The 72,089-nt window shown below is 34.6% G+C and overlaps 4 protein-coding genes, 1 long non-coding RNA gene and 1 pseudogene across 6 annotated transcripts in view; 3 read left to right on the top strand and 3 right to left on the bottom strand.

Annotated features, from left to right (window-relative positions):
• The window catches only part of LOC132304451 (ankyrin repeat-containing protein At5g02620-like), a 4,891-nt gene extending 4,145 nt beyond the window's left edge, over positions 1-746 (top strand). The window contains exon 3 of the mRNA XM_059802129.1: positions 1-746. This exon is cut by the window's left edge and continues 242 nt beyond it. The gene's annotated coding sequence lies outside the window, so the exon portion shown is untranslated.
• A 28,241-nt stretch (positions 747-28,987) lies between these two features.
• LOC132304449 (uncharacterized) lies at positions 28,988-29,676 on the top strand. The gene is made up of 2 exons (XR_009481598.1): positions 28,988-29,235; positions 29,316-29,676. It is a non-coding gene; the product is annotated as an uncharacterized LOC132304449 (long non-coding RNA).
• Positions 29,677-32,298: 2,622 nt separating this feature from the next.
• Positions 32,299-33,064, bottom strand: LOC132305504 (uncharacterized; annotated as a pseudogene).
• Positions 33,065-36,876: 3,812 nt separating this feature from the next.
• LOC132304448 (uncharacterized) lies at positions 36,877-58,981 on the top strand. The gene is made up of 8 exons (XM_059802128.1): positions 36,877-37,031; positions 39,705-39,887; positions 47,286-47,391; positions 50,280-50,462; positions 56,371-56,856; positions 57,102-57,272; positions 58,201-58,301; positions 58,752-58,981. Exons 2-7 carry the CDS (start codon positions 39,840-39,842, stop codon positions 58,209-58,211), a joined length of 1,005 nt encoding a protein of 334 aa, XP_059658111.1. The 5' UTR covers positions 36,877-37,031; positions 39,705-39,839; the 3' UTR covers positions 58,212-58,301; positions 58,752-58,981.
• Positions 58,982-62,853: 3,872 nt separating this feature from the next.
• LOC132304447 (transcription initiation factor TFIID subunit 15-like) lies at positions 62,854-65,239 on the bottom strand. 2 transcript variants are annotated; one of them, XM_059802127.1, is made up of 4 exons: positions 65,076-65,239; positions 64,056-64,444; positions 63,369-63,481; positions 62,854-63,249 (listed from the first exon to the last, which is right to left on the bottom strand). In XM_059802127.1, the coding sequence occupies exons 2-3, from the start codon at positions 64,442-64,444 to the stop codon at positions 63,388-63,390; spliced, it is 483 nt and encodes a 160-aa protein (XP_059658110.1). In that variant the 5' UTR covers positions 65,076-65,239; the 3' UTR covers positions 62,854-63,249; positions 63,369-63,387. The 2 variants fall into 2 exon arrangements, with proteins under 2 accessions (XP_059658110.1, XP_059658109.1); XM_059802126.1 differs by having other exon boundaries at positions 62,856-63,249; positions 64,056-64,449; positions 65,076-65,235.
• A 5,395-nt stretch (positions 65,240-70,634) lies between these two features.
• Positions 70,635-72,089, bottom strand: part of LOC132304446 (cytochrome c oxidase subunit 5b-2, mitochondrial-like) — a 5,828-nt gene continuing 4,373 nt past the window's right edge. The window contains exons 4-6 of the mRNA XM_059802125.1: positions 71,452-71,518; positions 71,053-71,132; positions 70,635-70,961 (exon numbers count right to left, since the gene is read on the bottom strand). Coding sequence (XP_059658108.1) covers positions 70,902-70,961; positions 71,053-71,132; positions 71,452-71,518 — 207 coding nt within the window. The 3' untranslated portion in view covers positions 70,635-70,901. The remainder of the gene's footprint in view (positions 70,962-71,052; positions 71,133-71,451; positions 71,519-72,089) is intronic.

Raw genomic sequence — 72,089 nt, 5'->3', positions numbered from 1 at the left:
TTCCCCTCTTTTTTGAGGGCTTCATGTATCTATTTTATCTTCAATACAAGCTTACCTTTAACTAAAAAAAAAAAATGTATAATTAACTATCGGACTTTCAAATCATTTTTCATGTACTTAATACCCGTTGTTATTTGCAAAGGTATATCTATTGTTGAGCTCAGCGAAGTGGAAACTAGCTATGACCAACTCAATGCATTGAAGAGTGAAGTCGTAAAGGTTGATCCAACCAATACTCAAGGGAACTACCATACCTGCATCAACTTCTTTCGACTATTTGGTGTGTATTTGTGTTTTTTTTTTAATATATAGATATATATCATATTTTCTATAATTCAATATTCTAGAATATTGCTCTATGGTTGCAAGTTTAAGGTTTAAACTTTAGTTCCCGAGCTGAAAATTTGGTACCCCTCCATTTGTATATCTTCAGTGTGACTGATTTCAAAGTGGTTATCTTTAGCTAGGTTCAAGCATATATAAAATTAAACATATTTATGATTTTTTAGTTATTTTCTTGTGTTATAAAGTGTTGAAGTTGAAACGGAGCAAATTATTATTATTATTATTATTATTTTCACCTTCAGTTAATTTTATGAAAAATACTCAAGAGAATGACGTGGAAGCATATGGCAATGGACTAGTTAATCGGAACCAACAAGGTGACCTTTTTAATTAAAACCCCACATTCATAATCTGTTTTATATATTAAGTTTCGGCTTTAAAGATGGTAAGTATTACAAGGGAGAGTTTGTTCCACGTCGGATTCGAATAAAAAAATATATAAGTATAAATGGGTGGGTATGCAATACTACCCAATAGCTCAAGCATCCACCTCTTAATTTAAAGGCAATAATTATAATTAATTAATATATATTTTTTGGTAAGCTAATGAGTAATATATTTTTCTTATTGATAACATAAATTAATTAAGGTATGAATAGTGATACACAGTTCAACACATTCAATTAAATTTAGAGATTATTACATATAAATGAACTTAGTGGCCCATATTTACCCATACATTGAGTTAAAGTCAATAATTTCTCTAAAATGTGTTTGACCCAAAAATTGAGGTGGTACATGAAAAAATACTGTTTCATATTTCTGTTGCCTAAAATACCCTTCTTCCTATTTTATGTGTTGCCTAAAATGCCCTTTTGCTAAGGTACCACTTTTTTCCCAAAGGTGCCACATTTTTGGACTGAAGGTACCACTTTTTGGCGTCCAAGTATCATGTTTTCTAAATACTCGTTTAGCTAGATTGGAGAATATTTTGTATTATTCATGGCGTTAATGGAACTGTTTATGGATGTAATGTGCAACCTAATTAGCGGTGTGGGGTTTAATACCATTTTCAATTGCAAAAATAAGTCCATTTTTTTTGTATCGAGGTACCATGTTTTCTAAACACTCTAGCTAGTTTGGAGAATATTTTGTGTTATTCATGGCCTTAATGGAGCTATTTATTGATTCACTGTACAACCTAATTAGCAGTGTAGGGTGTAATACCATTTTCAATTGCAAAAATAAATTCCTTTTGCGAAGGTACCACTTTTTTTTTCCAAAGGTACCACGTTTTTGAATTGAAGGTACCACTTTTTGGCGTCCAGGTACCATGTTTTCTAAACACTCGTTTAGCTAGATTGGAGAATATTTTGTGTTATTCATAGCATTAATAGAGCTGTTTATGGATGTAATGTGCAACCTCATTAGCGGTGTGGGGTTTAATACCATTTTCAATTGTAAAAATAAGTCCTTTTTTTTTGCGTCGAGGTACCATGTTTTCTAAACACTCTAGCTAACTTGAAGAATATTTTGTGTTATTCATGACCCTAATGGAGCTATATATTGATCCACTGTGCAACCTAGCGGTGTAGAGTGTAATACCATACGTATCAACTTACCCTCTGCCTTTAAGTAACAGACGTTTAGTGCTGATGTCAAGATGGATAAATGGGTAGAAGGTCAATTTTGCCCTTTACAATGGCTGAAATGACATTTTTAACTTTATTGACCATTGTAGAGTTACAAAACTACCCTTATTCATTCAACTACTTCAATTTTGGAATGAAATATTTTTGATACTACATTCATGTAATAGTTGAAGAAAATTCAGTGAGGCTCTAATATAATAAGCCATACAATACTAATTCATAAAAATCCAATGCAAAAGAGAACTTCATTTCATTCCATTTAAGGTAGATGCCAGTATAATACGCCATACAATGGTTGCAAAAACATACTAACCTAATCCACAATAAAAAGTTGCACAGCTATTCTTCTTTAAAAGTAGAAAAATAGCTCACACCAACAGATTGCAAAATAATAGCAAAAAAAATGACATTGTTCAACATTACATATGTCCCATATCCCACATCATTTCAAGTACTTTTTGGATTTTGAGATCCTCCTATCCCACTTCCTCTAGCTCCCAATTGGGTAAATATAGGTATGTATTTCCTTGTTATGTGGTAAACCATTTTGTGGCCCTTTTTCCTTTGTGTGGTCCTAGTGAGAGTTCTCTTGTTTGTGTATTTGATGGACATGCATTCTCTGTGTGTAGTTGGAACAAAAGAACCACTTTGTCTCTGTGACTATCACATGCAATAAAAATTAAGGTATTAAGGCATTGTATAATAATAATAAGGAACAAAAGCAATATAAAAACAAACAATTCGAAACTTTGAATAATAATAATTTTAAAAAGAATCATCAAAATTAATAAAGAATTTATAATTCGCCCAAAAAGACAGCACTATTATGGGTAACACGAAAAAAAAAAATTTGCCCAATTAATACAACTATGAAAGAATTCACAAATTTGTACCAGATATATATATATATATATATATTTGATATTAAGAGACAAAAGACAACTTCAAAAAATAATAATAAAAAAAATCACTGATTCCTACCAACAAATGGCCTTTGGAAAATTTTCACTAACCGTGCAAAATATATAATAAGGAGAAGTGCAAATGAACATTGAGCTATAGTACTAACAACTAAGTTATACTAAGAAATTACTCTACAGCAAAAATTATATCAAAAGTCGAGGAAATTACATCTTATAAGCCTTGATGGATTAAGATGGAAATAATGAGGTTCCTTGAGGTGAATGGTAGCTTGTTGGCTAATTAAATTGCACATTGGATCAATAAATAGCTCCATTAGGGCCATAAATAACACAAAATATTTTCAAAGCTAGCTAGAGTGTTTAGAAAACATGGTATCTCGACGCCAAAAAAAGAGACTTATTTTTGCAATTGAAAATGGTATTAAATCCCACACCGCTAATTAGGCTGAACATTACATCCATAAACAGCTCCATTAACGCAATGAATAACACAAAATATTCTCTAATCTAGCTAAGCGAGTGTTTAGAAAACATGGTACCTGGTAGCTTGTTGGCTAATTAAGTTGCACATTGGATTAATAAATAGCTCCATTAGGGCCATGAATAACACAAAATATTCTCAAAGCTAGCTAGAGTGTTTAGAAAATATGGTACCTCGACGCCAAAAAAAAGAGACTTATTTTTGCAATTGAAAATGGTATTAAACCCCACACTGCTAATTAGGTTGCACATTACATCCATAAATAGCTCCATTAACGCAATGAATAATACAAAATATTCTTCAATCTAGCTAAGTGAGTGTTTAGAAAATATGGTACCTGGACGCCAAAAAGTGATACCTTCAATTCAAAAATGTGGTACCTTTGGAAAAAAAGTGGTACCTTCTCAAAAGAGACTTATTTTTGCAATTGAAAATGGTATTACACCACACACCGCTAATTAGGTTACACATTGGATCAATAAATAGCTCCATTAGGGCCATGAATAACACAAAATATTCTCCAAGCTAGCTAGAGTATTTAGAAAACATGGTACCTCGACACCAAAAAAAGGAACTTTTTTTTGCAATTGAAAAAGGTATTAAACCCTACACCGCTATTGAGGTTGCACATTACATCCATAAACAGCTCCATTAATGCCATGAATAACACAAAATATTCTCCAATCTAGCTAAACGAGTGTTTAGAAAACATGGTACCTAAATGCCAAAAAGTGGTACCTTCAGTCTAAAAACGTGGTACCTTTGGAAAAAAAGTGGTACATTCGCAAAAGGGACTTATTTTTGCAATTGAAAATGGAATTACACCCTACACCTCTAATTCGGTTGCACAGTGGATCAATAAATAGCTCTATTAGGGCCATGAATAATACAAAATATTCTCCAAGCTAGCTAGAGTGTTTAGAAAACATGGTACCTCGACGCCAAAAAAAAGTATTTTTACAATTGAAAATGGTATTAAACCTCACACCGCTTATTAGGTTGCACATTACATCCATAAACAGCTCCGTTAACGCCATGAATAATACAAAATATTCTCCAATCTAGCTAAACGAGTGTTTATAAAACATGGTACCACGCCAAAAAGTGGTACCTTCAGTCCAAAATTGTGGTACCTTTGGAAGAAAAAAGTGATACTTTCGCAAAAGGGCATTTTAGGCAACACATAAAATAGGATGAAGGGTATTTTAGGCAACAGAAATATGAAACAGTATTTTTTCATGTGCCACCTCAGCTTTTGGCTCAAACACATTTTAGAGAAATTATTGACTTTGACTCAATGTATGGGTAAATATGGGCCACTAAGTTCATTTATATGTAATAATCTTTTAAATTTATGTGAAAAATGAATGACATATAATGATTTATATTATCATACTTAATGACATCATGAATATTATTAATTCTTTTATACTGAATTTTAGCTTTTAGAGAACGCCTATATGGCACGTGCATCAAGCTAATATCAAAGATGATGAAAATATTTGGTACGTACACTATGATCCATGCATATATAATTAATTAATTGTCATTAACAATTAATCAATATGTGTGTGTGTGTGTCTAACATGTTTATGTTAGTACCTTCTGAGATGCGGAAGATTAAGAAGGAAAAAGAGAAGCACACATGATCCGTCCAGGTTATGAAAGAACTTCTCAAACGCGACTCTCCATATAATTATGATGTCAAACCAAAGCAGCCTTCTCCAACTAGTGATGGCACAGACACAGTCGTGAAACAGCCCAACCATGGTAATTAAACCATCAATAATTTCATTTCAATCATTACACTAGCTAGATATAAAAATGTTCTATTTCAAAACTCAATCATATATATTAAATTAGGGATAATTACATATGTATGAAATTTTTGGACTCCTATTTGCGATTTCATGAAGTAAACGCCACGATGTTTTGATAAAATAGAGTTGACCAAAATACTGAGTAAACATAGAAAGACATTGGTCATTTGCCCAAACCACTCTTTACTATTTACAGGTATGTTGATGGTATGTACTACTTTTTTGCACAGAAATACTATTTTTATACACACGTGTATTATTTTTTTTTGTGCAAACCATGCATCAAAATAGTCTGCAAAAAAACAAATACTTGTGTCCGCAATAGGTACGTGGTACCTCTATGCACAAGAGTAGTACTTACATGCACAAAAGTGGTACCTAAAAATGCTAAGAATTAACAATGTTTTTTCGTGTTCACATCAGTATTTTGGTTAACTCCATTTTTTTCGAAATATCGTGACTTTAATTACATAAAATAGTAAACAAGAATCCAAAAGTCCATGTATACGCAATTATGTATATGTATATATAGAATTGAATCATGCATGTGATGTGCTCGATCATGACAGGCATGGAAAACAAGGAGTCACCCTTGTTAGTCGCTATAAAGCTAGGCATCATAGAAGTGGTGCAGGAAGTCCTTGACTGCAATTCGTTGGCCATTCATGTCACCGACTCTGATGGCAAAAATGCAGTGCTCTTGGCAGCAGAATATAAGCAACCCCATATCTACAACATGTCGCTCAACCTCAAAATTCTCAAACCGAATCGCATATTTGGTATAGTGGATAACAAAGCACCGAACCTCATATTTCGTAAAGTGGATAACAATGTGAAATCAATTGGTACGAGGTATGTGTGTGTGTGTATATGTTTGAGATAACATTGGGATTATTACATATAAATGGTGTTAATGGCTCATATTTATCATTTGATATAGTCAAAGTCTCATAATTTCAAAAAATGAAGTTAACTAAAATGCTCACGTGGATCACTCTCACAGAGGTACCACTTTTAGGAACATATGTACCACTTTTTGTGCATCAAGTGCCACTTTTCCACTTTTATTTATATAGGTACCATTTTTGTGCATCAAGTATTATTTTTTTTGTACAACACAAAAAGTAGTATTTGATGACAAAAAATAATACCTATATGCCTAAATGTGATACCTTCGTATTTGATGACAAAAAATAATACCTATATGCCTAAATATGATAGCTCTACGAAGCTAAACAACTTTTTTTTCTTCATATTTTCATTTTTTCGAAACTATAAGACTTTGACTTCATCAAATAATAAATATGGGTCATTAGCATCATTTAATTATATGTAATAATCCTAACATTTTAATCTTTGAATTTACATGATAATGATAATGTACTGGTTTTAATATTGCACTGCAGTTCGTCAAGAAGTCCGTGCCATCGAGTTGACACCGAAAAAAAAACCACACAGGCTATACATCAAAGGAAGTGTTCATCGAAGAACACAAGGAGCTCTTCAAAAACGTTGTTGAATGGTACAAAAGCACCTCCAACATGTGTATCCTCGTCGCCACCCTCATCGCGACAGTGGCCTTCACCACTTCAACTACAGTGCCCCGTGGCGCCAACCAAGACACAGGGTCTCCGGTTCTGGAAAATCAGCCAGCATTTCTGTTCTTTGCAATCTCCTCCTTATTTGCCCTATGCTTTTCAGTTATATCTATCATGTTTTTTGTATCACTTTCAGCTTTGTCAAGCAAGCATAAGAGAGAGTTGTGGTCCTTTCCTCACATAAGTTTGTGATGGCTTTAACTTCACTCCTAGCGTCCATAGTCGCTATGTTGGGCTCCTTCGGCGCAAGCCATTTCTTTCTTGTCAAGGAAAAACTCTCAGTGGAGGCATCTCCACTCTATGTTTTCACATGTTTGGTGGTTTATCTTTTTGTTATACGTCCTTTATACGATGATTTTATAAAGCCCATCCTTACAAAAAAGCCCATCCATCTAAGCCCAACCTAAGTATAAAGCCCATCCATCTGATAAATCTTTTAACAATAGGCAGTTGGTAGGTGTGTCAAACTTATGTTACGTGTTTGGAAATTGGAAGTTATCAACTTATCTTCTATCTAGCTTGTAGTTTTTGAAATTCAAATAAATTGGCTTCAACTACTCAATCTTTGAATAGTTTATCTTTTGTCTTATATATATATATGTGAAATCAGATTTTTATGGAGCAAAAATTAATTAAAGAGTCTTGTTATCGTATATACGTTTATTCTCATTATCCTTTATGATATTTTAATACAAATAGCCAAAAAGGATGACATTATATTCAATAATGACATGGATCAAAAGGCTACCAATTTTCGTCTATTATATATATTCCATCTTTCTTACATATTAAGCTCTGAAGAGGCTTGTTGCTATAAGAAAAACTTCTTCCACATCCGATTCCAATGAGAAAATAAATGAATATATATGAGTTGGGTGCATGTTAGCTTCACATAACAGTTTAAATTTTTGGATCGGACCTCGAAGCACCCGACATTTTTGCGATTGGTATCAGAAGCAGACTCAGTCACCCTCACCCTGGGTATGCAGGGTGGCTCGAGCCGCAACAAGAGCGTTACGAAATCGATCGAGTAGGGGAGAATGTTATAAGGATGACTTGTCACACATCGGATCTAAATGTATTGAAAAGTGAATGGGTATATATGGGTTGCGGATATATATATGGGGTATATGGGTTACGGATCTGGATGGGAGCCCCGGCCACCTAACAAAGTTAGGGCTCAACTTGGACGGGTTGGATGGGTTAGAAATACAGCTCGAGCCTAACTCGACATATGAAATGTTCGATCCTAACTACCCAGCCTAAACCCAACCCATTCTTTGATTTTCAAACTAGGTTTTGCAACTCACGCCGGGCTGAAAATATATTTGAGTTACGGCCAATCCCAACACTAAAATTTTAATATGATTTTGAATTAATTTTAGATTAAATTACTCTTAAACGTATTTTTTTAACAAAAATATATATACTTATTACAATTGTTTTAATAAATTAATATTTAAACAAAGTAAGTTGGAAAAAAAAAAAAATCATAATTTGAATATTATATATAATTATTTAAAATATAAAAATAATATTAAATTTTGGTTTATGGTTGGCTTGAGGTGTAGCCCCACCCTAATAAATATGAAAATAATGAGGGAGTACTGTAGTTGGACAAGGACAACCGTACAACTGTGGAGAAAATATATAATACTTAAAGAGTATTTTGACACTTTTTTTTTTTTTTTTTTTAATTGGTACTCACACACACATGCTTCAGATGAGACTCGAATACCTGACCTCTCTTTAAGAAGTAGGAGTTTGGTATCGCTAGACCACTAACCTATTAATTATTATTTTGATAGTACTTGATATTCCTCCCAATGAAAACATCTCAATTCTCTTGAAATTTTTTACTTTTCTATTAAAAAAAATTCATTAAAAGAAATATCACATATCAAGTAAAAAAAAAGTTCCCGGTAATGCATTGTTTAGGGGCTTGTCGCCCGGCCACTATCAGAACTGTATTCCTTTATTTTTTTATACTTTACCCTGGTAGTGTTCTTGACTTGCTTAGGTTGTTTTTGCATATTCTTTACTTTGCTTGTGCTGACTCCGAATCTTCTCGACTCGTTTAGGTTGTTTTTGCATATACATTCCTTCTTCAATCATTTTTTTGTTTATCGAAAAAACCGAACAGATAGTACACAATCCATATTATTATAGTATAAAAGAAGTAAAAGAGAATTCTACTACTATATAAAAGGATCAGAAAATTAATTAAGGTCAAACTATTATTATAATCCAAGCTTTTGTTCATGTGTACGTACACATGCAATGCTAATTGTCCATAAAGTTTGATTTAATGGAATCTTACCATATATATATTGCAAATTATATATATATATATATATATATATATATATATAAAGACTTTTTGCCTTTTTTCAGTTTCCGTTTCCTTTGAATTAAAGTGGTAAATTAATATTCCAACACAGGCATCTAGCACCCTCTATATATCTTGGATCCCTAGCTAGCTACTAGGTACGTACTTACAGTAATATATATGGTTTCCTACATATATATATATATATATATATATATATGTTGTTGGGATTTATATGCCTGGCATAGCAAATTTCTGTTTGGATTAAAGTGACATATGTTCCTCACGTTTATGAAATATTTATGTTTTATATAATTGGTGAATTCAATGTATTATATTTCGATTCATTATAGAATTGATAGTGTCCATTTGATTACAAGAGATATTTATATATATGTTTGTGATGGCAATCAATGCATGATATATAAATAGTAATCATAAATGGTTCATAGTCGGTAATTATAGATGGACTCATAATTAATTAAAATTTGAACTGGATCCGCGTTAGGTTGAGATATATTGCGAGAGCCGTCGTATGCAATTACTCCCTATCACCGTCATGGCATTTGACTCTTAAGTATGAGAAAATTATAGACTCTTTTATCAATTAATAATTACTTTGATTTATTCGGCGGATTCTTCGGGATCCTTAGACCGACACTTTGGGTAATTATGTAATTAATAGTTAGAAGGTTATATTTTCAATATTTGCATCATTGCTACTTGTATTTATGTTGTATTGATTATGGTTGATCACAAAGTAAATTCGAAGGCCTTCGTGTGTTTTTAGACAAAATGATTTATTATATATATTTATTTATTTAAATTATTATTTTTGTCAAACAAATGTTTTATTGTGATCGAGCCAGAAATAATCAAAGGTACCAAAATAAATATATTAATTAAGTAGTCGGATTGATGGCTTTATTTATCCGATAACTAATTATGCATAGAGGGGTCAAAGTGCAATATTGACTTAGAGGTTATTTATTATTTAATTGGAGTTCAATTAATTTCTTTTAGTGGAGTAGAAATTAATTTATGAATTAATTGAATTGGGTCCATGGACCGGATCAATTATTAATTCATTGTAGCCAATAAAATAATAGGCCCAATGGATTCTCACTCATAGCCCAACTTGATATTGGAATCATATTAAATTTGAGACATGTGAATTAGAGATTGAGAAGGATTAGTTGTTTCCTTTTCTTTACCTTTATGTTGCCTATAAATATACATGGTCTATGTATATTTTAGGGGTGATTTTTAATGAGAAGGAAAAAGGAATTTATTTTCTCTCTCTAGAAAATTAGGGTTTATGTTCTCATCTAATGGAGGCTCCCACAAGCCTAGTTTTCCAAGGTCATTCATGGAGGCTTATGAGTGATTTCTAAAGGCAAAACAATTACCAAAAAGATGGAGATCCAATAAGAAGGCATCTTGCTAAGGGATCTACAATAAGTGAGAACATTCACTTTAGAGGAGAGATATAAGGTTTACTCAAACCTTGATGTAAGTATTCAATCTTTTAATTGAGTGATACATCATGTTTTATTTTTGCATAAAACTTGTCTCTATGTAATGAATCAAGATCTATGAATTTAAATCCCTCGAAAAGTTTTTAAAACTAGCACATTTCCCAACAGTGGTATCAGAGCATGGTTTGATTCATTACTAGAGATCATGTTTTTATCAAAATTCATCATTCATGGATCCAATTTTGATATGCATATATATTTATTTATTGATGTATGTTGATGTATGAATTAATATGTTGATATATATTGATACATGATGATGTATGAATTATTGTGAATGAATGATGATGTATGGTTGGGCCATGGATGAAGCTTATAGGTTAAATTAATGTAATTTTATTTTTGGATGAATGTAATTAAGGCTTTGATTTACCCGTTTGAAAGTTCAATGATGTAATTTATTTTTCCCATTGTATTTCAAGTTGTAAATATTTTTAAAGCCATGTAATATTCATCAAAGGATGCTATGAAGCTTCAAGAAGATCCAAAAGGGTTAAATTATGCTTTAGTAATTTTCTGGAATTTTTCCGAATTTTTTAAAATTTTTCTGGAATTTTTTTAGGCTTATTTTAATTTTCTGGGAATTTTTCTGATTTTTCTGGAATTTTTCGGCATTTTTCCGGTGGCCGGAGCATCGCCGACTGCGAGAAGAGGCGTCGGAAGAGGCTGGAATCAAATATGGTGCATAGAGGATGAGCCTGGCGCGTGAGGAACACGCGCCACAAGGTGACATATGCTGGCGCGTGCATTGCATGCGCCAACCATTGTTGTATGACCTCCACGCGCGTGCAGGCGCGTGGAGGCGTGACCCACGCGCCCCACGCGCGTGCCAGCGCGTGGGGGCGCGTCCCACGCACCCCAGGCAAGTGCCAGCGCGTGGGGGCGCGTGCCTTCACCTGCAGTATGCCCCAGGCGCGTGTGAGCGCGTGTGGGGCCCTCCAGGCGCGTTCCAAGCGGTGTTTTTGCTTCTCTCAGTGCGTTCCAGCCTTATGTGGGTGTTTGCAAGCCGATGGATGATCTTCCCGCAATACTTAGAGTAGATAAATGTTAAAAGCTGAATCCATTGGCCATTTAAATTGCTTCTGTCTGTTATTTATTTATTTAACTGATGCATGGAATAATTAATTGTTTATTATTATTATTCATGCATTGGATCCATGATATTTAATTAAATGACTTGATTTATATTAATTAAATTATGAAAATTAATTGGATTTGATTACTAATTAATTTGAGAGCACTTATTGGGAAACGAAAAAATTATTTTTGTAAATTATTTTTAAAGTGTGCCTCAAATTAAATATTAGTGAATCGTTTAAAGTTCAAATATTTTCTAAATTTAATTGAATTAAAATCAAGACGTTTTGCATACATTATATCATGTAAATGAATAAAATGAAAACCCTAATTATGAATGATTAAAAATTGAGTGGGAGCGGGGATTTTTATACATTGCCCCATGGCCTTCGTTATTAACACCATTGTAATTAGGTCTTAAAAAATAAGGCCCCACGCATGATTTGAAGAGTCTTAATATTACAAGAATGGTTATCTCATGAAAATAATAATATTAAATGTTCATTGTAATTAGATCTTTAAAAATAAGGCCCTACGCATGATTTAAAGAGTCTAGATTATAATGACAAGATATTTAATGTTTTATTTTTCATTAGAGCATTAATAACGTTATACACTCAATCTAAAATCAATAGTGTTAGCTTCCCAACGGAGTGGTCTATACTGGGTGATTTTAGAAAGGCTAAACATAATCGGGAATCATTTCATATAGATAGACAAGCCATTGTCTTAAGAGATATGGAAATGATGGGATTTGCCCGCCAATAGCAATAATGAATTTCGCCAACCGAATAAGTTATTGGCGTATTGGTTATTCGATTTTTCATGCAGTGGTTAAGGGACCCACATACTATTTTAATGGAAGTGTTCGCCTAATAATAAATGAATCTCAACAATAGTAATAATGAACTCCTCCAACAGGATAAGTTATTGACATATTGATTAGTTGATTTATTATGCTACAGAGTTGAGGGACCCGCATTAATTAAAAGGGATTGTTCACCAATAATGATAATGATCTCTTGTTCAATTGAGATTTATTGTATTATGTGGTTAACAAGCTCATTTTAATTTTAAATATGTATGACAGTATTAATAATTCACCTTGCATATTGTATGAATGCATTTATATTCAGATTAATTATGTCTAATCTAGTTTATCTGCTTGCTTACATATTCAATGTAACTGGATCTCATTAATATTTACCTCGAATACGCTCCAAAGCTAACATTTACATTATTTTATTTTCTTTAAGCATCATGTTAAAATTCAATAAGATGTTTTGGTGAGATTAGATAGAGAGTATGCCAAAGTACTATGTCAGACTTGAATAGCATCAAGATAGCCTAAGGAAATCCAGTATGAAATCGAATTTTGGAAAATGATTGTTTATTATTTAAAAATTAGCTAGAGATCAATAGGGCTGACTTGGGTGGTAAGTTTCAAGTTGACATGATTATTGCCTTGTTACCAAACTCGTTCGACTCTGTTAGAGTGAACTAAATAAGGAATCAGTTTGAGTTCACACTCGCTGATATTCTTATAGAATTGGTAACAGATGAAGTAATAATCAACAGTATGGGCGTTCCTATCAATCTAACCTAGTCTATACTATCTTCTTCTAGGCTCAAGTGGACGGGCAAAGCAAAGAATAAGGATGATAATAGGACTAGGCTAGCACAAAACATGGGTATTCAAAAAGGTTAAAGGGAATAAAGCAGTGTATGTTGAGGGCGAAGGAAATTGTTTCTTTTGCCGCTAACTATGACACTTAAGGACCAACTGTCTAAGCAATGACGTGGCATAGGAAAATATATATTTAATCATTGAGCCATGTTATGTGGTTGTATCTATTAATTCCTGATGAATAGATTCTGGAGCCACTAAACATGTTTGCAATTCGTTGCAAGGATTTCAGGAATCCAGAAGCCTCGATGATATGGAATATATTTGTACTTGACCGGATGACATGGTTGTAGCTAAGTCAGTGGGAGTATTACATCTGAAATTAGAGAGTATGAGGATATTAGTATTAGAGAACTATATTTATGCACAGAAGTTAGACGCTATCTAATCCTTGTTTCACTTGTGGTTTATAAAAACTGTGTTGTTATTTAGTAAAACTGGTTTTATAAAATTGAATAGATATGCGATTGCTTCTGGTGCATTGAAAGATGGTTAATATACTATAATCACAAACTTTTAAGATTTGCAGGATGTAGAAACTAATGTTGCATCTTCTAGATTGAATGTTAAGAGAAAAATTGTTATTCCTGACTCATTGTATTTTTAGCGTCTATTTTTGGGTTATAATCAGTCAAAATGAGATTCAAAGATTAGTCAAAGAAGGTTAATTACCTAGTGAGGCAGAGGAGCCTAAACCAAACTTGTGAACCCTGTTTTGAAGGATAGATAACTCTTAGGGCTTAATCAGCCAGATGAAATAGACATAAAGGACAATTGGAGTCAGTACACACTGACACGTGTGGTCTTATGAACATCCAAGCAAGATTACTCACGTTTTGGATAAATTTACCTGTTGTGACACAAGTCTTATACTTTTGGTATATTCCGAGAGGGTCAAGACTAATGTGGAGCACAGATTAGGTAAACTTATCAAGACATTTCGATCTGATCGAGGATATGAGTATTTCTTGGGATAGTGCAAAGACTATATGGTCAATGAGGGTGTTGTGTACCAGTTTTCCGCAATTGACGCTCATTTAGGTGTCAAATAGGAATAACAGAATTCCACTTAACATGGTTAGATCTATGATCAATTATGCCACATTATCTCTTTCATTTAAGAGTTTAGCGTTAATGACATCGATGCGCATTATGAACTGCATTCCATCTTAGTCTGTCTCAAGGATACCGTTGAGCTGTGTTTTTGACTAAATCTTAGTTTGAATCACATGCACATATGGGGTAGTCTTGCACATGTGCGCTTGATATGGACAAGTAAGTTGGAAACAGATCATACGCATGATAGATTTGATTGATACTCTAAATGTCACTAGGATGGATTATTTTATGATCTTAAAGATAAAAGTTGATTGTTTTCACTCACTGTTTATCTATAGGAGAATCATATTATGAATCACATACCTAGTAGCATAATGTTAGAGAATTTGGTATGAGTACCAGATGTACCCCATGTGAACACACTTATTATAGAGATTGAGAATAATATATGAATTCCCTATTGATGTGTTAGCATCATCTACTACACAGATTCTTGCATCGGTACATTGATGTAGTGGGAGGATTATCATCCAATTCGACAGAATCATGTTTTTAGGTGAGACCATTATGGACATCCCTGTTAAACATGAGTTGGACCCAGTAAGCTACACGGAAGCGTGAACCGATGTGGATACAGATCGTTTTGGTGAGTTACTATGAAATCAGAGTTGGAATTTATGTATTCTAATAAATTCTGGGATCTTGTAGAACTTTCTAGTAGAGTGATTCCTATGGAAGGCAAGTTAATCTACAAAAAGATACCAGAAGATTTCTTAGTGAATAAATCATGAGTGTACAAGGGAATGTCATTATTTTTCTAATTCTATATATATTGATGACATCCTACTCATTTAGAATGATGTGGAAGTTTTGTCATCAATAAAGAGGTAGTTGTTCAATTACTTTTAAATGAAGGATTTTCAGGATGTAAGCTAGATTCCTAGGATCAAGCTTTTGCAAGATCAGGTTAAAAGGAAAATAGGCTTATCTTAATAATCCTACATTGATAAAGTTTTGACCAGGTTTGGTATGCATAACTCAAAGAATGAGTTCTTGCTTTATTGATATGGATGGCTCTCTCTAGTAAGTAGTTTTTCAAGACTATCAAAGGAGATTGAGCAAATGAGACTGGAACAATATGTTTCGGCATATGAGAGTCTCATATATGCCATGGTCTATACCAAACAGGACATCCGCTACATAGTAGGGATAGTCAGTAGAGATCAGTCCAATACTGGACTTGACAACTGGTCTATTGTGAAAAATATCATTAAGTACCTAAGGAGAACCAATGATATCATATTCATTTATGGATGTGATGATATGGTCCTAGTCAGGTATGCTAGTTCTGATTTTCAATCAGAAGTAGATACTATGAGGTTTATGACTTAGTGTATGTTTACTTAATGGAAGGGAAATCAGTTGGTAGATTGTTAAGCAGATTTCAACTGCTGACTCAAACCTGTAGGTGGAATATATTGCAGCTTTAAAGGCGGCAAAGGAAGCCTATTAGTTTGATCTCACTGATTTAGAGGTTGTGGAGTATACTAGCCTGCCTATTGAGCTATGTTGTGACAATAGTGCAGAAGTAGTCCAAACCAATGACCCAAGGTTCCATAGAGGAACAAGATACACTGAGAGGAAGTATCATGTTCTACATGATATTGTCCGGCAAGAAAATGCACTTGTAGTTAGAACATTGCATTAGAACACAACTTTGTTGATCCATTATCAAAGGTGTCATTGATCAATAATTTTGATCATCATCTGGATAACATTGGAGTTAGGTGCAATTTGAATTGGCTATGAGGGCAAGTGGGAGCTGTTGGGATTTATATGCCCTGGCATAACAAATTCCTGTTTGGATTAAAGTGACATATGTTCCTGACGTTTATAAAATATTTATGTTTTATACAATTGGTGAATTCAATGTATTATATTTCGATTCATTATAGAATTGATAGTGTCCATTTGATTACAAGAGATATTTATATATATATTTGTGATGGCAATCAATGCATGATATATAAATAGTAATCATAAATGGTTCATAGTCGGTAATTATAGATGGACTCATAATTAATTAAGATTTGAACTGGATCCGCGTTAGGTTGAAATATATTGCGAGAGCCGTCGTATGCAATTGCTCCCTATCACCGTTATGGCATTTGACTCTTAAGTATGAGAAAATTATAGACTTTTTTATTAATTAATAATTACTTTGATTTATTCAGCGGATTCTTTGGGATCCTTAGACCGACACTTTGGGTAGTTATGTAATTAATAGTTAGAGGGTTATATTTTCAATATTTGCATCATTGCTACTTGTATTTATTTTGTATTGATTATGGTTGATCACAAAGTAAATTCGAAAGCCTTCGTGTGTTTTTAAACAAAATGATTTATTATATATATTTATTTATTTAAATTATTATTTTTGTCAAACAAATATTTTATTGTGATCGAGCCAGAAATAATCAAAGGTACCAAAATAAATATATTAATTAAGTAGTCGGATTGATGGCTTTATTTATCCGATAACTAATTATGCATAGAGGGGTCAAAGTGCAATATTGACTTAGAGGTTATTTATTATTTAATTGGAGTTCAATTAATTTCTTTTAGTGGAGTATAAATTAATTTATGAATTAATTGAATTGGGTCCATGGACCGGGCCAATTATTAATTCATTGTAGCCAATAAAATAATAGGCCCAATGGATTCTCACTCATAGCCCAACTTGATATTGGAATCATATTAAATTTGAGACATGTGAATTAGAGATTGAGAAGGATTAGTTGTTTCCTTTTCTTTACCTTTATGTTGCCTATAAATATACATGGTCTATGTATATTTTAGGGGTGATTTTTAATGAGAAGGAAAAAGGAATTTATTTTCTCTCTCTAGAAAATTAGGGTTTATGTTCTCATCTAATGGAGGCTCCCACAAGCCTAGTTTTCCAAGGTCATTCATGGAGGCTTATGAGTGATTTCTAAAGGCAAAACAATTACCAAGAAGATGGAGATCCAATAAGAAGGCATCTTGCTAAGGGATCTACAATAAGTGAGAACATTCACTTTAGAGGAGAGATCTAAGGTTTACTCAAACCTTGATGTAAGTATTCAATCTTTTAATTGAGTGATACATCATGTTTTATTTTTGCATAAAACTTGTCTCTATGTAATGAATCAAAATCTATGAATTTAAATCCCTCGAAAAGTTTTTAAAACTAGTACGTTTCCCAACAGTAAGATCGAGAAAGAAGATAACGTGATATATATATATATATATGGAGTTCTTGCCAGAAGAAGAAATGAGTTATGTACCAAGAATTGTCAAAAAAGCGAGGGAAGGTGCTTGGAATGAAGTGGTGAGCTTGTACAAGGAACACCCAGAGGTTCAGAAGCTCAAGATCAATAGATCAGGGGACACCATGTTGCACATTGTGGTGTTGGAAGGGAAAGAAAGCATTGTTGAAGAGCTAGTACGGGGACTGAGTTCCGATATCGAGGCTCTGAAAGTGCAAAATGAGAGAGGGAACACCCCTGTCCATTTGGCTGCATCGTTGGGAAGTGCAAGGATGTGCCACTGCATTGCAAGTAAAGACTCGACGCTGATCGGTGTTCGGAACTATGACGGTGAGACTTCTTTCTTCTTGGCCGCCCTCCGCGGTAAGAAAGAACCTTTTCTTTGCCTCCATTCAATCTGTGGGACGGATTGAGGCTACGAATATTGTAGATGGAATGGTGGTGAAACTGTTCTTCACTCTGCAATCCGCGGAGATTATTTTGGTATGTGACCTTAATTTCTCACACATAATTGAATGTATATGCTCTTTCTGCACTAGTATTGCTTATGAGTAGTTTCACTTATATAACCTAGGGTTGGGATTATTACAAATACATGGTGTTGTGACAGGATCCATATATATTTAATACTGGGAATTTTTTTTACTGCAAAGTGGTAGTAACAAAAGTATATTACCAATATATGAACGTAGTTTGCATATTTACAAATACATTAACCAATTAGGAGACACAAGTTCTAGAATTTTGTCAAATAGCACTTAGGAATTGTTACATCGCACAAGAATTAGGAGACACAACTCGTAGCTTACAACGAAGAATAGAAGAACTTATATCTAGAATTATTTGAATACAGAATATTTTAGAAGCTAGACCCGACAATTATTTTAGTTAATGAATAGAATAGATTTTAATAATCTAGATAATTCTATAAAACGACTAGGAGAAAATCTTGATTATATTAAAGAACAAATGGTACAGAATTCTAGTCCAAATAATTTAGATAACAAGATAATATTAGTTGCAATTAAAGATAAATTAAGTTGAAACTAACCGGATAGAAGCATGCAAAGAACATAGAGATAAAGTTAATAATTAAATCATAGAAATGACTATCGAAACACTCTAATAAGACCCTACAAAAACGCCTGAACACTGGCAAGAACGGGCCAACAAGCCAACAGTTCGAGTCAACTCACAGAAGAAATTGCTAAATTACTGCCGAACCTGATAACGCCCTACAAAAATGCCTGAATACCGGCAAAAACGGGCCAACAAGCCAACAGTTCGAGTTAACTCATAGAAGAAATTGCTAAATTAAAACTATGGCTGCATGTACTGGTTGGATTCAAAAAAATTCTAGAATCTACATTGTCTGGCTAAATAAAATCTATATATTTGATCTTTTTGTCGACCGAAGTCTGTTACCCGAAAGTACTTAAAATACTAAATAGAGATAAGAAAATTTTTAGAATAAAAGCAAACTGGATGATTTATTTCATAAGCAATATATACATGGATACACACTGTTTGTACATGGATACACTCTCACACAATATTTTACAAAAGAGAACACTCTGAAATAAAGAAAATACACTGGGAAACTTTAAAGGTTGGAATGCTTGAGGGCTCTTAGCTGGATTGCTCTAAAACTCGATAACAAGATAATATCAGTTACAATTAAAGATATAAATAGTGATATTAAAACTATTTTTGAAAATCAAAAAATCATTATAAATTATTTAAAATCTCTTAAAACCGATATTCAAAAACTTTTACAATAGTTTTATGAGTACTATTAATCCTGATTATCTAACAGCTTTAGCCGAACTTTATAAAATTGATAAAGAACCCATAAGATTTACAAGTTTTAAAGCAAACGTACAATCAACTAATATACATATTAGACAAAATAATTTTTTAATCCAGTTATTACTCCAGTTGACTGAAAAGGTCAATAAACTTGAAGAAAAATTAGAAGTAATACAAGAAAATATTCCCAGAGAATCTTCTAAAGAATTATTCGAATTATCCAAGGATATAAAGTTATCAACTACTAATCAGTTCTCACCTGTAACCACCAAACATGTAAACTTATTACAACCTCATAAACAAATACCACAATGGTCATTAATTATCCTTAGAAAGCCAAAGAAATAATGAGAGTAGAAGATTTATATGACCATGAACATGATGCTAAAAAATATATAGAGAAAAAAAATGAAGAAAGTAAAGAATAAAGTCACTCTTTATTCCAATAATATACTAGACTTCCAGAGTAAGATACATAATCATTTTAGCCAGCGAAGAATAAGTGTGGTTAACAATCAAGTTATTTTAGACCTTATAACACCCGAAGCCTATCAAGAGTTAAATGATAATAATTTAGAACTTATGCATTTATGTGTCATAATGATAGGATTAGTAGGATTAACCAGAACTGAAATCGAAACTAGAGCACTTATTTATATTTATGATGATCGATGGAATAACCATCAACAAGCACAAATAGCCAGCGCTGAAATAGATTTAGCAGACAATGCCACTATTGTCGGATATGTCCCCAATTATACGATGACCACTAGAGAATTCAGTAAACATATTAAGATCGCTATATCCACAAAAGGATATAATATGATAGGACAATTTGAAAATCTGTTCGGCAGTCATTTCTGTGATTTAATTGTTAATTTTATCTCTATGTTCTTTGCATACTTATATCCGGTTAGCTTCAACTTAATTTTGGTATCAGAACCTATACTGTTTTGTTAAATTTTATTTCTATATAAGATCTTTTGTTTGAAGAAATCTTTAAGTCCATATTAATCTATTGAGCAATTTTAATTCCATATTTAATAGTTTGTTCACGGATCTTTTGCAAGTTTATTTCAAACTCTAAGGTTAATATAAAATAAAAGTATTGTTTTGGGTCTTTAATTATAATATAGTTTGTTGTGTGGTACAAAGTATAAAGTGGAATCCATTTTAGAGAAATATTTTGGTGGTCCATCCAATTATTGAAAATTCAAAACCTTATCCCCATTATATTGTAGTATTTAGGCCTTAAGCCCATGTATTAGTAAACATTCCTTTAATATTTGATAGAGTCAAAGTCATAATAATATCTTAACAAAATGCCTATATGTACCGGCCATTCATTTACTATTCATTTACCTAAACTACTTTTATTATTTTTATATATGTAAGTATTACTTTGGTACAAAGAGCTACCTCTCTTATGCCTATAGGTACCAATCTTTGTGCAGACCATATCATCTTGTATCACTTTCTTTGCACACAGACATGGTCTCCCCAAAAAATGGTACCTATCTATGCACAAGAGTAATAAGTACATTTACAAAAGTGGTACTTAAAATTCGTAAGATTAGTTTGGAGAATGAATAATGTTTTTCAACGTACACATTAACATTTTAGTCAATTTTATTTTTTTGAAAGATTATGACTTTGACTCATCAAATGAAAAATATGAGTCCATAAGTCCATGTGGCTGTAATATTCCCTATGACTTTAATGTTAAGTAATTATATGTATCTGTACAAAATTAAGAATATATATATATACCACACACATTTTGTTAAGTTATGAAATGGCACTAATTGATTTTATAAATTAATTATGTCAAGAAATTAAGATGCACTCGTACGTACAATATAAATGGTTAGTTTATGTCATTAATTTAATTCACACATTAATTTATTTAATTGACATTATATTTATGAATGAGTTTCGATCCTTGACAGATTTGGCATTTCAAATAATTGTTAGATATGACAACCTTGTGAACTACGTGGATGAACAAGGACGTTCGCCTCTCCATGTTCTTGCCAGCAATCCTTCTGCTTTCAGGAGTGGGAGTCATCTCGGAAGGTTTACACAATTCATTTATCATCATTGTAAGTCTAAATTTGTCATTTTAGTTTTATACCATGCATAAATATACTTTTAGGCAGAAGAACCAATTCAAAAATTAGTGGAATCTTTATAGAAAACAGCTTTTTTATTAACATAATATATATATATATATATATATATATATATATATATATATATATATATGAAACGTGCATGTCCCTTAATTATATACGTACTTAGAGTAGTGTGGTGGTATTCAAGCCCAAGAGTTGGGGTCTTTAATGGAATATTTTTAATTGGTCATTTATGCATGATATAATGATGTGGAGGTTCCGCTTCCTTATATTTTATATTCAAGGAATTCTCTGCAACTACTTGGATTTATTTTTCATGTACTTAATAACGGCTCTTATTTGTAAAGGTATATTCGTTGATGAGCTCAGGGTGGAAACTAGCCATGACCAACTGGATCCATTGGAGCCTTCTGAAGACGCAGAGATTAATCCAACCAGTACTCAAGAGAACTATATTGGTGATATATATATATATATATATATATATATATATATATATTATGTTTTTTTATGATTCACATATTGTAAATATTGCTCTATGGTTGCGAGTGTTAGCCTTAAACTTGAGTTCTTGAGCTGAAAATTTTGTATATTTTCAGTGTGATTGGTTTCACCGTGATTATCTTTAGGTTCAAGCATAAAAATAAACTTATTTCTGTTTTATTTTTTTCTTTCTTGTGTGTATGGATTGCTGAAATAAGCGATGTTTTTTTTTTTTCACTGTTAGTTAATTTCGAAAAAAATACTCAAAAGAATGACGAGAAAGTATATGACAATGGACAAGTTAATCGAAAACAACAAGTTGAGTTTTTTTTTTTTTTTTTTTTAAAAAAAACAAATTAGAACCCCACATGCGATATTCATCTCGTTAATATACTAAGGATTGACTTTAAAGATGGTAAGGTGATTTTACTTGGTGTTCCACCTCAATCTCTTAATATATTCAATGGAAACCATTATAATTAATGTTCCAAACTCTGTTTAATTAATTAATTAATTGGTTTCCATTAAATATATAAAGTATAAGGTAACTAATTAATAATATATTTTTCTTGTTGATAGCATGAACTAAGTATATAGACATGCAAACTTTGGAAGTATATATTTTGGTCATTAATTAATTCTATTATATATACTGCATTTCAGCATCTAGAGGACGCCTACATGGCACGTGCATCAACCTATTATCAAAGCTAATGAAAGTATTTGGTACGTATAGTATGATCCATGCATATAATTAAGGTCGTCAACGATTAATTAATCTTTCTTGGGGCTAACTATATATATACACATAAGTATATCTAACATGTAGTAGTACAATTAATATTAATTAATTACTTGCTTTAATTATGTTATTTGTTGTGGTATATACATATATACTTATATATCCAAGGCCCTTCGGTGATGTGGAAGATTAAGAAAGAAAAAGAGAAGCACACATGGTCCGCCCAGGTCATGAAACAACTTCTCAAACGTGAACACCAACATTCGTTGCCATACAAAGATGGCAACCCAAGGCCCTTCGGCGATGTGGCGTCTAGCTGCCATGCTTAGAGAACAAAACCCTTCGTTTGCTGGTGGCGTCTATGCATTGCGGATGCAATGGGAAATCAATTGGTACCAGGTACATATACATACATACATATACGTGTATTTATGATATTAATCATATCTTCGGGGTTGAAAAATAAGGGTGTGAAAAGTATCTTTTTGTATGAAATGATACATGATAAATTACACTTATACATTCCCATGTTCTTTATTTTGGCTGTATTAGATAATGAATGGAACCGAAAATAGGATGCATCCAATTGTTTTAAATAAGTGTGGAATTGATGATGTCGATGTTATTTTATATATGAATTTAGTAGGATGTGTCTTTATCGGTGGTGTTGTGTGTAATATGGTTAATTATATACTACTATGAGTAATGGTATTTAGTAGGGGTGGCAATTGTATTTAGTAGGGGTGGCAATTTGTATTCATGAGTTATAATCTATCGTATCGATATAAGGGTATTATACTAAACAGTTCAACATGAACACGACCCGTTTAATAAATGGGTCAGTAACTCTCAATACTAACTCAACCTGTTTTATATATATTATATTATTTAAAGATCAATGCTAAGGACCGTCACAGTCGCTGTTCTTATTGGTGAGTTCATTAATTACAAGTTTCTCACTTTTTATGAAATATTAAAACTATATTTGTTTTTGGTCAAAACAGCCCTTTTAAGCCTTTCATCAGTCTCTTCAGTTCTCACTTGATGAAGTTTACATATATATAGTATATTTAGCATATATATATATATATATAAAGCATTACAACATTACTTTCCTCTCTTTTTTTTTTTTTTTCCTGATCCGTATGCCTATATATGTGTATATATATATATATATATGCATGTATATATATATATGTGTGTATATATATATATGTGTATATATATATATATATGCTAGTTTATATATTTATATGCAATCCTCTCAACCATGAATTCATATAGAGAATAAATATATATAAAGGTTAAATGATAATTAAAAATAAAAGAGAAGAAAGAATACACTCACATATTGTCACATATTGTTAGGTATTTATATTTATAATATATAAAAACACCAATATGTGAATGAAGGGCGGATGAATGGGAAGAAATGCAAATGAAAGGGATAAGGATAGTTTTGTCCATAAAAATATATATTTTAGTATCTTATAGAAAGTAGAAAACATCTAATTAAGGAATGCATTAATTATAATTCAACTCACCAATAAAAACAGACTGTAAATGAGCAGTTGCTAGGGCGATTGTCTTTAGCATTCCTCTTATTTAAATTATTAATAATACTCAATAAAATAATAAATACTAAAAAAATATAAGTTTTAATCAACCAAATTACTATATAATCCTAGTCTACAAAATATTAAATTATAACACACAAGTTTATATAGTAATTTTGGAACTTAAATAGAAATTTAGTTATGACACATATAATTAGACGTGTACTTTTCGACACAAATACGACACAATTGGCTAAATGAATTAATCGACCCGTTTATGATCCAAACCCGTTTTAACTTGTATCGTGTTAGCAGGTCGTGCCAAATTTTGCCACCCCTACTATTTAGGCCAATTAGTTTAATCTATTTGTCTAACAGAAGGGTTTTCTATACATTTGATATAATTGATAAGATCAAATATGAGTCTTATTCACTATATGAAGAGATAAAAGCCTTAAAAAATATGTTTGAGAATTTGAATTAAGAATCATTTTTCTATCCATTTGACGTTGTGGATGGGATTCATGTTTGACCTTATCCATTACTTCATCCCAAAATGCTTGGCCTTCTTTCCTTTTTGAATGTCCTAAAATACATGTTTCATTCCAAAAATGAATATATTATCTTTTACAACATTGTCAAACTATCTTTTTTACATTAATTTGACTGAAAAAGTATATTAATTGTTTTGTCTTTTAAAAAGGATAAATTTAAAAATTTACTCTTATTAAATTTATAAAATAATAATAAAAATCCACTACTATAAAAAAGTTAGACTCCCCAAAAACTCAATAATTTTGGTACAGATTGGAGTTTAAGGGAGGCAAGACAGCACACCAAGTGTTCATCGAAACACACAAGAACCTCTTTCATGACACTGTTTACCAGTTTGACCGCACTTTTATACATCATATATCGTCCATCGATCATATAAAGCGTCCACGACGATAGGCAGTGGCAGACGTGTCAAACTTAGAATCCATCACTGTATTTTCTTTTATGTTTTATATAATTTATAATTTTTGAGATTCAAATAAATTGGCTTCAACTATTATTGTCATCTCTCTTATGAGAGTTTCTTTAAAGAAACCATGTAATCAGATTTCTATGTAGCAAAAATTAATAAAAGATCTTTGTTATCTTAAATCCGTGTTTTATACTTGAGGTAAGTTACTAAAATTCCTGAACTATATTCGGATTTGCAAGTAATATAGTTGAATTAGATTTTGTGCATAATAAGATTTATTATAAATAGTATAGTTTAATTATAAGTTAATCATGTTAGAAAATATAATTATAAATCTATTTATTTCTACTTTTATGATAAACTGATACTAATAATAAAAAAAAGGTAAATGGTATAATTAATATTTAGATAAGAGAAAATATAATAAAAATAATTTAATAAGAAATGACAAATTTAATGAGAAATGGTAAAATAGTTTTTTGTGATGGGTTGGTCTCGATTGCAACAAATCAATAGTTTGGCAAGGGCATATTTGTAAAATAGCAATAGTTTAAAGGCTTTTTTTGCACTTTACCCTTATATATATTCTGTTTTGTAATTTTTTTATTTTTTTTATTTATATGTGTTTTTATACCTAAGCAAAAAACTCACAAACTCATTATTTGAGACTTTGGTTCATTGACAATTATTAGACCCTATGTTGATGAACTCATGAACCGATAGCAGGGGTGCACCTAATTTTGGTTCCTATAGTTCTCAGAATTAGAACCGGAAGCATTCCCAATGATTCCTAGAAATTGGAACCGAAACCGTAACCTTTAAAAAATAATAATAATAATAATAATAATAATAATAATAATAATTTAATGACTTTAAACCCAATTTTTAGTGCATTTTGATATATAATATTGTACATGAAAACATACATTTATTATTTATCTTTCTTTGTAGACATCAATAGGTGTATATATTAGTAATTATATAATTAAAAACATAATATATATAGTTATTATACAGTTCTTGTTCCTAACGGTTCCGATTCTCAAGTTTGGAACCCGAACTGGAACCGTTCCCAATTGTTCTTAGAAATTGAACTAGAACCAAAACTGAAGCACCGATTCCGATTCCTAATTGTTTCACCGGTTCTTTGTGCACCCCTAACCTATAGCTTAGAATCTATCAAGAGAAAATCTTCAATAATACTCTTAAAAATTTTAAAAAAAAATTATTGATTGGCATAATTAGTGATAAAAGGTTGCCATTTTTATCCATTTATGTGTTATGCGTGTTTTGTTTCCTATTTGTAGCCCAATGAATTTTGGACTTGGATCTTATAAGTTAATTTTTTTCTAAGTTATTCTGAGTTGAATTATCTGCAAATTGACACGTGACATTTAAAATCTATTTACTACTTATGTTAAACTACGCCAACTAATTTAAAGATTTTGAAATAAAAAAAATTCACCATAGTTTAACGAGTTAACATCATTCTGTCTCCCTCATATTTTCCAAAAAAGATCGCTCATCCTCTCTCTTCTTGCTTATTCCCACGATTGGGGGAATATTTCGCACCAAAAATGAATGTGCAAATTGAAAGTCTCTGTAATGGATTTTGCAATTTAAATTTCGAAAAAAAGATAAATCTTGGGGAATATTTCACACCAAAAATGAATGTGCAAATTAAAAGTCTTTGTGATAGAATTTGCATTTTAAATTTTGAAAAAGAGATGAATTTTGTAATTTAGATTTCAGAAAAAAAGAGTGAAAAAAGAGATAAATTTTGCAATTTAGATTTCAGAAAAAGAGAGTGAATCAGAACGATTTTGCAGTTTAAGAGGAGTAATGATACTTGCACCGATTTATTGCACCAAATTGTTGCCCCGAATATTTTTGATTGATTATTTATGAATAGTACATGTAAGTGGAATATCCCACTTCTTTATTTATGCAATTTATTGTAATGAATTGTCAAACCTATTTATTTTAATTGGTTTATTTATGCATAAATAAAGAAGTGGGGCCCTCCACTTACATGTACTATGCATAAATAACCAATCAGAAAACATTCGGTACAACAAATCGGTGCAAGTATCATTATTAGAGAGGGAGCGATCTTTTTTGGATAAGATGAAGGAGAGAAAACAATGTTTAAGTCGTTAAAGTATGAATAATTTTCCTTATTTAAACGGTACAGTTTTCAAACTTTGATAAATTTTTTTTTATCTCAAAACGTTACAGTTTTCAAACTTTTTTTAAATTAGTTGACGTTGTTTGATATATTTTAAATATCACGTGTTCATCTGCAAAAAATTCTAAGTTAGGATAATTTAGAAAATATTTAAGTTAGAGAATTGTAAATTTTTGCTACATTTGGAATTAAAATCAAATGCCCAACACTACCAAAATTCTGCAATGTCTATAAAAATCAAACGTCAGTCAAAAGCTACATGCCACAATAGCTAGGGCAGAAAAATAATAATAATAATAATAATAATAACAATATAAATCAGAAATAAAAATTTTATTTGAAACAGCCACAATTGTTGAATTATAATAGGTAATTAAAAAATACCTAATACAAAAAGATTTGATGGTTGAAAACTAATTAGGAAGATATTTAAAAATGCACACCCAAGTGCAAGGTGGGGAGTTAATGGTCATAAAAAAAATAAAATAAAATAAAAATTGCAAATGCAGTACTATTGAATTGATATGGAAAATAATTATTGCACCGAGTTACAGTCAATTGTTAGACTTATTCTTTTAATTGGTTAATTATGCAACAAATAAAGAAGTCACTTAATTATATTTGATATAAATAACCAATTAAAAATTATTTAGTTAGGCAATTTATCACAAGTATTCAGTGATAATTCACTGTTATAACAAATCGATGCAAGTATCATTACTGATCATACAAAAATAATAGTTGTATATTCGGACACTATTAACCTAATTAAAGAAGATAAAAAATTAAAAATATTATACACTTATAGTCAACATTTATATATTCAGAAACTATTAATAATTACCTATAAGAAAATGATATTATTGACTACTTTAATATCCGACTTAAAATGTAGTGTCCGGTTTCGACTCTTTGCACCTACTAATCTAACTTCTAATCCTTCTTGCCTTGTAATATATATATATATATATTCGACTTAAAATGGACATAGATAAAATATGACATGGTTATTTTAAAATTTCAACCTAAATCGGCATCATTATTATTCTCATTTGTTCCCATAAAATACGTTATAGATTTTTATTTGTCAGGCTAAATAACAAAACTCTTAACTATATATTGTAATATATTAAAAGGAAGTTTATGTAACATAATCTTTTATATTTAAAATTTACTAATTAATTTTCAAAATTTTAAAAAATTGTGTATAATAAATACAAATCAGTACCCAATATAAACAATGTTAATTTTTTGTGAAATAAAATACCAAAAAACAATTAAAATATAACCCCAAGGAAGTGAACGTGTTAAAAAATAATAATAATAATAATAATAAATAAATAAATAACCTATGAATTCACCGTTCACATCAATGGTGAAGTAATGCAAGCATTGACCCATCCTACAAATCTAGGTGGGAAATTTAGGAGAGTGACGGTCTGAATGATGAATTCCCAATTGATTGAATCGAAAGTTTTCTGCAAGGCAATCTTAATAGCACATCTTGGGGTACCCGAGTCCAAATGATAACAATGAAAGAGTTCTTGGGCTAAAAGGATATTGTCACTGATGTTTCTGTTTGGTATGAATTCTTTCAGGTACCTTACCATCATGGCTTTGTTATCTTTTCACTGTTTTCTCTCTGTAATCATTCAATTTATGTTTGTCTCACACGCAGTTTCAGTGTTAATCATTATTGATTCTAATTCAGCAGACCCTAGAAACTGATGGGACTTTCTTTTATTTTATCTATCGAATCCGCTATAAAGATGTATATCATCACACTAGGGTTTCAAGGTTTCTTGTTGGTGTGATTTAATAGTATACAATGAATTCAAGACTGAGGTTGTAGGTTTCTGTATATGAAGTTTTAGTAATCTGGAATTAATGGGTTTCATTCAGTTCAATTTCTTTAGTGATGAAGATAGGGTTTGTTAATGTATAACGGAAGAATGTTCATTCATTTTGGAATTTGGATTAAGTGATCTTGTTTACTTCTGGGGATAGAGTTGAGAATTGAGTTTGTGTTTTTCAATTTATGAATGTTTTGTCTTCTGGAATCAATGAGTTCTGTTCGGTTTATTGCTTGACAGAGTTTATTTATTTAAATTTTTTTTTTTAATTTTTTTTAATAGTTGTAATGTTGTGTTTTCCGCTGTATCTTACCCTCAAATTGATTTGGGATGTTTTATTTTTAGACCCCTTGGCCCTTGGACTGTTGATAAAACTATGAAAAACTATTAACTTAAATGCATTTTGACGCTGTTAAACAAAAGAGTTAGAGAACAATAACTTCTTGGTTAATTTGCAGGGAGTGAGTGCTGAAATATCTCAGTTGAGAGATGGTAGTGGCTCAAAACTGAGAGAATGGGATTAAGAGGGGCTTTAGGATACTAATAGTATTTGGTGAAGAAAAGGATAAGAGTAAATACACTATTCTACCTACGCTGATAAAATTACAGAAAGCTTAGAAACTGTTAACTCATTTTTGGCTGTTAAGCCTGACCTTTGCTTCTGGACTGCATAATAGACACCGCTTTTTTCTGAAGTGTCTGTTGATTTGAGCATGCATATGGACTTGATATTAGGAAATGAGTTAACTGTTTAAGGCATTTTGTTTCTTCGTTAATCACATGAATAGGATTTGGTGGCAAAAAGCGATGTCATTGGATGGTTCCCTATTACCTTTTGTGTTGTCTTGAGTTATTAGTCTTATCAAGTGATATTTCAACTTCTACATAACGTCTATCATCTTGGTTTGTAGGAATCCTCAAAATACTTAAAATTTTGTTTGTTTCTTTGATAGGATAAAAGGCTTTATTTTCTAAAACTACACTCGTTTATAAGTATGTCTAATTATGGATTTAGAATGAGTTCATAAATGACCTAGGTTTGATTAAGTTTTTCAATAATTTGGTTGCTCGATTAATCGAACTTCTTGATGGGCTGATTGAATTTTTAAACAAATTATAAGTTGAAAAACATGGAGCTACGACCAATCTTGGGATTGATCAAACCTATCAATCAAAGGTCTACAGAGGCAATGATCGATAGCTTGATCTAAGTTACTTGGCTTATCTATTGAAGGCTACCGAAGTAAACTTGATTGATTGAACATATTGGTTGGTTGATTGAATGTAGCAGATTGGAAACTTACAAAATTTAATAAATTTGTTTTAATCTTTTTCATATAGGACTCCTATATTGACCATGAGTATGGGGTTATAGTCAGTCTAGGGTATTAATTACGCATTATTAAAATTTATAAATTTTAGGGAGGGGAAGATTTGAGTATTAATCTAGTTTTCATACAACTCCATACTCTATTTGATTTATAGTCAGTCTAGGGTATTAATTACGCATTATTAAAATTTATAAATTTTAGGGAGGGGAAGATTTGAGTATTAATCTAGTTTTCATACAACTCCATACTCTATTTGATTTATTGATCAAAACAAGGAGCAAATTGGAAAATATTTTAGCAATCTGCAATCGTGTATTTTTGTGAAGAACAAGGAATTTAAAAACCATAAAGAGCAGACTAGTGGGTGATCAAGTTTGTTGATTGACCAGCAAGCAGAGCCCGAGGTGGAACATCTGGTGTGAGTCTGGATGAGAGGTAACTAGTTAACTATAGGGTTTAGAGTTAGGTACCAAGTGTTGTAAAATATTTCACTATAGTGGATTGTTCATATTTGGACCCAAGTTCCTGTAGTTTTTCCATTTCAAGGGTTTTCATGTAAAAGTCTATGTTTCTGCTTTGCTTTCTATTCATTGCTTTATGTGTTTGTATTTGTGATTGAGACGTGGTAACTGAATAATCTGAAAATTGAGCAAAGTTTAACTGAAATTTGAAAAGTCTGCTATTCACAGAAACAGTTTTCATAAGACCTATTCACCGCCCCCTCTAGGTCTGAACTGAACCATTCATACAATGATGTATCATAACCTAGGTGCTGGTTTGTTTACTCATGGCACCCTGCCACCCTCTTATATTTGTTCCACGTACTTTAGATTGGCTGCTGTAGGGATTACTGATTAGTCAATTAATATATTTGTAATACTTGGTTGGTTTGGACATAATCATTTAACATGCTAAAAACTCCTGGAGAAGGTCTATTAACTTCTTAGTTTAAGCTACTTAAAAGACTGTTTTTGTGTACCTTGAAATCAATTATTTATGAGGATTACAAAACACTAATTGCCAATATTGTCACTGAATTGCAAAAGACACTGATTGGCAATTCTATTTTGCGGTTCATGATGCAAGGAATACATTGTTGAAGAAAACCAGACTTGGGATAATACAAGTATAATCACTTTAATGAAAGAAATTTCCTTCATTGTTTTATAAGAAAATTCCGTATGTTCCTGTGTTACAATTAAGGGTCTCACTACTCAGAACTACATCAAGCATCCAACATGGTCAATTTTGATCCAACAAAGGCTTCAATTTTGCCTCAATATCCCCCAATCGGGGTCTAGCAGCTCACTCCATGCCTCAATAAACTGTCTGCAATTGCTTTTGCAAAGTGTAGTTGTTTACATCGTCTTCATCACTTTCATAGTTTTGGAATAATGATTGTAGCCCAATGCTTTGTTTGTTTTCCTGTTCTGCTGGCTTCTTACTATTAGAAACCACAGGAGGTTTCTTGACAACATTAAATTTGGTTTCTTGTTTCTGTCAGACAATCTGTTGGGTTATTAGGAAGCTCTTCAGAGACCTTTCTCTTCTTTAAATCACTAGTCAAATCTTCTTCTTCATCATCATCATCATCATCATCAAGATCTTCGTCATGGATTCTTTTTTGGACAGGGAGTCTTGATCCTTGAAATATTGATTTTATGAGCGCTTCATCCTCCTCTTCCAACTTCTTTTCCTTTTCCTCCGCCGCGCTGCAAAACCTCAAGCATCACATCTACACTGACAGTTGCCTGTCTCGACTTCATGGACTTCATCTCATCCAGTGCAGCAAGGATATCCATCTCTCTTTTCGAGTCCGAGGTTCTATTCTCCAAAGATTTCATTGCGTCGCCCATCTCTTCAGAATCCCTTTTCTGCTTCTCCTTGTCCGCTTCCTCGTCCTCTGCGCGCCAAGGTTCGAAATTCCTTGTTGCACCTGACTCGACTACATAGTCTGAATTTTGAGGGTCTGTCTTCATCGCAATCTCAGCTGATCACCTGGTGCATTTGAAGTAGAACCTAAATATTTGGATACCCAAGTATGTCTCGCCATTGACGTCTTCTTTACGGGAATTGAACTTGGTGCCCTTGTATATATAATTTCCACAGGTGTTGCAACGGATGCTCATGGGGAGCATCATCCTCACCTTTATCTGCTGGTTCTTCGGCTGTCTCCTCGGAGGTATCTTCGCCGGATCGAAGTCCGGCGGGTAGTACTTATTCAAAACTTTTCTCTCTGCCATCTCTCAACCGATCAATCAAAATTATTTGTAGAGAGAGAGAGAGAGTGATACTACAACTGCAGATATTGATATACAAAGAGAGAGAGTAGCTTCTTCCACTAATCTATGCGTCTGCCTCTGTCAATAAAGATTGTTCAATTATGGAGAGATTGAACGGAATTTGCGGAGTTCTATGATCTCTCTTATTTCTAAGATCAAACCCTTTTAATTAATTACCATATAAGAGGTAATGTAGTTTATATATCATGTGTGGAGAGCAAGTCATTACCATATAAGATAATGATATATATGATAATGAGGGTAGGTTAAGACAGTTAACAATATATATTCTTACAATAAATATATATATATATATAATATATTTTTCTTGTTTTGTTGATAGCATAAACTAATTAAGATATATACACATGCAAACTTTGGAAGTATATATTTTGGTCATTATGATTATTATTATTATTATTTTTTACCTGACAAACCTTAACCCACGAGAAGAGGTCCAGATCAGTGCGAATATCATAAATACATGGGGCGATGACAGAAGGGCACCAAGAACCCACTTGGAGAGTTTCCACAAGATTTTTAGCATCACATTCAAACCAGACGTTCTGAAAATCAAAAGCACGAGCTCACATGACAGCAAGTCTAAAAGCGAATGCTTCAGCTACCAATGGAGATGAAGCCGAAAATTGCTTAAAAACAACTGCCTTAAGAATGACCTGGACCAATAGGGAAATCCCAATTCATTGGGCCTTTCGATACAATCAAATAGAAAGCCCCAAGGGCGCCATATTCTAGGAGCCCAAACTATGTGATTGAATAAATCCTCCTCTATCTGTTGCGGGAAGCCTTCTGAATCTCTGAAAATAACTCCCCCACCCCCAAGGCTGGCTGAATGGAAAAAAGATGCACCAACATTGTACTTAATTTTGCCTAAAGGGGGAGAAGACCAAGAAAGATGGGAAATAGAAGGTTTGGGAGTCAAATTCACATTCAAACAACACCTCTGCGAATAAAAAAAAAAAACTCCCAGAAGCTTTGGACTGCCTTGGAGGTCACAATTGAAGGATTCCAAAGTTCACCTCAAAAATCAAACTGTTTCGAGCTTTCCATAAATAATGAATTAATTAATTCTATTATATATATAATGAATTTAAGCATCTAGAGGACGCCTATCTGGCACGTGAAGCTAATGAAAGTATTTGGTACTTATAGAATGATCCATGCATATATTACCCACAACATGTAGTGGTACAGTCAATATTCATTAATTGCTTGCTTTAATTATATTATTCGTTGTGGTATAGACATACTTATATATGCAAGGCCCTTCGGTGATGCGGAAGATTAAGAAACAAAAAGAGAAGCACACACGGTCTTATGAAGGCTCGACGATGACGTGGCAGACGTGTCAAACTTAGAATCCATCATTGTATTTTATTTTATGTTCTATTTAATTTGTAATTCTTGAGATTCAAATAAATTGGCTTCAACTATAAAAGTCATCTCTCTTATGAATTTCTTTAAAGAAACCATGCAAAAATTAATAAAAGATGTTTGTTATCTTATATCCCTATATTATATTTAGGGGTGGCAATTAGGTAGGTTTGGACGGATTTTAAGGTGATCATGAATGAACGGGTCAATAATAAGTCACTAACTTATTATCAACCCATTATGGTGGGTACCCAACCTAATTACTCAAATATTTTTAATTCTTGAATACCAAAAAAAAATAAAATTGTTCTTGTAACAGTTTGCCCAAAAAAAAAAAAAAAAAAAGAAAAATTCCCAAAAGTTAAAACAGTGCCAAATTTGTGAGAGAAAAAGATCAATATCAATTTAACAGTAATTATGTCGGTCAATAAAGTTACTTTTCAAAAGAAAAAAAATAAAAGTAAAAAGAGAGGAAATTACACTCTCTCTCCAAGACAAAAAAGGGGAAGAGAAGAGAAAACAGAGGAGGGGAAAAAAAATAAAAGAGAGAGAGAAATGGAGGAGAGAAAAAAATGTTTTGTTTAAGTGGGTTGAGATGGGTATCCACTATTCAGCTATTTATTTACCTGTGAATATAATGGGCACCCATTTTTTACCCATTCATTTAAATTGATTATCCAAATGATTTAATTTTAATAGACGGGATTGGATACTATCTTCTGAAGTAGTTCACATTCTGTTGCAAAATGCTCGAATTACACTTAATTTATTTTTATTATTAAAATAAATTATAAAAAAAAAAAACTCATACTATATTGATGACATATTTCCTATTAAATTTGCAAAAATTTATCTTTATTTTTTTGTACTAATTGTTTAAATAAAAATGTTAAGTAATTTTTTTAAAAAACAATTTAAGTAAATTCTTATTTTTTTCATAAATACATTGCATTAAAAAGAAGGTATTTTTTTATTTAAGTAATTTATTAATTTTTCATGAATATATTGTATGGTAATGAATTTGAGCTAAAAATTGATGGCAACCATAAGCTCAAAATAGGTCCACAACAATTTTACCCAAATTCAAGTGGAAAGCCCAACACTACCAAAATTGTGCAACGTCTATAAAATCAAACGTCAGTCAAATGCTACAAGCACAATAGCTAGGGCAGAAATAAATAATACTGCGTAATAAATAAATAAACTAACAATGTATATCTGAAATAAAAATTTTATTTGAAAAAGTCACAATTGTGATTATAATAGGTAATTAAAAAATACCTAATACAAAAAGATTTGATGGTTGACAACTAATTAGGAAGATATTTAAAAATGGAAAATGATATTTTAAATTTTCAACCTAAATAGGCATCATTACTACTCTTGTTTGTTTCTATAAATACATTTATTTTTCCTTCCTTAATTTTCAGTGTTTTAGAGTCCTTGATCATTATAGCAATTAACAAATTCCTATGAAAGTAATTGATGTAATAATGATCAAAGACACAATGTTTTATATATAATTAGGGATATACAATCTAATTATATATAGGAGATGTATGAAGTATCACAATAGTACTTACAAAGATGTAATATGATGTATATATATAATAGATACACATTTTAATATATATGATTTTAATTGTCAACAAAGATCCTAGATTAAGATAAAACTTAAAAGAGTAATAATATTTACACCAAACACTTACAGTGACTAACCGAATATTTATACAAAATACAACTAAGCAAGGCTTTACTTTCTTATTTATTGCATAATTGACCAATTAAAATAGTAGGTCTAGCAATCATTTTTCAATTATTTAGTGCAAGAATCATTTTTCAACTTAAAAATAAGATGACAACTTTATAAATAGTTAATTGCCTTATATTTTAATATGAGTCCCATTATATTAGACACATAAATAATCACATAGAATTAGTAAAGTAGTAGATTTTTATTTGTCGAACTAAATATCAGTACATACTGTATATTGATATATATTATCAAAGGATATATAATATATAACCATGAAGGGACTTAAACTTTCTTCATGAAATAAAATACCTATAAGTAATTATTTGTACGTTTTAGACCCTTATAAAAGATAGAAGTTTATGTAAAATGATCTTTTATATTCAAAATTTATTAATTAATTTTCAAAAAAGTTTAAAAATTGTTTATAAAAATACAAATAAGTACCCAATATAAACAATGTTAATTTTTTACGAAATAAAATACCAAAAAACAATTGTAAAATATAACCCCAAGGAAGTAACGTGTTATGTTTGAATGGATTAAAATCCCTAAAAATTATTATTTGTGTGTTTTAGACACCTATAAAGTAATCGCATCAGACGGTGGCAAAAAGAGCCACTAATCTTGCATTCGCATCGTCTACAACATACCCAGAGCATAACCGAAAAACAAACCATACGGAGAGTATAAAAGTGAGAGAAGAGGAAGGGGAAGAGAGAGAGAGAGAGAGAAATCAGTTGATCATCGTCCCAAACATTACTCTTTTCATTCTTTCAGGTACCTTACGATCATTGCTTTGTTATCTTTTCACTGTTTTCTTTCTCAGTAATCATTCAATTTATGTTTGTCTCACACAGTTTCAATGTTAATCATTATTGATTCTGATTCAACCGACCCTAGAAAATGGTGGGCCTTTCTTTTATTTCATCTATCGAAACCGCTCTAAAGATGTTTATCATCAGACTAGGGTTTCAAGGTTTCTTGTTGGTGTGATTTAATAGTATACATAGAATTCAAGACTGAGTTTGTAGGTTTCTGCATATGAGGTTTTAGTAATCTGGAATTAATGGGTTTCATTCAGTTCTATTTCTTTAGTGATGAAGATTGGGTTTGTTAATGTTTAACGGAAGAATGTTCATTCATTTTGGAATTTGGATTAAGTGATCTTGTTTACTTCTGGGGGATAGAGTTGAGAATTGAGTTTTTGTTTTTCAATTTATGAATGTTTTTTCATCTGGAATCAATGAGTTCTGTTCGGTTTATTGCTCGACAGAGCTTATTATTATTATTATTATTATTATTATTATTATTATTTTATATATAATAGTTGTAATGTTGTGTTTTTTGCTGTATCTTACCCTCAAATTGATTTGGGATGTTTTATTTTTAGACCCCTTGGCCCTTGGACTGTTGATAAAACTATGAAAAACTATTAACTGAAATGCATTTTGATGCTGTTAAACAAAAGAGTTAGAGAGCAATAACTTCTTAATCAATTTGCAGGGAGTGAGTGCTGAAAAATCTCAGTTGAGAGATGGTAGTGGCTCAAAACTGAGAGAATGGGATTAACTTATCGAAAAAAAAAAAAAAAAAAAAAAAAAAACTGAGAGAATGGGATTAAGAGGGGCTTTAGGATACTAATAATGTTTGGTGAAGAAAAGGATAAGAGTAAATACACTATTCTACCTACGCTGATAAAATTACAGAAAGCTTAAACATGGTTAACTCATTTTTGGCTGTTAAGCCTGACATTTGCTTCTGGACTGCATAATATAGACACAGCTTTTTTCTGGAATCGTATGTTGATTTGAGCATGCATGTGGACTTGATATGAGGAAATGAGTTAACTGTTGAAGGCATTTTGTTTCTTCGTTAATCAGGTGTATAGGAGTTGGTAGCAAAAAACAATGTCATTGGATGGTTCCCTATTACCTTTTGTGTTGTCTTGAGTTATTAGTCTTATCAAGTGATATTTCAACTTCTATATAACTTCTATCATCTTGGTTTGTAGGAATCCTCAAAATACTTAAAATTTTGTTCGTTTCTTTAATAGGATAAAAGGCTTTATTTTTTAAAACTACACTCGTTTATAAGTATGTCCAATTATGGATTTAGAATGAGTTCATAAATGACCTGGGATTGATCATCAGAAATCTCAATTTAAAGTTTGATTAAGTTTTTCAGTAATTTGGTTGCTCGATTAATTGAACTTCTTGATGGACTGATTAAATTTTTAAACAAATTATAAGTTGAAAAACATAGAGCTATGACCAGTCTTGGGATTGATCAAACCAATCAATCAAAGGTCTATAGAGGCAATGATTGATAGCTTGATCTAAGTTACTTGGCTTATCTATTGAAGGCTACTGAAGTAAACTTGATTGATTGACCATAGTGGTTGATTGATTGAATGTAGCAGATCAGTTTGGAAACTTACAAAATTTAGTAAATTTGTTTTAATCTTTTTCATATAGCACTCCTATATTGACCATGAGTATGGGGTTTATAGTCAGTCTAGGGTATGAATTACACATTATTAAATTTTATAAATTTTAGAGAGGAAGCTTTGAGTATTAATCTAGTTTTCATACAATTCCATACTCTATTTGAATTGATCAAAACAAGGAGCAAATTGGAAAATATTTTAGCAATCAGCAATCGTGTATTTTTGTGAAGAACAAGGAATTTAAAAACCACAAAGAGCAGACTAGTGGGTGATCAAGTTTGTTGATTGACCAGCAAGCAGAGTCCGAGGTGGAACATCTGGTGTGAGTCTCGATGAGAGGTAACTAGTGAACTACAGGGTTTAGAGTTTGGTACCAAGTGTTGTAATATTTTTCTCTATAGTGGATTGTTCATACTTGGACCCAAGTTCCTGTAGAATTTCCATTTCAAGGGCATGTAAAAGTCTATGTTTCTGCTTTGCTTTCTATTCATTGCTTTATGTGTTTGTATTTGTGATTGAGACATGTGGTAACTGAATAATCTAAAAATTGAGCAAAGTTTAACTGAAATTTGAAAAGTTTGCTATTCACAGAAACAGTTTTCATAAGACCTATTCACCGCCCCCTCTAGGTCTGAATTGAACCATTCGTACACTGATGTATCATAACCTAGGTGCTGGTCCGTTCCCTCATGGCACCCTCTTATATTTGTTCCACATACTTTAGATTGGCTTCTGTAGGATTACTGATTAGTCAAAACATTGACGTCAAATTCCCTGGTAATTAATAATTTCAAGCAATGGCAAAAAATGGGTGTCAGCTACTTTATTTGTGATTCCTTATGCCCCCTGATGTATGGTTACTTTTGATAGCATGCAATAAACATAGCCAACGTTCATACTTTATTTTAGCAAAGATGAGTGCATTAAATCCTTTGGGATTCTATTTTGGCCTTTTAAATGTTGAATTAGCTAACTCCGTGGCTTGTTATGATATTTTGTATAAGGTATTATATGTTGCTTATCAAAATTTGCAAGCAAAAGCTGGAGGGATTAATTAGTTTGTGAAGTACAGTAGCAGAAAAATTGAATTGCCATGAATCTCTTTTGCGAGTATCTCTCTGGTTTGGGACCTTGAGAAAATGTCTAGTGGAGAGGTCAGAAAAGTCTCATGTCAAGATATACAACTGGTAAGCTGCTGAGCTTGTATTTTGTTAGTGATGGACTGTTGTCTTACTGTACATTGTTTTTATTCCATTTTTTTCTGTCAGCCAGATAATGATACCAAAAAGGAACTTATAATATAAGTGGCTCAGCTTGTGCTTGCCTTGGCCACTTGTCAAGTCATCAAAATGATTGGACCATTTTGTACCAAAAGTCTGACAATACAAAATATAGCCTCTCTCTTAGTCCCTTGTCTACTACAATTAAGTAGAGTGAAGATGACGGACATGCTTTTTTTTTTTGATAAGTAAAATGTATTAAAAGGCGTTCAAAAGGGGAACGCGTCCCAAGCTATACAAAAAACTAAAACTATGATCTCAAGGAGCCCAAAAAGTCCACAATATCCTCAATGGAGGAAAAATCTCTCCCCCAACCCCAACAAAAAAGAGTACAAATAATAGAGAATTTCAACACCCCAATGGAGGACTCCTTCCCATCAAAAGATCTTCTATTCTGCTCTTTCCAAATGCTCCACCAAACACAAAAGGGGGTTACCCTCCAGAAGACTCTCGCCTAAGCCCCCACCCATTGGCCCCTCCAAATATCCAGCAAATCCCGAGATGTCCAAGGCATAACCCAATGAATACCAAACAAATCAAAAATGAGACTCCAACAATCATGAGCCACAGGACAATGCAGCAACAGATGATCCACTGACTCCCCATTCAACTTACAAAGACCACACCGATTAACAATAATATGTCTTCGTTTCCTCAAGTTATCCAAAGTCAAAATCTTGCTCCAAGCTACAGTCCACACGAAAAAGGCCACCCTAAGAGGTGCCTTAGACAACCACACCGTCTTCCACGGGAAGGAAGCGCCATGAAAACTAGAAAGGCATACAAAAAAAGACCAGACCTGGAACATCCCCTGAGAAGAGTGCACCCAAAACAGGGAGTCAACACCAGTGCCCTCCACCTCCTGTCTGTACAAGAGAGCCAACAAGCCAGTGACATCATCCAACTCCCAATCCTGAAAAGATCGCCGGAATTGCACATCCCAAGATAACCTCCCGTTATCAAGGCGATAGCAGTTAACAACCATAGTTTGTTTGTCAACAGCAATCCTGAACAGCCTTGGAAACAAAAGAGCCAGAGGCCTATCCGCGCACCAGGGATCCTCCCAAAACTGGACAAACCTTCCATCCCGAACTTTGAATCTAACATGTTTGGAAAACTCGTCCCATCCTTTTCCAATGGCCCTCCACACCCCTACTCCACTAGCAGACCTGACTGGCCTAGCTGACCACCCCCCTCTCTCCTCCCCAAAGCGACAGGAAATAACCCTTCTCCATAATCTATGCCTTTCACTGCCGAATCTCCAAAGCCACTTACCGAGGAGAGCACTGTTAAAGGGGGCCAATCTCCTAATCCCAAGCCCGCTCAACTGAAGAGGCCTGCAAACCTGCTCCCACCTGACAAGATGATACTTAAACTCCTCTCCACGACCCCCCCAAAGGAAGTTACGTTGCAACATCTCCAGACGGCCAACAACCGAGGCTGGAACCCGAAAGAGCGAAAGAAAATACGTTGGAAGGCTTGACAAGACGCTTTTTACTAGCGTAACTTTACCACCCTTGGAGAGATATTGCTTTTTCTAACCAGCTAATCTTCTTTCAACCCTCTCAATCACCGGGTCCCAACTTCCCACCCTCTTGGCCGAGTCCCCCAGCGGCAAACCCAAATACGAGATAGGGAAATGTTGTGTCCCACACCCTAAAGCAGCAGCCAGAGTGTCCACCTCCTGAACCTCCCCCACAAGGACAAGAACACTCTTGCCCACGTTGACTTCAAACCAGAGACAGCCTGAAAGCAAACTAAGACACATCTCAGATACCTCAACTGGGACACCTCTGCCTCACAAAAAACAACAGTGTCATCCGCAAAGTGTCATCCGTAAAGAGTAAGTGAGAAATTTCCATTTGCTGAACGGAGTCGGGACCGATCTTGAAACCCCTGATAAAACCAAATCCACCGCCCTTCTCATCAACCTACTAAGAGCCTCCATAACAATAATAAAAAGGAATGGGGAGAGAGGGTCCCTCTGCCTCAGACCGCGAGAGCTACCGAAAAACCCCGCGGGGGACCCATTCACCAACATCGAAAACCTGACAGTGGAAACACATGAAACAATCCATTTCCTCCATCTCTCACCAAAGCCCATCCTCTCCAACAGGTAGAACAGGAAATTCCAGCAGACATGATCATAAGCTTTCTCGATATCCAGCTTACAAAGAACCCCAGGAGCCCCACTACACAATTGAGAATCCACACATTCACTGGCAATAAGAGCAGAATCCAGGATCTGTCTACCCCCAATGAAAGCATTCTGGGACTCAGAAATAACTCCATCCAAGACCTCCCTCAAACGGAAAGCAAGGACTTTTGCGATGAGCTTGTAAATGCATCCAATCAAACTGATTGGTCGAAAATCCTTAATGTGAGAAGCACCACCCTTCTTAGGAATAAGAGCAATAAAAGATGCGTTCAGTGATTTCTCAAACCTCCCCGTGGAATGAAACTCATGAAAAGTGCCCATCACCTCGTACCGGACCACCTCCCAACTCTCCAACAGAAATCTCATAGTAAAGCCGTCCGGGCCTGGAGCCTTATCACCATTACAGCTCTTAAGGGCCTTCAGCACCTCTTCCTCCGAAAAGGGATTTTCCAACCCATCTCTTTCCAATGTAGAAATAGAATCAAAGTGAAGATCATCAAAACGTGGTCTCCATCGAAGAGGCTCAGAATAGAGCTTTTGGTAGAAAGAGACAATACCGCTACGCACCTCCTCCTCCGTAGTCAAAACCGCTTCATCCACACACACCCGCCCAATGTGATTATTCCTCTTATGAGCATTAGCGGTTCTATGAAAAAACTTGGTATTCCGGTCTCCCTCTTTGAGCCATAAGGCCCGAGATTTCTGACGCCACGAAATTTCCTCCAAAACTGCAATCTCCACACATTCTGCCTGACAAGCTGCTCTCCTACTGCGTTGGGATTCAGCAAGAACACCCTCCCCTTCCAGTCTATCAATCTCGGCAATATCAGCCAAAGCCCTATTCTTTCTCCACTCTAAGCTCCCAAAAACCTCCTTATTCCACCTTTTAAGATTATTTTTCAGAATATGAAGCTTTCTTGCAAGAATAAAACTCGACGTGCCCACCACCAGGTTCTCCTCCCACCACGAACTCACAAGTCCCTAGAAGTTATCCGCACGAAGCCACATATTCTCAAATCTGAAAGGAGTACAACGAGATCTCAACCCTCCACAATCCAGAACCAAAGGAATGTGATCCGAAGTCACCCTAGCCAACACAGCCTGAACAACATCCGGGAACTTCTCTTTCCAGTCACCGGCGATAAAAAATCTATCAAGACGAGAGAGAGTTGGTGCTTCCCTTCCACTGGACCAAGTGAAAGAAGCTCCCTCAAGAGGAAGATCAATAAGCTGATGACCATCTATAAAGTCAGAAAATTGCATCATAGCCTGAGTCCATGCACCTCCTGAAGATCTCTCCGCTGGAGACCTCACCGCATTAAAGTCACCTGCCACACACCAAGGAAGAGACCATCTATCCTTCACCCCACTCAACTCCTCCCACAGACCACCCCTCATATCATCATCAACTGGCCCATACACCCCAGAAAAGCCCCAAGTGAAACCATCCTCCTCCATCACAAAGGCACAAGACAGAGAAAAAATCTCACGAAAAACATCCACCTTAGCCATCCATCTTCTATCCCACATAATGAAAACACCGCCTGAAGTCCCAACAAAATCCAGCGCCTCCCATTCCACAAACCGGTTACCCCACAAACTCTTCACCATCCGATCAGTCATATAATCGATCTTAGTCTCTTGAAGACACACCAACTGCACCCCCCATTTCCTCACCGCCATCTTCACCACCTTTCTCTTGCCCGGACCATTAAGGCCACGGACATTCCAAGATAAAAGTCGTAGCTTCATAAGGAAACATTCTCCCCTCTCCTTCCCCCCCTCAACCACCCTATCATAATTCACCTCAGAAACCAGATTCCTAAGCTCCCTTTCCCCTTTCCACAGAGAAAGGTTTTTCTTCTTCCGGCTCCTCCTTCTGGAAAACTGAATCATCTCCCCCTCTCTCCCCACTGCCGTAGCCTGAAGAATTGCTAAGGCTTGATCCCGATTGCCGTTGCAAGAGACACCCAGAAGTTCACTAGTGACCCCAATATTAGCCTTGACCCATTCCTTTCCAGTATCCTCAGCTTCCTGTCTACACACCTCACTGCCCAACTCCTCTGGAAGAACAATAGCCAGTGGGTCCACCACCCCCAAGTTAGCATGACCCTCCTCCCACAACATCAGATCAAAAGACCTGCTCCCATCTCCCTCACCTCCCTTATCCACCACTGCCTCCTCCACATGAGAAGACCAGTCCTTACCATAATCCAAAACACCATCCCGGATGAAAGGGTCCGGATTGCAATCAACAGTTTGAACATCAGGTGAAAATTTGTGCCTCTGCAGTTCCTTAACCAAAAGAGAGGCTGATTCATCGCTGAGGGAAATATGAATGTCTTTGCCCACGCAAACAGTCACCAAATCAGACACAGAACCCTTCAAACAAGTCATTGGGCCATCTTTTAGAGGAGAACAAGACCTTGCCGGTCCATTCAAAAGAAGCTTGGCCAACCTGCCCATTTCCTCCCCTGAGGAATCATTATACTGAGACGTGGAAGAAAACTCAGAGCATGTCTCAGCAAACCCGGCACACAACTGGTTGAAATCCCTGTCACCAGACAAACAAACTGTCCCATCCCTTTCTGACGGCCCAACATCCCCAAAATCAGAGCCAACCGTAGAGCTCCTCACATCCACCGAGTCACCATCTAAAACATGCGACAACACCTGCTGCCTCCCAACAAAAACCTCCTCCCCCTTGCTTCTCAACAACTCACTAGAAGGAATAGAAGAAGGGAAAGAAACTGATGGAGCGTTCCGGACATGAGAAAAAGACAACTTACCTAGGCACGGGTAAGAATCCTTGCGGGCGACCCACTTCTGTTTGTCCTTTCTGGTCCATCTCTTTCTAGATTGCTTCAAAGGATTTCGAGAGAGACCCTCCTCCTTCATGGCCTCACAATCACCATTCTCTTCTTCACCCAAAGACCCAGACTGCAGAGAATCAAATCTGTTACCCGAGAGCCTGTTCTGACAACACGAACCATGCCGGAAAGACTTCGGACAAACCCCATCCCCTTTCGTCATGCTCAAACTCACCTTCGCCCAGCTCGTCTTTTCACTCCTCGACCAAGACCGTGATGCCGAGCATCTCTGAGATGTGTCTGGATAAGAGTCTTGAAAAGAGTGGCTATGATTCATTTCTGAGCTGGGCTGCCCACCTTGGAATGAAATTGAGAGGTTTTTATTTAGGCCCCATTTAACCACCCTCTCCTTAGCCAATCTTGGCTTAACCTGGGTTGGTCCAGCAACAACAAGAGGCCCAGCAAGCTTGAGGTGTCCATCCCTCTTAGCGGGCTTTGAGGGCCGCCCCAGCCCAGAAGGAAGCCTAGAACCACCCCCTTCATGCTTTTCCTTGCCAGCCCCTTTCGAGCCTTTAACATGAGGCCCACATTGAAGAAGCCCAACCTCATCAGGCCCAAAAGAATTAGAATTCAAAAAACTCCGAGAGTCACGAGGCTCCGCACGTGGAGGGGCAGCTGTCTTCCACACACAACGGTCGTCGTTCCTCCTCCAACCACGTGTCACATGAGAATCCTTCCCATTACCACTCGCCTGAAGCGCGTGATGTCTCCCACGTCCCTGACCTTGAGTCCGGCTGTACTGCACCTCCACCTTTTGGATCTCCGACTTAGATCTACCTCCACCACCAGATCTGCGAACCGGACGGGAGGCAGCCGACAACGCCGATGATCTTAAATCACCATTTCCAGCATAAGTCCCAGTCAGCGGGACCATGGTCGGAGCAATCTCTTCAGATAATGAGATTCTGAATGCCCACTGACCATCCTCCACCACAATACTCGCCGGAATCACACCACCGTCAGCCACAGTTGTCACAATCCTTTCCGTGTCGCTCATCTCGAAGGCCTCCACTTCCCAAAAGCCACCACACACATCTCCAATGGCGATGAAAAGCTTCTAGCACCAAAGATGCAGCGGCAGACCATATAAAACGACTCGCCGGAATTTATTCCTCAGCCTTAGACCGGAGCACCCAACCCTGTAGTACCAGAGATCAATAAAGAGCTGAGCCTCACCCCACACTTTCTTGCCCCAATCAAGGACCTTATGAGCCTCCAACGCCGACGGGAACCAGAACAGCAAGAGCCCGTCCGGCAAGAAGTTAACCCTAACCCCGCTCGAAATTAACCAGGTCTTCGTGGCCCAATCTTCAATCTCCTCCAAGGAACCCACCCCTCTGTCAAAACGCCGAACGAGGCAAGCTCTAAGAACCTGTTCGCGAGAGGAAGTGCTGAGCCTATCCACCCTAAACACATGATCCTTCTGAGAAGAAATCCGATTCACCTCCCCTTTAAAATCCAGGTGAGGAAGACGGGCTACCTCCAAAAAAGATAGCTTCTGACAATCGAACGCTTTCATGAACAAACCACAACCAACGAAGCAGCGAAACCACCAAAGAAAGAGAATGTAAGAAACAAAAGCAGTAAAGGATTACACCGGAGTTAATGACTCCGATGATTGGTCGGAGTAGTAGACTCCGGCCGCATCTCTACCACGGCAAGCTTCCTCCGGCAAGCTATCTGATTGTTTTCTGTAATCTCTTAACATTGCACCTCCCCTTTAAACCACGCTAGGGCCAAAAATACAAAGGAATCACTTTTGACGGACATGCTTATCAGCTATCTCATGCAATTTTTTGAGTTTTATAAATATAAAAAGAATTAATAAACCAAGCCACCTTGCTTTGTGTGTGTGTGTGTGTGTGTGTGTGTGTATGTGTGTGTATGTTTGTAGTACTTGGTTGGTTTGGACAAAATCTTACAACATGCTATTTTTTGTGTGTTACATGCAATTTTTTGAGTTTTGTAAGTATAAAAAAGAATTAATAAACCAAACCACCTAGCTTTGTCTATATAAACAGTCTTTATGTAGCTTAAACTAAGAAGTTAATTGACCTTCTCCAGGAGTTTTTAGCATGTTATATTTTGTAATACTTGGTTGGTTTGGACATAATCATATAACATGCTAAAAACTCCTGGAGAAGGTCAATTAACTTCTTAGTTTAAGCTACATAAAGACTGTTTTTGTGTACCTTGAAATCAATTATTTTGAGTAGACTGGCAAATGTCAAGATCAGGTTCATTTTATTTTGTTTATCATTTTATTTCCAATTTCAGGTGCAAAATCTTATAGAACACTGTATCCAATTGTATATGAGGCGGAAAGAAGTGGTGAATACCCTCTTGGTTCAGGCGAAAGTAGAGCCTGTTTTTACAGAACTTGGTAACTGATTTTATCCTTGCATATCTCCTTCATAATGATGCTTTGTGAAACCATGGCACATATGAAGACTAGTCTGTTATCACTATTTACTTTTTGTTGTTCTTCTGATGGTTAACAAAGTAAATAAAAAAAAATAAAAATAAAAAGACATTGTTTGACACTTCTTGTTGTAGGGACTTACCATAGGCAAAGGTCAGAGGATATATTTTTTCTTATTTTATGTTTTTGTATTTTTGGGGATAGTCTTGGATTGATTGAGAATATCAGAAGTTCAGTTTCTCCTCTCTACTTTTCTCCTCCTCCTTCCTCTTCTTGCTGCTGCTTCTTCTCAATTCTTCTTTCTTATCTATCTCATCCTTCTATCTCTGCTGTTGCATCATTTTGGTATCAGAGCACTATGGTCCGTCTTCTTATTCTGCTTCTTCAATGTTTCTTCTCTCCTGTTCTCTTTCTATCCCTCTGATCTCTCTTCTTCCGTCCCTATCTTCTCTCTGTTCTCTGTTTGCCTCTCAACTGTCTTCTCTCTAGGTTCTCTCTCTCTCTCTCTCTCTCTCTCTATCTATCTATCTCTCTCTCTCTAATTATCGTATACAACCTCTGTTCATAAACCCAGTCAAAGCAAAATTGAATCAGTCCAATACGAACGCCAACCGGATAGAAAACATTGTAGCTATTTTCTTAATTCCATTTTTTGGTCATGCTCCTCCAAATTGTTGGGGATTTATACTATTGGGGAGCTTTAATACTATGTTTATCAATCTTTGTAGTAGCAATTTTCTTAGGGAGGAAGACAATGTATTTGTGCGGAAGATGGATGGTTTCTATTCCTGTCTTGGATTTTTTTTTTTCAAAGTTGGACAGGTGTAATGTTTGTTCACTCCTATGGTTGCCTTTTCATTTTGAACCTTCCTAAAGATATCTGGTTAAGGTGGATCACATGACTATGGGGGTAGTGGGAGGGGGGTGGGTTGGAGATTCCTAAAATGTTTTGCAAGCATAACTGGTGAAGAAGAATTTTAGCATTCTTTTACTTTATTGTACAATGTCCGAGGAGCTTTGTACTTCATTATTTTCCTTGTTCTGCATTACTTTAGTCTTGTCAAAACATAAAACATTTGTTATTGATGCTCAGTGATAGACAAAGGCAGGAGAGAGGAATAGGAAGATTATTTGGAAAGTGGTGCCTATTTGTTTTCTTTGGATTGTGGGATAAGAGTGGAATAGGGGATTTATATTTATCCTTTTTCCATAAATAGGCTTTCTGATGCAGGACAAATAGACTTGTTGTAGTTTTGATTTAGAACCAGAAAGAAAGAAGGGGATGAGAAGGAGAAGATGAGAGGAGACTAGAAGAAAGGGGTGAGGAGATAGACGAAGGGGGTGAGAAATTAGAGTGAATAGGTAGGTTGGACAGATGGGGGATTGAGAAAAGCAAGAACACTGAGAGAGAAGAAAACAAGGAGAGGTCTCAAACTTACAAATATTATTCAATAATGCAAAGCTGAAAATGTCTGATTACATATGAACCTTTATATAGGCACAATGTTAAGCAAACCCTAATAAACCCTAAAATAAGAAAATACTAAAATATCCGAAAATTCAAACATTACCAAAAATAACAATAAACTTAAATTAATTTACTAAAACCCCTTAATTTTATCTCTTTCCCTCTTGTGCAAAAGTAATGCTAAAGCATGTGCAACTCATGTTAGAATCATATCTTGTTCCCCATCACTTTCTTTCCTGGATTTTCTTGGTTGCTCTAATGTAAGTTCTGTTTTGTTGAAATATCTCCAACATATATGGGTTTTGCCATTGCTTTTCTTTACAGTTCTCTCATGAACCTTGAACTAGGGTAGAGCTTGAAAATCTCAGTGCATTATTTGATTCCATTGGAAGTAATAAATTTATCCACAGATGCCGCAAACCTTTCTCCTAGTCCATGTCAAACTCAAAACCTTAATAAGGTATGAGTCATGTGAAAGGTACTATTAAAGAACAATTTAACTTGTGAAGCATTGCAACCTTATCAAATAAGAAATGATGATTACCTCCAAATTTTTTATGGCTTGAAGGTTTTGAAAATTTGGTTTACTCACCATCTATATGGATGGAAGGCTCATATTGAGGTTATTATTTCACACAAATTTTTAACCATTGATTGGATCATTTTGTTTATTCATTTCTTTCTATGTTTTGTTGGTAACTTGATATTCAACTAATGAAAGGAACATTATTACGGTTGGATGATTATTTTGCAGTATGTGATCAAACCACAGTAAAGGTCAGTAGAAGGAACATATTTATATTTAAACTGGGTTGACGGGCAAGAGGAGGCCACACTAAAATCTTTTGCAAAATTAGCATGAGGCACTGTATATCTGAGTGTTATTGTCAAGAAGCAGTTTAACTGGCTATATAGATGGGATGCACTGCACAGTGAAAATGGTTCCCCTTATAGTTGTTGGTTGCTTCTTGAAATCTGATGTCTTAATCCTGTTCCTTGGGGTATGGGGGGCCATTGGCTAATGCATTGCGTGTGTAATAGCTAATATATTGCACACAGTTGTTATGAACTTTTTGAATCCATTTTATATTAGAAGATGCATATTTGCATTTCTTGCGCATTTTTTTTTTTTTCAAGTCACAACTCAAATTTTTAAAGTTATGGGGAGCTCTCTTTAAGTGGCTGTAGAAAAAAATTATGTCATTAATTCCTGGAATCTGGATAGCTGCCACTAGTCATATGGAAGAATGACAACAATAGGGAAGTAACTACCCGAATCATCTGGATCCTGAAGCTGTAGTCTATGTCATGTAATTGTAATCACACACACACACACACTTATTATTCTCTTCAAGAGTATAATGTATTACTTTTCTTCCAGTTTGGCAAAAACTTGAAGAAGAAAATCAGGAATTTTTCAAGGCATATTACCTGAGATTGATTTTGAAAGAACAAGTAATTGAATTCAACAAGTTGCTTGCTAGTCAGGATGAAATGACGCGTCATATGCGCCCAAATTTAGTTGCTCCTACACGCATGGTTAATGGATCTCATATTTTACCAAGTGAGTTTCTCTACTCAGTTTTTAATTATGCTTGAACTGTAGTGGGATTTCCTTGTATATGTATATGAATGGATAAATCTCTCAAAATTGGCTTGTTCGGGAAACTCTTTGTTCTATTTACAGCCATAGATTTCAATTAGAAACACGCATTGCACGAGCCTGATATTGTCTTGATTTTTGACATTCTTAATATCTGTCAGTTTGATTACATCCTGTTATTGCAGTTAACTGCAATTTCTTTTCTTTTCTTTTATTATTATTTTTTTTTCATTTTTCCTTCCAGAGAAGTTAACCTCAATTTCAGTCAGATTTTCATTGTTTGGTGCTATCTCCGAAATATTATTATCTCTTTTTGTTTTTACCGAAGGTTTTAAACAATGCCATTACATTTTGGCAATACCATTACAAATCCTTATATCAGCCGTAATGAAGGTCTGTAATGGACCATAATCGCGGTGAACATCTCATACCCCCTTTTTAACTCTTCTTCTCACTTTCCACAATTTCAGCTTCTAAACTCTCTCAAAACATTACAGTAATAGATCTACTCTCCAAGATTTATAATACACATGTTAAATCTTGAATCAGGAGTTTGGAATATTTCATTCATTCTGTAAGTTTGAAGTTTTCATAAATATTCTCCTTTCAAAAATATATTTCGTCTATATATTTTACCTCTACTTGCAACCACAATTCTAAAAGCGTCAAGTGTGAACTTCTATTAAGAGTTGTACTAGGCCAAAACCTCTACCACCGAAAAGCACTCTTTTATCTTACCAGACACAACTACAAGTGAATGTTTAAAGTAAAAGTGTTTTTAGCCTGTCGAACAGCAACACCAAACATGCAGTAAGTGTGATAGCGGTTGCACTTGTTGTGATGATGATTGAAATTCTCTCTCTCTTTCTCATGGTGATGTGGGTGATTTGGATTAAAAAATTTGTAGAGAAATGTGGTTTTGAATCATACATGGGAGGAGGTGTTTTTTTCACTTCTGTGTTAGTTATGAAGAATTGTTAGAACTCTTATGTTGAATGGCTTCATTGCCCTTGGTTTTATGAAACTTTTCTACCATGGGAGAAGTTAAACCTAATTTTCATGGTTCCTCTCTTGAGAATCCAGGACAAGTAGGAATGTGTGGCATTTTTAGAGATCAAGCTGAGAAGAATATTTCAAAGCTGGCTCAAGATTATTTAATCAAAGCAGAGATCTTGTGTTTGAAGGTCTTAAAACAGCTGTCTTTTTTAGAGTGATTTATATCTTGGTGGAGAGGGATTTTTTGCGTTATGGTGTTCTTGGCAGTGAGATCACTTTATTATAGGCTGGTATATGGCAAGATGGACTTATTGGCTACGAGTGGGGCACTGGGGCTACATTGTTGAGTGTGTTATGGAAATGGTTGTATGGGTACACCTAGGCCTCAAAAAGCTCCAAGATCGGCAAAACTTAGCCAAAGCACCTTTACCTTCTTTTAGGCACATATAAATCCCTCAGGCGTGCACTTTTTAGTAGGCTCCAAGCTTAAACAATGCATGATTTTATTTTCTTAATCATTGGGTTTTTATTTTTTCGTAAATGACAGAATATTCTCTATATATATCTTTGTTATATTTCATAGATCATATTTATAAACTTATCAGATAATTGGTTTTTGAAATTCATGAGTTTGTGGTTGACTGTATGCATCAAAGGTGTCTATTTTTTTTATTAAAATATTTATGATAATGTAATATGTATTTAAAATTTGTATGATTGTAGCATTTTATAATTGCACATTTGTGATGAGAAGGGCTGTGGATTTGGGGTTTATTAGGGGTTTCAAGCTTGGCCCTAAATCGGTTCAGCAGATGGAGATTTCTCACCTTCTTTTTGCGGATGATACTATTGTTTTCTGTGAGGCAGAGGTGTCCCAGTTGCAGTATTTGAGATGTGTTTTGGTTTGTTTTCAGGCTGTCTCTGGTCTGAAAGTCAATGTGGGTAAAAGTGTGCTTGTCCCTGTGTGGGAGGTGCAGGATGTGGATTCTCTGGCTATTGCTTTAGGCTGTGGGACGCGACGCTTCCCTATTTCTTATTTGGGTCTACCGTTGGGGGACTCGGCAAGGAGGGTGGGAAGTTGGGACCCGGTGATTGAGTGGGTCGAGAGAAGATTGGCTGGTTGGAAAAAGCAATATCTCTCCAAGGGTGGAAAAGTCACGTTAGTGAAGAGTGTTTTGTCAAGCCTTCCAACATACTTTCTCTCGCTTTTTAGGATTCCAGCCTCTATTGTGGGAAGACTGGAGATGCTCCAACGGAATTTCCTTTGGGGGGGTTGTGGGGAGGAGTTTAAATATCATCTTGTCAAATGAGATGAGGTTTGCAAGCCTCTTCAGCTTGGTGGTCTCGGAATTAGAAGACTGGCCCCTTTTAATAATGCTTTTCTAGGCAAGTGGCTTTGGAGGTTCGGCAGTGAAAGACATAGATTATGGAGAAAGGTCATTTCTTGTCGTTTTGGGGAGGAGAGAGAGGGGTGGTCAACTAGGCCTGTTAGGGCTGCTTATGGTGTGGGGGTGTGGAGGTCCATTGGGAAGGGGTGGGATGAATTCTCCAAACACATTAGATTCAGAGTTCGAGATGGAAGATTTGTCAGGTTTTGGGAGGATTCCTGGTGTGAAGATAGGCCTTTGGCTCTGTTGTTTCCAAGATTGTTTAAGATTGTTGTTGACAAACATGCTATGGTTGCTGATTGCTATCGTCTTGATAGCGGGACGTTGTCTTGGGATGTGCAATTTAGGCGACCTTTTCAGGATTGGGAGTTGGATGATGTCACTGGCTTGTTGGCCCTTTTGTATAGATAGGAATTGGATTCCTTGTTTTGGGTGCCTTCTTCTAATGGGACGTTCCAGGTCCGATCATTCTTTGTGCGCCTCTCTGGGTTTCATGGGTTGCCCTTCCCGTGGAAGACGGTATGGCTCTCTAAGGTGCCCCTTAGGGTGGCCTTTTTTGTGTGGACTGCAGCTTGGAGTAAGATTCTGACTTTGGATAATTTACGGAAGAGAAGACATATCATTGTTAACTGGTGTTGTCTTTGCAAGTGTTTTTGGGAGTCCGTGGATCACCTTCTGTTGCATTGTCCTGTTGCTTATGAATGTTGGAGTCTTTTGCTTGGTTTGTTTGGCATCCATTGGGTCATGCCTCAGACTTCTCGAGGATTGCTAGATATCTGGAGGGGCCAATGGGTGGGGCTAGAGACTTCTGGAGGGTGACCCCTCTTTGCGTTTGGTGGAGTCTTTGGAAAGAGCAGAACAGAAGATCTTTTGATGGGAAGGAGTCCTCTATTGGAGAGCTGAAATTTTCTATTATTTGTACCCTTTTTTGTTGGGGTTGGGGGAGGGATTATTCTTCTTTAGAGGACATTGTGGACTTTTTGGGTTCTTTGAGTTCATAGATTCTTTTTGTGTATATCTGGGGATGCGTTCCCCTTTTGAACGCTTTCTAATACATTTTACTTATCAAAAAATAAAATAAAAATAAATTTTTTTTTTTTTTTTTTGATAAGTAAGATTTAATAAAAGGCACTCAAGAGGGGAGCACTCCCAAAAGAATACACAAGACGCCAAAGGCGACACATTTGTGATAGTATTTGATTCATGTGTATATAGAAATGATATATATGTATTGATTTAGTTGACTCTCTTAGTTGACATGCCAAAAAATCCATTTTTTTAAAATAATCTTGCTTATGTTGAAATATTCGAAATGTATCTTGACTTAAATGAATACATATACAAATTAAAAGGATATATGTACATTGCTTCAGCTAACCTACTGAATTGAAATGCTGAAATTTAGCTCTTTATTTTTTTTCCTAGTTGGTACTCACACACATTTGTCTCTTTTGAGACTTGAACCCTTGACCTCCCTTTGGGAAGTAAGAGGCTGTTACCGCTAGGCCACTGGCCCGTTGATAAATTTAGCTTATTTTGACTTGCTTTGTTTGTGTTACATTTGTAATTTTTTTTTCTATTACAGCTATATTTAGTATTGCATTTATATGACGCACATGCTTTAATTCTCTCAGGCTCACATCTTACATTGCGCCTTGCACTCTGACCCTAGGAGACCTTGGTGTTTGAGTGAGATTGGGCCTTAATAACTACACTAAAGGGTCTTAACTATAATGTTGATTTTTGGTTCTTGATTTTTGTTTTTTGGGTCCGGGAGCCTGGTTTTATTTTTTGGTTTGTTTTATTTTCGTTTTAACGACCTGTCCACTTCTGTAATTGATTAATTATTTTTAGTATATCTTGTTGTTTCCTATAAGAAATGATGTGGTTTAATTAAAATTAATTGATGTTTGGAAAATCAAAATCTTATAAGTATTATAGTCATTTGTGTACCATTCTTCACCAGGATCACCATTAAAGATGTTTTGTTAGATTCAGGGAACATAAGATAGAAGGTGAAGAATGGTTAAAGAAAGAAAGTTGAAGTCATTCAAGAGATGAAGTGTAGAGCTGGAATACACAAAATTTTGTTAAATTGCGACAATCTTGATTCCAATTTTTTTAAAACTTTAAATAGATGCCAACTTTTTCTTGACTGAGACTAGTTTGTTTCATATACTATGTGATCAAAAGCTAGATAAGTATGTTAATAGCTTGTAGTGATTTGTGGATGACTGTTTAAAATTTTGTTTTATCGCATGAAGTACCCATCCTAGGAATAAGTTAATGATGTTTGAACTTCGTGCTTGAGTTAGGAGAGAACAGATCTTTTGTATAAAATTTATTATATAAATGAATAGGCAAGTGGTATAAGACCCCAGGGAATTTTCCTGGTGATTGCCCGGTGCATGTGGGTTGGGGGCACTACATGTATCCGTTGGTGGATTATGGGTTCTCTAAGAGGCCCAACAAAAGACTTTGCTTCTTAGTTTTTATTTTTGATGGGACTTTTCTCAAGTTAGGAGAGAACAAATCTTCCGTACAAAATTTAGTATGTAAATGAAAAAAAAAAAAAAAAAAAGGTGGTATAAGACACCCTTCTCTGCTTCTTACTTTTTCTATTTTCAATTAGGGGGAAATTTTTTTATGTTTTTAGAGTGCAAGGACGGAGTTGACATCTTGGTCAATTTAAGGGTACAAGTGCTTCTGGTAGTACCATGCTTTACATAATAATTTGTCTATTGCAGTCCTCAAACTCACATCTTTTACGAAAATTTCAATTGTCAATTTTGGTGACTATAAAGTTCCTTCATTAAAAAAAATTTCCCCACCCATCCTTATCTTCTAGGATTAAAAGATGTTAATGGAAGGCTGAATGTATCTAAAATACTAATAGTGTTCTTTACATTTTCTAATCTATCATCATTTCAATATTGCAGTTCAAAAATTATGTTCCATGCTAAATCCTGTCCATCATGTTTACATCATGATGCATGCTTTAAAGATTTCCCGAGTGTATGATTATGCTCCTTAGCTACATGTTTCAAAATTTCAATTCATGGCTGTTATTTGTAGATTTTCATGACTGCTATCCTTATGAAGGAAATAAGTTTGTTAGATTTACCCATTCGTTTCCGTTACTGCTTTCCTTTTGAAGGAAATAGGTTTGTTGATACATGAGGATAACCATATAAGTATATTGTAAATGTTAAGGCAAGTTGGTCTCTACTTTTCTGGCTTCTCCACTGTGCTACTGTAAACGTGAACTAAGCATATATAAATATGTATATATTCATCTACAGTATTTCTGATTTGTTATTAGTAGTTTAGAGTTTGCTAGCCATTAGAACTCCAGTTTTCTATAAGTTGGGGGATAGTTTTGTTTAGTATTCTGTGCTATATTCCCTTGAATATTTTCTTTAAAATTTAATCTTGCAATGCCATAGTAAATCCCCGGACTTAATTTCTGTAACTCTCTCCAACAGCGCCCCATAACTCAGCCATTTATCCCCCAGAACAAACGGGACCTGCTGTGAAACCAGAAGATATGTGCCAGCCAGTTGGTACCAGTTTTCCTAATGCATTCTTAAACCATGGGCCTTCAGTGTACTCGCGCATGCAAACTGCTTTTGATATGCCTGCTCATGCAAGAGAGATCAATGTTTCGCCAAATATGCTGTTTGCTCAGAACTCAAATGTGGGAATACAAGGAATGAATGGTGGGATGATCACGTCTGAACTTGGCTATGCAGGCAACTCCACATTGATGTTTGGTGCTGATAGGAACGTTTTGGAAACACATCCTGCAATCGAGGGTGCAACTATGTCATCTTTCCGGAGGGTAGAGTCCAATTCGCAACCCTGGAATGAAGCAGTCCTGGATGCTGACATGTCTTCGTCTCGACTCTTAGGACAGATTCCTCAAAACTTCAGACTCACAGATTTGACAGCAGACTTTTCTAGTAGTTCAGGTTTGTTCTTTCTGTCTTTGTGTGTGTGTCTCTCTTCACTAAAACATGTTTAGTCAATTCCAAAATTTTCCAAATTCTTTTGAGCCATTTGAGCTAGTTCAGTACAAAATGTGGGCTGTATTGTGACTTTGCAAGTAAACATGGGAGTCATTGCAGCACATTATCCTATTTTTCATATTTATATTAGTTGACCCAATTAACTTTGGAACATTTGAACTGTATTTAATGTTTATCTATTTGTTCAGATTTTGGTACAGATATATTAAAAAGTTATAATGGGTCACCCTTTCTAGCAACAGATACAGACTTCCTCCAACCTCATGGTTGGGGAGAACAGCAAGGTGAGGCTTTTGGGCCACCCTTTCGAGCAACGGATACAGACTTCCTCCAACCTCGTGGTAGGAGAGAACAGCAAGGTGAGGTTTTCGGCTTTTTGTCGGTGTTTCAAGTCGCACAGTGTAACTGAAATTTGTATTCTGGCTTGTCCCAGGACAATAGGAGGTTATACACTATGTCAGCAGAATTTGTTACGAATATTTTATCAAAGATCAATTGAATAATCCCACTGGCCTTCTTTCAAAGCCTATTAATTTGTGTATGTGTACATTTTTTAAATGTGCAAGTAAATTGAGGTTTCTAGAAAAGTACAAAAGTTCCTCCCCCTGAAGTTAAAGCAAACACATACACCCATGGCAACAGCATGCCCCTAATGGGGCTCGAACTCTCAACCTCCCCTTTGGGGAGGAGAGATTCTGCCCTCCAGGCTAGAGGCCCAGCAAAATACAAAATTATATCATATACAAGTAATCCTTGCAAGTTTATACAATGTTCTTGTTTCTGGTTGTAGTCACATTTGTCCAGCAATAAACAATTGGTGATATTGGCTGAAAACGCATTATGATTTATAATTGAAATTTCTTTTAGAAAATATGGGAACTTCAATGTACTACCTGGAGAGTTTCAAAAATAAGATCAGGTTAAAAACATAACCAGTTCTATTTCTTTGGTAAATCTATTTGTTCCGATCAATCTAAGATAATCGAAAGGCAACTCTTATTCTTATGGTTCTGATTCCTAGATCTTACTTGGGAATGTATTTGCAAGAAAAGCTTGTGACATGCTCCTCAATTTCAACTCCTGCGGAACTAGGGATTACTGTCTTCGCTCTTCCACTGTGATTTCTTTAAAAAATTAATTTGTAAGCTGGACTCATGATGCCTGAACAAATTACGTAATGAATTGTAGTGGTTATTGGAAGGCATTCTTCTGTTCAATCACTCTACATTCTGTTATTTGTGTTATTTTAGCACCTAATTGACATTCCATTTTTCTGTTTTGCTGCAGGTCCAACTTGAACCCTGTTAGGACAGAAGTCTTTGTATATAGCTAAAATTCAAAATTCATAGTACTTTACTGGTTGAAGATATTGATTGGTGTGTGCTGAGGTAATAATTCATGTTGGATCACATTATGTATCTTCTAGGGATGAGAAAGTTGGAAACAGACCAACAGAAATTGTTTCTCAGAGACCATGGGATCCATGGTCTTGATCTTGGTCCTATATTAATTAGGGTTGTCCTAGAAATATGACACTGATACTGTGTTATAACAGTGGTGAAGTTGTCATCAACAAATGCACTGTTTTATAACAGTGGTGAAGTTGTCATCAACAAATGCACTGACAGTTTTTATTTTTTTTATTTTTTGTTTTAATGAAGAGGTGGTAATAATCAATGAAGAAATTTGGAATTTTTTTTTTCCTTTTCGTGTGGATGAGGATTAAACTCCCTTTTGGAAATTGGAATTCTACATCTTGATATTAACATCTTATATTTCAAGTATTCAAGAGATGAGTTCTGTTTGATCGTAACATTGTTTCAAAAACTATTTTGCAGGCAATCATTTGGTTGGAAATCAGTATGTGAGCATTTACGCGTCTATAAATTGGAAAACGTAGGTTTGACATATTTTCTTACTGTATTGTACAAACTTTTGGCTCTATTCCCAAGAATTATAGTGCTTATACTATTTTGTGAACCCTCAGCTCATGAAGACTAACTTCTTGCACCAAGTTTTGGCATCATACAAATATTTTGTGCACAATCATATTGAAAACTTTGCTTTATGCATGCACTTCTTAATGGTAGTAACTGAGAAAGCAAAGTAACTCTTAACCTTTTTAAGGTTGGCCCAACTTCACTCTTTGACAATTCAATTGCTCAATGGGCAAGGGCCTGGGCTTGGAAGTCATGGGCTGTACCGTCTCGGCCTGGCTTGATGTCGACCCCTAATATATAGGTGTGAACTATGAAAGAAACACAAGCCACCATATGGGTGGATCAAGGTACAATAATTACTTATATATTATAAGAGGAACTTCCTGGACCTTGCTTTTTACCCTTGTAGGCATAAGATGGATATGGGTGTATGCATTTGAGAGGACTTTTAGGCTATGTTTGGTAGGGTGGGTTCGAAGGGGGAGGATAATATTAGTTATGAGGGAAAGGGAAGGGAAGGGAAGGGAAGGATAATTTTAGTCTCCTATCGTGTTTGGTTGATTATTGAATGGAAAAGAAAGGGAAGGATAATAATAATGTTTGGGGAAAGAAATGGAAGGATAGGAAGGAGAATTATTTTAATAAATTTACTATTTTGCCCATTTATATTTTAAAATATAAATTTATTTATATATATATATATATATAATTGTCTCCTTTTTATATTTTAAAATATAAATTTATTTATATATATATTTGTCTCAGGCCCATGGATCGGCCACCAGAAAATGAAAAAAAAATTTAGGGCAAATCATTTCAGCCTCCATCTCTATTCTCGTTCTCAACTCTGAACTTGCTCTCTCTCTCTCTCTCTCTCTCTCTCTGTGCAACTGCAAACTACTACAAGAATCAGAAGTTCAAAACCCATATATTCCAGTTTATATATTTGTCTGCAAGAATCAAAACTTCAAAACCCATATCGGCATCGTTTCAGATTGTTCAAAAAATCAAAACCCAATTTCAGATTGTTCAAAAAACCAAAATCCATATTGATCTTTCAGTTTCCATCGCCCGCTGTTCCAATTCGGGTTCGCCGTTCGCAAGCTTCAGCCGCTGACCCTCCTTCTCTCAACTCTCAAGCTTGCCCCCCTCTCTCTTTGCAACTGCTAAATCAACTAATCAAGGTCTATAATTCTTGTTTTGCAAACTAAATTCACATGTAATCAAGGGCAAAATTGGCATCTGAAATCACACACTAAGCCTCTCCTTCCCTTTCCCTTCATTTCCTCCCATTTTTGGGAGGTTAAGAAATTTATTGTTGAAGGCTTGTGTTAACCCTCCAAACCCTTCCCTTTCCTTCCAACAATTTTTGCCAAACACAAATTTTTAATCCCCCTCCATCACCTTCCCGCCCTTTCCTCCCTTTGCCATTGCACCAAACTGACCCTTAGTGGGTCAAAGATGGAGATCTGTGTTGGAGAGAACCGACTGTTTTTTTTTACCCTGACAGTGCCTAGTCCAATAAAATATGTTCAACAATGTTCATTAAAAATGAAGAACATACAATGCTATCGGAATTGTATTATGAAGAACATTGATTCGAGTAGAAACTAAGAATATCATAAGTGCGTTAAGAGGGAAGGGTAACTTCAACTTATTTTGGCCATTGTAACCTCTTTTAGGCTCTTTCTGCTCCATTGACTACTGGGCCCCTACAAATTAAGCACTTGCCTGCTTGCTAATGTCTACTGTAAACCTGCCCCACTAAAGATTAGGACATGGTTGGCTTGTTGAAAAATAAAAAAGGGCCAGCGACCAGCGTATAGTATTCTTCAAAAATTCCAAGACATCATCTTTTTCTTGGACTGAGGATTAGATAAAAGTTATCTCATTTTCGCATTCATTGACTATTACAGTGTTAGCTAAACTCTTTAAAAGTTCCAAGACATTTTCTTTTTCTTGCACTAAAGATTAGGACGTGCTTGGCTTGTTAATCCAATGAATTGGCCAGGTTGATGGCTTTTGAGGCTAGGGGGGCCATCTTACATTTAAGATCATGATTAAAGTTGTTCATGTTCTTCTTTCAAGGGGATGAGTCTATCATATGTCTTGTCTTTATGAAATGGAGACATGCTGAAAATTTTAACATGTAATTTATGCAAATGATGTCTTGTCTTTAACGTGTAATTTATCATGTCTCGTCTTTATGAAAAATTTAGTGTGTAATTCAATCATGAAATTTTAGAGGAATCTAGGGTAAGATATAGTAGAAACCAATTTTAGATCTTCCCTAATTCAACTTATTTACAGCCTAAGTTGAATACTGGAAACCAGTTTCTTGACTATCAAAACCCCTTGCTATCGAGAGTGAAAAATAGTTGCTAAATTGTGTAACTTGGAATTTTCCAACTTTGGTGAAAATGGAGAATGATAGTTGAACTAAACCATATATTTATATGATAAGTTTCGTATACTATTATGTACTTAAAATGGCACATAAAATAAAAAATAAAAATAAAAATCTCTCTTTAAGCAACTGTAGCAGCCTGGACCCTATTGAAATGATTGCGTATTTGCATGGGTGGTACTTGACTAACATCAACAAAGGATATGAAGTTACATAAAACTAGCTCAAAGGGAGACAAGAATCTTACTAAAAGCTATACTGTGGAGTGTAGTAGGAGACACTAGTGGATGTGTGGTCACTTTTTGACCAATAATCTGCACTTAAGCATGCTTATGAGGTCAATGATAGGAACCTTAAAAGATACTACTATTAGCTTAAAAGCTAGGGAATTTACCGTGACTATAGATTTAATATGTGTAGTACTATGATCTTGTAGTTTGCAAGCTTGTTAGGTTAATCAGAGATGGTCTCGTGTACGAATGAGAAAGATTAGCAGAAGTGCATCCAATTTTTAGAACTCATTTACCCATTCCTTCTAAAATAAACGACCTTTATACTTTATCTTCATTTTATTCTCTCTCTCTCTCTAATGTTTTTCTCCCTGTCTTTCTTCTGCCCATTACCGCAAAACAAATGAGAACTCTCTTCTTCTTTTAGTTACAGTGACAAGAAAATATGAAGTTAAACACAATCTCAATCTTGGGATTTTAGTCCTGAAATCATTTAATCTCAAACTAAGTTGAACGCTTGTGTTACTCTGATATAACATAAAGAACTTCCATACCAAAACAATGCAAAGATATATTTATATATATATATGTATATAACCTTCACTCCTCATACCAAGGTGGCTTAACAGTGTGCCTACAGTTGCAATTGATATGAGAAAATTTTGCCATCTTTAAACAATTTCCTATTACCCAGATATAATCTTCAGACAGATCTCCTCATTGAAATATAATTAAAACCTCCAGAGTAGCAAAATTACATGGCTCTAGGGTTCCAACCAAAACCCTACAGTAAGTTAGTAACCCTTGTATCCCCTTTTCCTCTCAATCATCGGTGTATGGAACTAATCTATGTTTGTAAAGCTGTTAATCTGACTCTTAACTTAAACAGATTGTTTTAAGAACTCTATTCACAATTATTGATTGAATTTATTTGCAATGATATATTTTGTCGTGCAAGTAAAAAATTGATTTATTATTTTCGCCTATTAGTTTTGTTGACGATGAATAGTTTTATGTTTTAGAAAATTTATTTGTCCTATCAGTTTTATGTTTAGGAGAATATTAGTTTGTGGTGAAATTATTCTCTCTAATGAAATAACTTTTGTGGAAAATGATTTGATTCATTTTCTACTATGAATTTTGTCTTAGTTGCGAGTTCTATGCCCAGTTTTGCCCAACAAGCTCATGACAAAAAGGCTTGTTATCAAAAAGCAAGTTTTTGCGATGAAAATTTTCTCTCTTCACAACGAACTGTTTGGTAGTTGAAACCTCATTGTGCCGTATCTTTTAGTGGAGTGATATGTTGATTTACAGTGATAATTTCATACGACTTTAAAACTTTTCTTGGACCAATCCCTCAAAATAATTTTACATATAGAACACAGAGAGAGTTTCTGAAATTTAATGCTAGTACATGTCATCATAATTCTATTGATAATAAGAAGTGAAGATTACATATGCCTCATCTAGGAACGCCTAGATCAGGAACAAATAATAATAATGATACTGGAAACTCTCAAACTTACTGACATTAGAATGAAACCACCAGAACTACATGACTATCTTAGATATAAGAAAGCTCACAAAATGAAAGATTTGCCTCTACTTGAGGTCATCTAAAGGTCCCTAATAGAAGAAAATTTATGAAGATAAATATCAAAATTAAGGGAATAAAGAAAGGTAGGGGATAGGACAAAAAAGATGATCAGCTTGATATCATATAGATGGTTTCTCTAAACTTGCTCTTTAGGCTTGATACCTGAAAAATGAAAGCGATGTATATTTGTTAAGTAAGAAATTAATTTTTCTGCGCACACACACACACACACACACACACACACACATATATATATTTGTAAGAGTTGTCATAGTACTCACCTTAGCAAAAAATGGGAGTCTAAGATAGATCAATATTCCTAGCATAGTCCCTTGGTGCGTTGCATCTGAAACATTCCATCCTACTAGCAAAGTTGTGCTCATTGCACCCTGATCTGTTTAATACAAAATTTTGATGCGCTGATAAGAACTCTGCTCAGAGATTTCTTTATAATGCTCGTAAGTAGATGAAGGTGAGAATATTTAGAGTACTTCATTAAGCATTTAATTTTTTGTGTGTGTGTGTGTGTGAGAGAGAGAGAGAGAGACGGATGGTATCTGGACATTTTGAGCAAGACAGAGGAAGTGAGAATTGGCCTATTGGGTAAGAAAGGACCAGTTAGATATGTGGAGTACTTTTGTAAAATAATAGCAACTAGTATTAAGTTTAGGTCTCTCTTACTATACTATATCTTTTGGGTAAGGCATTGGCATTTTATTGACGTCTAGATGGTGTAATGGACAGACTGAAGGTAGACCAAACATTTGACATATAGTGTTACATAAAGTTACTACTCAGAGATTCGGAGATGCGTATTTACGCTTTATGAGTCTGAGTTTTACATCGAAAGTGAGTAAGTGCCAATTGTTTGAACTGTTTCCTTATCCTTAGATGCTAAGAAAGTAAAATGGTGTGTTTATAGAACTCAGAATGAATGTAATTTGCACATTGAGATGTGCAAACTTTACCTGGTGCAAATCCAGTCACCGGATTTCCATCCGGAGCGACCAGGGCCACCGCCGCCGCTGCCACCACTGCCGCCACCGAACCCGAAACCTCTAGAGCGAGACATTTCACCCTCGTATCCGCCGGATGATGCTTCATCCTTAAACGCTCCACACTTGAAGCAGGTGGATCGGCTGGCGAAATTATGGGTTCCACAATTCCCCACATTGCAGTACCAATCACCAGGCCTGACATCCGGACCTGTGATGAACCCGAACGATGAAGCAGCACCCCTCCCACCAAAACTTCCAAAGTCACCAGGTCTTGGATCTCCACATCTTTGGCATGAGTCTCTCCTCTGAAAGTTCAGGTGTTGGCATGACCTGCAATTCCAATCTCCTGGTCTGTTCATCTTTCCTGTCTCAAATATTCCCAAATTAGTAAGAAAGACAGTTATGTGTACAATACATATATAGACTAGTCCATGTTGTGGCAAAGAGAAATTTATATATATTACGTAGTAACAAATATTGAGCTAATAATGTCCCTCTTGTTAGTCCAGTACTAGTAGAAGTTGTATTACAGAGTAAATAAACCTCTATTGCCAGGCTATATATATGTGTGAACTCACACACTTGGCAGCCAAAAATTACACACACTAATCTTTCCTGTATACTAGCGATGGACGAGCAAGTAGCATACCATACCATACAAGTGGTCTGTGGCAGCCAAAAATTTAATGCACTAGATGTACACCATGGAAATGCTAACTTTTTTTTTTTTTTTTTTTTTTCATTTTCGGAATTTCAAGCAAACACGCACACACCCATAATATTGCCCCTAGCAAGACTCGAACACTCAACCTCCCCTTTGAAAATACTACCTTAGCTTTATGCCAAGTCAGCATATTCTACAGATACAGCATGGAATGAGTATAGTATTAGAAGATTTACATTTTTTGATGAGTAGGGGTGGGAGGTATAGATATATGTAATATATATTATGTATGTGTATATACATATGAAACATGAAGAAGGTCTCACCTTGAGAAAACAAAGAGAGGGTCTGTATTAGTTGGACTGCTAGCAATTGAAGAACAAGAGATTGCTTGAGTTTGTGATATTGATTTGTGGGTTGGCTGTGGTTTATATACTACTTGCTTTAGGCCTCGATATCGAGGGGATCGAGGCTGCTCGGTGGAGAGCTAAGGATCTTCTTTTATATATATATATATATATATATATATATATATATATTCTTCATTTGGCATATCCTTGATATTACAAAAAAATAAATAAGATAAACACAAGATAGATAAAGAGAAATTGAGATGGGATTCTGAAGCAAAAGCTTTATCAAATTGCACAACATTTTCCATCTTTTTTAGCTACAGCTTCTTTTAAGGGCTTGTAGAGGTGGGAAGTGCATGAACACATGCCCTTGAACTTCACATTCAAGTTCCCAACATGCCCTTCTTTACATGTTACTCCCTATCTGAATTAAGATCTCCTTTTAAATATTATGTTTATATCCATATATATATATCCATTTCACATTCAAGACACTCACGTCTCATTTTAGAATTTCTTATAATTTTGAATCTAGATGCTGGAAAAAAAAATCTTCCTCTCTTAATTCAGATTACTTACAAGTTCTTTCAATAAGGGTTTTATAATTTATATGATCACAATGAAAAAATCATTAATCGAGAGACAAATAATTATTGATGTGAAAATACGAAGCAAAGGGCTAATCTTTCGATAAAAGAAGGCGACTTCACAAGGTTTTAAATGAATTGACTAATTCGAAAAAGGCCATGCTCTTATTTTAATTTTAGCAAAGGGAGATACTCTATATCTTCAATCCGATTAAGTCTTACCAATTTAGCATTTGCAATTACTAACGGGCAAGTGGCCTAATAGTATTAGGTCCTTACTTTTCAAAGGGAGGTTAACGATTCAAGCCTCAGTGGAGGCATGTGTGTGGGTACAACTAAGACAAAAAAATAAAAATAAATAAATGAAAAGTATTTGCAATAACGGAAGAACAATCAAAACTTCTCGACTCTCTTCTAGGAAGTCTTGAATAATATAATTATAAATTATAATTATAAATTTTGTTCATATCACTCCAAATTCTTTCATCTCCATGTAATGATCATTTCCTTCAAGAGTATGTTTAGGTCATAAGTTATAACCTCTAAGCTTTGTATAGCTCATCTGTGAACTTTCAATCATATAATGGACATGAATTACAGGAGAAACCCTTTGGACTAAAGCTTTTAGGGCATTTTCTGAGTTGCCAAACAGAAAAAAGGTCCACACAAGTGCCACATGGGCATAAAATGCCTGTTTGTCGATTCATGATAGGACAAGGAGGAACAAAATCCACTAGAAAAGAAATGAATATTTTTTTAATTTCTTTTATATTTTTTCATCTCAGAATTGCCAAGGATGGGTCATCCCCTTTCAAAACGGTGACTGCTTTTCTAGTTTTGAATATTCCATTTTGTACTTCGAATTCAATTTTTACAGATAAGTCACGAGAGGAAGAATCTGGATCCTCTCTTGTGTCAAAGAATATCCGGTGTCAACGTCGCTTACACAACAACTATAATAATTTTACATCACAAGTTCCTTTCTTGTGTCACAGAATATCGCAACAATTATCTTGAATCACTTATATAATAATTTTACATCACTAGTTCATAAAAATAATATACGGTGTTATGTAAACCGTATAAGACGGGAATACAGAATTTCAATGCAATAGAACCCTTTTTTTTTTCCAATACAACAAAAGCCAAAGTAACATTTAGGACACAAATTAATAGGCAGATTATATATTTCCCAATAACATACAAGCTTGACCACGTAAAAAAATCTCTCTCTCTATATATATATATGTATATATTTTTTTAATAAACCCTTGGAGAGAAAAATATATATATTATATTCAATTCGGCCCTCAGCTTCACACGTGCATGTCAGATAATATAGCTAAAACCAAATAATAAGGAAGGGATTTTTTTAAATAATTATTCTATATGACCATATATATATATATATATATATATATATATATATATAAAGTAATGGAAGGGATATATAATTAAGAGAGATGATATGCGAAGGTTTCAAAAATGAGAGGAAAGCAAAACGATAGAGTTTCGATAAAGATAGTCGAAGCTGATGATGGCAAGAGGAAGTCTTCGAGGTCCATTTTGACCATCTTTTCTTTTCTTTTCTTTTTCCTCCTACACAAACACTGGCATTATTGGCTTTTTAGCTGTCGCATTTCTTTTTTTCCTTTTCCCTTGCCATCCCTCTCTCTCATTCTTATTTTGAATCCATGAACTCTGTGTGTTGTGTTGTGGGTGTGTGTGTGTGTGTGTGTGTGAAGAGAAGCATTAGCACACCACTCCCAACGAAATGAACTTGGAAGAAGATAAAAAATAACCAAATTAAAACTAATCTCTCTCTCTCTCTCTCTCTCTCACTCACAAGTATTCAGTATGTACTGTTCACCGTGCAATTGACACATCAAACCAGTCTATGTATAGTACATGTTAGACCAAACGATTCTAATTATCCAATGCGCAGTACACCAAACATATTGAATATATTCATTCTCCTCTCTCTCAGGTATTTGGTATGTTTTATGCACCGTGCAACTAGCACATCAAAACCGTCTGTGTATAATACATGTCAGAACAAACGATTTTAATTATCCGATGTGCAATGCACCGGACACACTGAATATATTCATTCTCCTCTCAAGTATTCAGTTTGTTCCGTGTATCGTGTAACTGGCACATCAGAACCGTCTGTGTATAATACATGCTAGAACAAATGATTCTAATTATCCGATGTGCAGTGCACTGGACACATTGAATATATTCATTCTCTTCTCAGATATTCAGTATGTTTTGTGCACCATGTAACTAGCACATCAAAATCGTCTGTGTATAATATATGCCAGAACAAACGATTTTAATTATTCGATGTGCAGTGCACTGGACGCACTGAATATATTCATTCTCCTCTCAAGTACTCGGTATGTTTTGTGTACCGTGTAACTGGCATATTAGAACCGTTTGTATTTAATACATTCCAGAACAAACGATTCTAATTATTCGATGTGCAATGCACCGGACACACTAAATATATTCATTCTCCTCTCTCTCTCTCTCTCTCTCATCATACCACTATGGAAGAATTTGAATGGAAAGAAAAACAAAAATAGAAAAAAAGGAAAACAAATATTAAGAAATCACCCACCATTTTCTCGGAAACTGGAAAAGAAAGCTGCAGCAAACTGAGAATAAAAAGCAACAAAAAGGAAAGAGGGAGGGATTGATTCGATTCTCTTTGGGAAAAGCCTCCATGCATGACCATAATCAATGTTCAATACTCCTAACGAATACCACATTTCTTTATTACTACTTACTTTCTCTTTTCATTTTTACATTTTTTGAGACAGATATTTGCTTTACTTGTCAGACAACACTTGGATATCATTATAAACAAGCCAATTCAATAATGATTCATTATACTGTTATGTTTGTGTCTCGACTAGTTCAATTGGTTTTCAGTTTCATTTTTATAGAATAGTTAGGATTGGTTTAGTTCGGAACTATTTTTTTAAAATCGGTCCAATTCCAACAATGTGCACTCCTATTCATCTTCTAAAAATAGAAACTAGAAAGTTTTAAATCCTCATAATGTAACTAACTTCACATGATTTGTTACATAAGCTATGTGAAGTTAATACGTAAGCGATATAAAATTGTTACTGAACATCTTGTGACACATGAGAGGAATCGGATTCGATAACGTTGGTGTAACTTCAATTGATTAGTGTTGCTCAAGAAAATAGGGATATATCTTACTTGGTTCCAGATTTCAGTTTCCACTGCTCCATTTCTATATAGCAAATTGCAAAAAATAAAAATTAAATATAAATAAATAGAAGGGATAATTCCTAAAAAAAGGGAATTATGGGTCTTTATGTCAAGATGGAGTTAAGGGCACCTCTTTTCAAAATGATGAAGTTTTTATCAAAGTCTGTCTAAAACTTGAAAATTTACTTTACATTATCATTTTATTCCCATACTGCCCCCATGATTTTATCAAGGTATATATATATATATATATATATATATATATATATATTATATTCCCCAAAAGCACCACCGCCATTGCCAACAACGGTGTCGTCGCTCCACTGCCACAACCGCCGCCACAACTCTCTCTCTCTCTCTCTCTATCTATCTCTCCGCCGTTGCTGTCTCCCCTCTGTTCTCCCTCTCTGCGATTCTCTCTTCTCTCCACCATGGTCTCCAACCACCATTGCTAAACACCATAAATATATAAAACATATGCACACATATGAACATACATATGTGTAATATATTTTGTATAAGTACATAATATATGCAAACATTCAATTAATCCAACATATTATTTCAATAACTTATATATATATATATATATATATATATATATATATGTATGTATGTATGTATGTATGTATGTATGTATGTCCCTTGTAGAAGTAATTGAAGCAGTCTCTCTCACAATATAGTTGCATCTTTTAATTTATATAGACGCACACCCACAACCACCGGAGAGGGCAGTCGTCGGCGCACTTGCGAACGTGATTCTCCCACTGGGATCCTATCCAAAAGAAGGTGAAGTAGCGGCAACCGGAATCGACGAAGTTTTGAACCGGCAACACGGTTACAGAAAAGGACAATCCGCCGGAGATAAAGAGGAAGTTTTAGGGACTGTACTTACCTTCAGCTCTGTTAATGGTGTCATTGTTTTTCCAAAAGAGGGAGGAAGGGCAATTTTGTAATCAAGACATACCTTTATAAAATTCCTATCATATTGAAAAAGTTGACTTAACTCTATCATTTTGACATGAGGCATCATAATTCCATTTTTTTGAAATTATCACTAAATAAAAAGAGTAGAATAAAAATAAAGAATAAAAAATAAAAACCTTGAATATGTGGAATTGGCACAAAACCTCACTTAACTAATAATCATTTGACCTAGAACACTCCTTCCCTGTCCAATTGTTGTAAATTTGAGACCAAACCCATAAAGTAATATTATAATAACAAAAATGACCCTTAATAGAAAAGAAAAAAAATTACAAAGGGTTGAGATAAAAAAATTAATAATTTAGGGAGCTTGTTTGCAATTAACCAAGGTTAATTTGGCGTTTTGAAAAAAAATTATTAATAATAATAATAATAATAATAATAAAAAATGCAAGCACGTGACCATCACGTGTTCCATATATCCTAACGGCTCACTTGCATAAGATTGTCAAGTACAAAATGAATAACAGCGCAAGTGATATGCAAAAAAAAAAAAATAGTCAACAGGGTTGACATGCAAAAAATAATAATAGTTCAGGGAGAATTTTTTGCAGTTAAGCCAAAATTTAAATAGTGTATGGTAAATAATTTGCTGAAAACTATTTAAATAATATCATAAAGGACAAAGAAGCCTAGAAATCAATGCTAATGATAAACTAGAGCTGAATCACAAGAGAGAAAATGGTATTGAAATATGTGGGACAAAATGATATGACAAAAAGAATCATCAGATGTAGCCATCAATTATTTGATGATGCATTAAAGAAGGTTAAACAAATCCAGTAGGTCCATGGATGACCAGGCCATGAAACAAAAGATTGCCGACCAAAACATTGTGGGACACCATATTCTCAAGAACTAAGGATATATCAGAAACAACAACAAAAAAAAAAAAGTGGTTGAAGCTATGCTGTATGACAAACTGTGTTCTCAACATCTAACCAAAATTTATTCCACAGAGAAAAGCATTCATGCTTTATCAGTGATGATCATCATCTCCATGGCCGTCCGGAGGTCCGCCGGAGCCAACTACTTGAAGCTGCAATACATCAAATAATTACTAATAAATCCAAGTGTACCTGTGCTATAGGATGTAATAATTCAGATTAAAGCGTATATCCATCACTTACCTTGAAATGTTGAGAACAGACTGGGCATTCATGAGGTTTGCCTTTCTCCAGCCAAAACCACACGACATCGTGCTCCTCTTCTGTAAATATAAACAATTTAGGTTACATGCTTAGTTGCAAATAGCAAAAAACAAAAAAAAAAAAGGTCCGTTAAGGAAAATCTTTTTAAGTGGCCAGTTGCAGGATCGTTTTTGCTTTTCTGTAAAGTGAAATATCCAACCAAGTAAGCAATGCTCATCAAAATAACCTATTAGTTTGTTTGAATTTGCATTGTTTAATCACTCTGAACTTTCAGCCTCTGTTGCACTGCTCGCCAAGTAATTGTCAAAACATTTTTGCATAAACAAAAAAAAGAGAAAAATGCGCAGAAACAAATATTTTATGACAAGAAGGTCTTACCTCCCTCACCACCAGGGCATCCAACTATTCTTTTGTTATAAACAGATTTAACTATAGCAGGTCTTTCCTACAAGAAAATAACCACACAAGTAAATAATGAAGAAACCTACCCAAAATAACAAAAATGAAAAATATTTAATTTAAAAAATTGGCATACAATTATGTCATGTTAATAAAATTGTTACCGTTGTAGGACTAAGATATTTTAGTTCACTGGAAATTATTATTAGCAGAAAAAAATCAACAAGATCTACTTAAGCAAGTACTACTTAGATAGCTCAGTAAAATCATGACTCGTGTCATAAGGACTCATCAAAAAATAAATAAATGATTTGTGTCATAAGGAATAAAATCTGTACTGTTGCTGCTTTCTTTGAGGGGGTAAGATAAAAATAAGTACACATTATACATGATTTTTATTAGGGGTGCACAAAAATCTGTTGGAATCAGTGAACCAGACCGAACCGCATTTTTAGGGTGTACAAGAATCAGGTGGAACTGGTGAACCAGACATGAGATCAAACAGTTCGGTTCTGGTTCTAATAATTAAGGAACCTTAAGTTTCGGTCTGGTTTTCAGTTTGACGTCAAATAAAACGAACTAAATCAAACCAAAACTAATATGTATATATATTATTT

Source organism: Cornus florida, unplaced genomic scaffold (genome assembly GCF_030987335.1).
Source record: "Cornus florida cultivar Cherokee Brave unplaced genomic scaffold, ASM3098733v1 CherokeeBrave_3.0.0_Hap2_Chr04, whole genome shotgun sequence".
Taxonomy (NCBI): Eukaryota; Viridiplantae; Streptophyta; class Magnoliopsida; order Cornales; family Cornaceae; genus Cornus; species Cornus florida.
Note: the sequence above shows the minus strand (reverse complement) of the source record. Positions and strands in the feature narration are given on the sequence as shown.

Excerpts from the sequence above, each read along its gene's own strand:
- LOC132304448 (XM_059802128.1), top strand. The coding sequence starts at position 39,840 with ATGTCTAGTGGAGAGGTCAGAAAAGTCTCATGTCAAGATATACAACTG. Across the intron at positions 47,392-50,279 it reads GCCTGTTTTTACAGAACTTG|TTTGGCAAAAACTTGAAGAA; the intron begins GTAACTGATTTT and ends CTTTTCTTCCAG. Across the intron at positions 50,463-56,370 it reads TGGATCTCATATTTTACCAA|CGCCCCATAACTCAGCCATT; the intron begins GTGAGTTTCTCT and ends TCTCTCCAACAG.
- LOC132304447 (XM_059802127.1), bottom strand. The coding sequence starts at position 64,444 with ATGAACAGACCAGGAGATTGGAATTGCAGGTCATGCCAACACCTGAAC. Across the intron at positions 63,482-64,055 it reads GGTGACTGGATTTGCACCAG|ATCAGGGTGCAATGAGCACA; the intron begins GTAAAGTTTGCA and ends TGTATTAAACAG.